This window comes from Lepidochelys kempii, chromosome 1, assembly GCF_965140265.1.
Source record: "Lepidochelys kempii isolate rLepKem1 chromosome 1, rLepKem1.hap2, whole genome shotgun sequence".
Taxonomy (NCBI): domain Eukaryota; kingdom Metazoa; phylum Chordata; order Testudines; family Cheloniidae; genus Lepidochelys; species Lepidochelys kempii.
In genome coordinates, this window is record NC_133256.1 from 124,072,854 (window position 1) to 124,133,801 (window position 60,948).

Sequence of the window (60,948 nt, forward strand, 5' to 3'; positions counted from 1 at the left end):
ACAATGCAATCAGATGCTGTGATCATGGACAGAAAAATAATAAAGTAATAAATAATCACATATGAATACATTTCCCGCTCCAAAAATAACAACTTGATTTTTCACAAGGTAGCAGTTTAGAAACCTAAATCAGGAACCTTTTTTTCTCCTCTGCCTCGCTGGTTGTGCAGCAACTCAGATGTGGGCTCTCCCTTGCTCCATCTACTCCTCACTAACCCCAGAGGCCTACAAGAATGAATTTCTTTAAACAGCCACAGAGTGAGTGTGGGGGAGAGGAGTGAGCAAGAAAACGTGGGGTTTTACAGCCCAATCCAATTCCCGTTAAAGCCAATGGAAAGACTCCCAATGGCTTAAAGCAGAGTTTGATCAGGTCCATAGAGTCCAATTCTTCTCCAAATTTAATCAGTGAGAGTTTTGCCATTGATTTAATGGGAATTGGGTTGGACTGGAAAACTCAGGTTGAGTCCAGTCAGATAGAGCTGAGACAAAAACAGAGGGCACTGACAGGCACCCATTTATTCCATTTCTTCAGTCCACTCAGCAGGGCGTTGGGGAACCTGGGCATGTTTCCCAAGTTACATACTGGGTCTCTAGAAAGAATCCAGTGTGACTTCAAAACATATTTGTTTACCCTTTCTGTGGTTTACTATTGAACTACTTCCCGAAGAGTGTATGTGCTAGAGAAGGGCAAGAAACTACACAAAGCTATTTCTTGGAAATTATGCATCACTCTCCTTCCCCAAATTTTCAACCACAGTATCTAGCCTTTTTCTCCAGGCAGGTCAGCTATGGTAGTGCAGGTTACATAGTCCAGGTTACAGCATAGCAACAATGTCACTGATCCTTGTGGAGTAGAACACAATTCCTGAGAGAGAAGATGACACCTTGGAGTGTCTGTATGCCATTTTGGAGAGAAACCCAACTCTATTAAAGTCCTAAGACTAGAATACCCACGGTAAAGTGGGCTGGAACTCCTCTCTTGCCTCAGTGATGAGAGATTGCTGAGAAATATCGTTTCCTAGCAGCCTATGGGAGTCCTAGGTTAAGGTAAAGTATGTTTGACAAGGGGCTATATAAATTCTGCCTTCTTCCACCAGAAAGAGAGGCTTAAAAGGACTTCAAAGTAAAACCTTGTGGGAGGACGCTATGCTAGCTTCAGCACTAGGAATGGAAAGCCCCGGAAAGGGGAAGTTTGGGTATGTGTTTGTTTTATATAAAGGAACTCCATGGGTGTGGCTATTTGATTTGTTCTCCTACAGCATGTTACTGCACAGCGAAGGGAAACCAGACTTCCTTATCTATTATAGAATCATACATTATAGAATAGTTATAGAATCAGAAATGTAGAGCTAGAAGAGACCTCACGAGATCATCTAGTCCATCCCTCTGCAGGACCAAGCATACCTAGAACATCTCTGGTGTTTGTCTAACCTGTTCCACATCCTCCCCTACCTAACTGTTCAAGTGCTTAACTATTCTAAAGCCAGTCTACACTACAAACGTACATTGGTATAACTAATGTAATAAAACATCCACACACGCTGAGCAACATAGTTATACGGCCCTAACTCCTGGTGTAGACAGTGCTGTGTTGGCGGGAGAGTTTCTCCCATCAACATAGCTACCGCCTCTCCCAGAGGAGTGTTAACCACGCTGAGGGGAGAGGAGAAGCTCTATCCTCAACGTAGTAGCGTCTTCATTCAAAATGTGCAGCTTTTTACATGTAGACTTCCTGTTATAGTTAGAACATTTTCCTAATATCCAACCTAAATCTCCCTTGCTGTGAGCTAAGCCTGTTAATTCTTGTCCTACCCTTAGTGGATGTGGAGAACAATTTATCACCATTTTGTTTATAACCTTGAACTGATTTGAAGATTGTTACCATGTCCCCCGTCTACCTTCTCTTCTCTAGACTAAGTTCTTTCACACAGTTCTTTCAACCTTAGTCATAGGTCATGTTTTTTAAACATTCCTTATATTTTTGTTTGCTCTCTTTTGACCTTTTTGCAATTTGTTCACATCTTCCTTAAAGTGTGGTGCCCAAAATGGAATACAATACTCTAGCTGAGGCCTCACCAGTGCCGACTGGTGGCACAATTACCTCCCATGCCTGTCATCTCATAACTTTAGGTTAGTTGAGAATGTCTGTTGGCTTTTCTGAGCACTTGAAGTAAATTCTGCCACCACCTCTTTGACCAAAAAGGCTCAGCTTCCCCAAAAAGGAGAGTGGGGACAGAATTCTGGGAGTGCAGATACTCTGCAGGGTTAGATGAGGAATGAGGAATGGAGACAGAGGATACATCACGACGTATAGCTGCCTGAGCTCCTCTGCAGATTGTGGGATAATTTGGTGGACCCATTGAAAGGCTGGTAAGCAATGCCAGCTCAGTATTATTGCTATTATTATTAATATTGCAAATGCACCAACAGGTCCCAACTAAAATTGGGGCCCCAATGGACTAGGCATTGTATACATGCATAGTAAAAGCATCCCTGCCCTAAACAGTTTATAATTTAACTAGACAAGAAAGAAAAAAAAGCAGGAGAAATAGCATGCTATTATCCCCATTTTAGTGGTGAGGAACTGAAGCAGGGAGATTAAGTGAGTTGCCCAAGGTCATGCAGGGTCTGTCTACACTGCAGTTGGAGATGTGATTACAGCACAGGTAGGCATTCTCCTGCTAGCTTTGTCCAAACTTGTGCAGCTAAAAATAGCGGCAGGATGCAGCAGCATGGACTGTACAAGCCTGCCTGGAGCCTCGGGTCTTATTCCTGTTCCTACCCCACACTGTCCATGCTGCTGCATCTTCACTGCTCTTTTTGAGTCATGCTAGCTAGATTAACGCTAGCAAGGGAATGCCGACCTGTGCTGTAATCACAACTCCAGCTGCAGTGTAGACAGACTCATAGAACATCTATGGCATAGCCAGGAATTAAATCCAGATCTCCTAAGCCATTATCTAGCCACAAGACCATCCTTCCTCTCTTTAGGGTAACAAGTAGCTTATGGTTAGACGTTTCTTCTACCGCTGTAGCACTTAATCTGGTTAGAATAAATATGACCAAGGAATGAAGGAATATAATTGGGCAGTGTAGGAGAACAAGGAAAGTTTTTATGGTATGTTCAGTTTTTTCTCTGTATTATCATACACGTCCCTTACCTGAAGTCCTAACGCAGTCAAAACTCCCTGTTACTTTACAGAGTAAGATATTTAGGAATAGGCCCGCTGTGAACAATTGGATTCTGAAGAAAGATCATTTATTCATTTAGCAAATCTCTTCCTTTGACAGGACACCATTCTCTTTTACTTTACACTTAATTCCTACTATTGCTTCAGTGGGTATTCTTTCAAAATAGCTTCGTTATATGTTAGCTTTCATTTGGTATACAGCAATGTATCCTTTTAACTGGCTCGTAAATCCTTTCACCTTATGAAATCTTTAAAACCTCAGGCCTTAATTTTCACAGTGGTTCTATAAAACCCCAGGCCAGACTCCGTTAATGCTGCTATTGATTCACGGGAAGCTAGTTTTAAAAGGCTGTTTCCTACTCTCAGTTCCAGGGATTTATTTACAGGGCTACCTTTCCGGATCCCCAAGCTAAATTGTTTGTCTCATAAATCATGTAAGGGCCTTGACAGGAAGTGTGCAATAAAAATGGTGCTATATTGTGTTCCGAAGGCACTCGCACTGGTCTTTTGCTAATCTGACACACAGTCATCTCAGCAGAACCGGGAGAAAAATTCAACCCCCCCTGATAAATCCATCTCTTTTGGCTGCATTTCCCAGCCCTCTGACATTCACCCACAAACTCCAGTTGCTCAGGATGATCAAACCCAACCCTCCACACTCAGTCAAAAATAAATAACTAAATAAAGCAATTGTAGGTGGTGGGCCTTTTTCCATCCATTGTCACTGCAGAATCAGGAAAAAGACACGGTGTGTCTCAAACGTTTTCTCTGTCTGCAACAAGAAGTCCTAAGATTTGTACAGGAAGGGTATGTCTACCCTGCGGATGGAGAGAGCCTCCTGACCCAGGTAGATAGACTTGTGTTAGTGGCACTCACGCTAGCATGCTAGAGCTAGCTATATGGACATTGCAGCTTCCCAGGAGATACGGTGGGTCTGAACTTGGGTGGCTGGCCTGAGCCTCTACTGGTGCTGCATGGTCCACACAGCAATTTTTAGTGAGCTAGTGCAAGCCTCACTAACACAAGTCTGTCTCCTGGGTCGGGGGGCTTGCTCCCATCTGTAGTATAGACATACAATTCAGAAGTGGCTTGTGCTAATCCCAGCCCCCAAACATCCCAGCTTCTTCCAGAGTGGGAAATGAGAAAAATGTAATAGAATCATAGAAGATTAGGGTAGGAAGGGACTTCAGGAGGTCATCTAGTCTAATCCCCTGCTCAAAGCACAACCAGCACCAACGTAATCATCCCAGCCAGAGCTTTGTCAAGCCAAGCCTTAAAAACCTCTAAAGATGGAGATTCCACCACCTCCCTAAGTAACCCATGCCAGTGCTTCACTATCCTCCTAGTAAAATAGTGTTTCCTAATATCCAACCTGAACCTCCCACACTGCAACTTGAGACCATTGCTCCTTGTTCTGTCATCTGCCACCACTGAGAACAGCAGAGCTCCATCCTCTTTGGAACCCCCCTTCAGGTAGTTGAAGGCTACTATCAAATCCCCCCTCACTCTTCTCTTCTGCAGACTCAGTAACCCCAGTTCCCTCAGCCTCTCCTCGTAAGCCATGTGCTCCAGCCCCCTAATCACTTTCTTTGCCCTCCACTGGACTCTCTCCCATTTGTCAACATCCCTTCTGTAGTGGGGGGACCAAAACTGGACACAATACTCCAGGTGTGGCCTCACCAGTGCCAAATAGAAGGGAATAATCACTTCCCTCAATCTGCTGGCAATGCTCCTACTAATACAGCCCAATATGCCATTGGCCTTCTTGGCAACAAGGGCACACTGCTGAGTCATATCCAGCTTCTTGTCCACTGTAATCCCCGGGTGCTTTTCTGCAGAACTGCTGCTTAGCCAGGCAGTCCCCAGCCTGTAGCAGTGCATGGGATTCTTCCTTCCTAAGTGCACGATTCTGCATTTGTCCTTGTTGAATCTCATTTCCTCCAGGTGTTTTTGGATTTCCTACTGGACTGGGCTTATTTTCCTTCTATGATTTTCTTTTCCTGAACTCTGCTGAAGTTATTTGGCAGCTTCTCCTCCATAATTAATTGTTTTAATTTTGCTTGCTGCTGTTTTTGTTTTTACTGAGTTTCAATGACTGATGACAATTGAAGTTTATATGCTCAACACCTCTGAAAATCAGGTCCTAAATGGCTAAAATGACTTGACAAAGGTCATTCTGTAGCTGAGTGGAGAGCATAACCTAGGTCTCCTGACTCTCAGTCTATTCATCGATCTACTTCAGTGGTGGGCAACCTGTGGCCCATCAGGGTAATCTACTTGCGGGCCACGAGACATTTTGTTTACGTTGACTGTCTGCAGGCATGGCCCCCCGCAGCTTCCAGTGGCTGCAGTTCACTGTTCCTGGCCAATGGAAGCTGCAGGAAGCAGCGGCCAGCACGTCCCCACAGGCTGCAGATTACCTACTGCTGTACTAGACCATGCTGCTTGTCTCAGATAACTCTTGGAGTGGTTCCTCCAAGCAAACCTATTAAAGTGCTCCAAAAGGGTTAGAGCTGAAGGCTATATCCATCCCACTGTCAGCACATTTTACTTTGTCCATCTCATACTGCACTGAAATAGAACTGCATTTAATTACCCTCATTCTTCTGACCTCTTTGGCTAGGGAAAAGGATGGTTCTAAAAATCCTAACAAGTTACGCATGAAATAGATTAACAGAATCAAGTTTCCTAGACCCCCAGGAAAAGGGGCAGTAAGTGCCTTTATATTGCTCTTAAGCAAGTTTCTCTGTTTGACTCAGCACCATGGTAAACAACTTTCACAGGGAGATATGACTAGATCTCCTTAACCTGGGGGATGAGAATAAGAAAGACTCCCCCCACCACACACACACACACACAGCCAGACAAAAGAGAACGAATAAGTGAAAAATTCACTTAATATATAATCATGTGACTTCACTATCCACATGAGTACAATAGCTAGAAAGTCCCTCGGTTTCCCGGCCTTTCTGAAGTATTTGTGAAACTAACAATTCTGAAGAAACAGATTCCTGTCTACTCCAAGCGTCATCTGCATACTGTTGATTAATAGCTAAAATCCTCCTTTCTAATTCAGTGGAGAAATGAAAATAATGAAAGCAGTTTAAATATTCTAAATATGCCAAATTAGCATAAGAAGAACATTTAGCACAGCAATGGGACATGACAAGACAGGGAGAAAGTCAAATTCAAATGCCTTCAAGAGCGGAACAAAATAAATAAAATAATAAAAGAGGACATTGAAAGAGGATATTCTCAGAGTATTAAAAACACTGGTTAGACTTAAATGTACCATTCTAAAGGAGGGAAATTAAACTGCTTTCATGCTGATGACGGGTTCTGCTCAATAATGATCTAAAGCAATGTGAACTGACACACGTTCATTTTCATCATCTAAGTCAGATGCCACCAGCAGAAGGTTGATTTTCTTTTTTGGTGGTTCTGGTTCTGTACTTTTGGAAAGTTGTTCTTTTAAGACTTCTGACAGCATGTTCCACACCTCGTCCCTCTCAGATTTTGGAAGGCTTTTCAGATTATTAAACTTGGGTTGAGTCCTGTAGTTAGCTTTAGAAATCTCACATTGGTACATTCTTTGCGTTTTGTCAAATCTGCAGTGAAAGTGTTCTTAAATCGAACAACATATGCTGGGTCATCATCCGAGACTGCCATAACATGAAATATATGGCACAATGCAGGTAAAACAATAGAGCAGGAGACATACAATTCTTCTCCAAGGAGTTCTGTCACAAATTTAATTAACATATTTTTTTAAATGAGCATCATCAGCACAGAAGAATGTCCTCTGGAATGGTGGTCAAAGCATGAAGGGGCATACGAATGTTTAGCATATCTGGCACATACATACCTTGCAACACTGGCTACCACAGTGCCATGTGAATACCTGTTCTCACTTTCAGGTGCCATTGTAAATAAGAAGCGGGCAGCATTATCTCCCATAAATGTAAACAAAGTTGTTTGTCTTAGCGAATGGCTAAACAAGAAGTAGGACTGAAGTGGACTTGTAGGCTTTAAAGTTTTACATTGGTTTGCTTTTGAGTGCAGTAATGCAACCAAACGAAAATCTACATTTTGAACATTGCGCTTTCACAATAAAGAAATTGCACTAAAGAGGTGAATTGAAAAATATTATTTATTTTGTTTATCTTTTTTACAGTGCAGATATTTGTAATAAAAATAATAATATAAAGTGAGCACTGTACCCTTTGCATTCTGTTGTAATTGAAATCAATATATTTGAAAATGTAGAAAACATCCAAAATATTTAAATGAATGGTATTCTATTATTAACAGTGCTATTAAAACTCCAATTAATTGCAATTATATTTTTTATCTCATAATTAATTTTTTAATAATTTGGCAACCCTAATTCTTATACTTCTAATATGTATTTTAACAATAGTAACACACAGATGAGCCAGACTGAATCCAGCTATGTATTTGTCAGCATTCTGTTGAGGCTTGGGGATCTTGCCATGAGCTGGCACCTGGTCTGCCAGTGTCACATTTGCCTCCCCCAATTCTGGGACTGGCCAGGGACTGAACTGCTCTCCAGGGCTGCTCTAACTTGCATTGGCTGGAACTATCTCCCTAGTGGCCATGTCACCTGCCCAGAATTGCCAGAGTATAGCATGTTCTAGCTCTGACCCCTCCCATGCTGGCATGCCCTGCCCCTTAACCCTCAACATCGAGGAGGGTAGAACAAGAATAATAAAACCAGCATAGCGGGATCAGGGAGAGAACCTTTAGCCCTGAGAAATCTGACAAATAAAATAAGAATTATTGGGTGGCTGGCTAATTCATCTCTCCTTTTTCCCTCCAGATGTAAGTGTCATTCCCTTGTTGTAATAATAACAACAACAAATTAATACTGCACTCTCAGATAGCATTTTTCATTGTACTTCTCAAAGGAGATAATATCATTCCCCCCATTTTATAGGTGGGGAAACTGAGGCAAAGAGATGGGAACTGACTTGCCCAAGTTAACCCACCAGATTAGGGGCAGAGCCAGGCAGACAACCCGGGTCTCCTGAGTCCCACTCCAGTGCTCTTTCCACTAGATCACACTGCCTCCCACTGTCAATTTTCATGACAGCAGGAACTATACATGACTAGAGGCACAGGTATTGTATTTCCATGTACATTCTATTGCTGGAAGCAGTCCTTTCATTTCCATATCTTCTTATATGCCAAGTACAGGGACAAATTATATGGGGCAGATCCTTAATTGGATTAAAGCAGCAGAGCGCGATTCAAGTCAATTGAGCTATGCTGATTTACTGAAAGATTTACTGATTACAGGGGAGGTGCTGGCCTGATATCTTTCCTATATGGCTTATTTAGACCTTTCTTCTTTTGTGACTGCCCACTTACGATGTTCTTCTTACATCCTGGACGCTTTTCTAAAAAAGATATGCTCTACGAAATAGTTTGGGGAAATTCTATGGCCAGGCTTATACAGGAGGTTAGACTAGATGATCACAATGGTCCCTGCCGGCCTTGGAATCTATTAATCTGTGATCAAATTTGCCAAGCCTGCCACAGCTCCCGCTCATTAACATTCTCACCTGCACTTTGTCTGCATACGAGCTATAAAGCATTTGGGACTGGAAGTTTAGGCCATTTGTTTTTGGCCTAATAGACAACTTGGAGTGGATCTATGAACGGAGCATACAGAAGAGTGGAAAGGATTTACACTTACCTGTGAAGCTTATGCTTCAGGAAAAATAATGGGCCAAATGAGAAAAAAATCTGTATTTCCCCATTACACTGTGTTGTGTGTATTACATGGTCATGATTTTCTCAGTTGCAGGAGAAAGTCCTCCACCTGGTGGGAAGCCTTGCTCACACCTTGTTTCAATGTATGCCTGTCTGAAAGCACAACCTCTAAAGAGCTAGGTGTTGTTATTATTATTGTTTTGATTGTTATAGAACTATAAAGTGAGACAAAAACTGGGCTTTTCTTGCATTTAAAGTAAATTTCATTTTTTTCCCTTTAACAAAAAAACAGATACTACTTCTTCAGTGTATAATCTACGTTCTCTTTTCTTTTGCAGTCATTCCTTCTAAACAATTGGGAGATATTACATTGTATATGTGTTGAATTAAGCGTAATTTCTTTTGTTTAAAGTATGTGATGCTAGTTGTCCATTGCTTATAATGGCTTGGAGTGCATTATTTCTCCCCCCCCCACACACACACACACACACACTTGAAAATGACATTGAGAAACTTTCTTTGAAATGTCCACTAAGGACCCTCACAGCACTGAATTATTTTATTTTTTTTTAAGTCTGTCCTTAGGAACACTACTCACCTGCTGTACTCCCCTTTGATCCATCTCTGGTGATTTCTCAAAGCAGATAGCAAAGCAGTCCGGATAAGGCCCCTAAGAAATCTTCTCTAGGTTGAGGATAGCTAGCTCGCCTCTCTGGCCAAACCGAGCTAAGACTCCCATGGAATCACATTGTCAGTCAACCTAGCTAATGGTAGGAGACGTCAGAGGCTCTGACTGGCTCCTCTCCCGCAGAGTGAGCAGTCCTCTAGGGGACTGAAGAGGTTTCTCCTACAAACTAATGAGGGTTTCCTTTGCAGGGCCACAGCCCTGGAACACTGAGCAATGCTGTTGCTATTTGTGGCTGAGACTAGCACATAACATCATGTTAGACAGGGAAGTTCACTAATAGACACAGGGTTAGAGCCACAAAGATACAGAGGCATCTAACTGCCGCAGCTCAACATTTAGGCACACTGACATCTTCAAAACCATCCCTCAGCTACTGCCTAAGCTTACTGGCTCGTAAGGTATCCTAGGTGGCTAAGTTTCTGCCAGTGGGCATGCACAAAGCTGCCAAAGTCCTGATGCTGCCCCACAGCTAAGGAGCTTCTTGGAGCTGTTGCTCGTGCTTAAGCCATGACAGGATTTTCAGACAAGGCATTCCCTAGTAAAGTAGCGTGGCCTGATCTGTTAGGTGTTTTCAGAGCACACCTACAGGATCAGGCCTCACACACAAAATACAGCATAGGGTGAGCAAGATGGGAATTTGTCTGGCTGTGTGCATCTACCCAGAATGCTCTGTGGTTAGGGCACTCAGCTGAGATATGGGAGACCCAGCTTCAAATCCCTGCTCCAGTTAATATTTAATTATTTATACATAGCGGAACAGCTCCAACAGGAGAAAATGGAGGGAGCCACACCCAGAATAGCCAATAACCCAGTGGGAGGTAAGAGAACAGGGTGTAAGTTTCTCCTCCAAATCAGGCAGGGCAGGAATTTGAATTTGGGTCTCCCGCATTCCAGCTTAGTGCCATAACCATGGAACTATTGGTTATAATAGGAGGATTGGGGGGAATCTCTCTCTTTTTATGACAAGGAAGGGCTGGCCTGCCTTTGGCATATAACTCCAGGAGAATGTGTATAACACTGACAGACCCCGGTCATCGGTGGGTGGGATCAAACCTGGGACCTCTGGAGCTAAGTCCATGAGCTCTACCGCATGAGCTAAAAGCCAGCTAGCCACTAGATGGGACAGAACACCACACCCAAGGTGGGTTACACATGCACAGCCTCCCTCCAGCCCATCAGTCAGGTGCCTAACGACCTTTGTGAATCTGGGCCATCAGCCCCACCCCTTTCCTCTGCTTTTCACTCCTCGCTAGCTTCGACAGCTGCCCACTCAACACGCGGACTTCTGAGGATCCCTTTCTTAGGTGACTAACCCTCCCCAAGTATTGTACTGGGAGCCTGGGCTGAGGCTTCTTCTAGATGGCAAAGTGCCAAGAAGTTGGGTGTTGCCACACATAAGTCTCTTTGAGGCTTTAGCCCAAGACGATTGCAGACTGTAAAACAAGAAGAGCTTTTAAGTAGCTCTATTAAGGCAGTTCCTAAGCTCAGAGTTTGAACAAACATCTCCTGGAGGCAAAGTCCTGAAATGGTGAGTTGATCAACACCCAGAGAATTATAATTAAATGTAATCAAAGAAAACGTGATTTTTTCAAATGAAAAACATGTTGGCACTGTGCTTACTTGCATGCTCCTTGGTGGACTAATGTTGTAAAGACTTCCCTGTCACAACAGGCATGATACAAATTATCACTCCACTACTACTATATTGGGTCAGCCCTGAGGGTGGAAACCTGGACAAGGAAAATGGAAGTTGATTCTCCAGCAGCATCTAGAAGGGTGCTGGACTGTACACAGAGCTTAACAAAGTCTCATACAACAGTGACAGATAAGCTCCTGACCAAATCTTCTTTCTCATGAGTGTATGGTCACAGCAGTCAGGCAACTGAGGGGCAAAAGGGAAACACGTTATCCTAAATTTTAGAGAATTCCACATTTAAAATCCTAGGAAATTGCCCTTTTTTGGATTTAATTTGACATTTCAAACACAAGTGGCTTTTCTGTAATTTGGGACATTTTTGGAGGGAGTACTCTACACTTTCTGAAAAATCAGACCCTTAAAAGGTACCTCGGGTTGGGTGCCCAAAATCATTTTTGGTCATTTAGGCCACCGTGGACTGTCCAATACTAGAATGTTTACTGTTATTTGAACATACCCAACACACTAATCCTGTTTTACAATAAAACTCAGTCTTTAAAGAGAGATGTGAATGCAGCTTTCACTTAGCTGAGTTTGCATTGTTCAGAGAAAAACAACTTGCATTGTTTCAAAAGATCTCTTCAACAATATATGTACTATCAAAAGTGCAATGTAAGTTTCTAAGAACTCTGGATGTTGCACAAGTGCTGTTTATTCCGTTACAAGATGATTCCATGTAGTAAGAACTCCAGCAACTCTTTGAATGATATCAGCATAAACTGTTTTACCTATTTCTTTTTTTCAGCTTTCGTTTAAAAAAACAAAAACAAAAATACTTCATATGTTGCTAAGATTTTCTGAAGATTTTACTTACAGGTAGTATTCTTCTTAGGTCTGCTCATAATCCAGGCTGCTCTCAGTCTTGATGCGAAAATAACATACCATTCACAGTAGATTAGAAGATCTGCATAATCATCCCTCTTTTGCTACATAGTTTGGTCAGCTGTGACATAGTTAACATTTCCATTTCAATCAGCATCACTGGGCTTTAGAATTAGGCTCCTTTGAAACAACTAAAAGTCGTTCATCAGGAAGACATTGCTTCACCTGTTTCTGGTTCACATTTTGAGGGTCATCTTCATAAATATAAGGACGAGAGACTTTTTAAAAATGAAAATATGAGGCGAGATTCTGTGCTGCACCGCTACGAGTATGTCTACACAGCAACTGGGAGGTGTAATTCCCAGCTCGGGCAGATGTACATGCACTAGCTCTTCTCAAGCTAGAGCCTAAAAATAGCAGTGTGACCACCTAGCAGCACAGACAAGCTGCCTCAGTATATATCTAGGGGGTCAGCAGGCTCGCACTTGGGTGGCTAGCCCATGCAGCTAAGGCTATACTGCTAATTTTAGCATGCTAGGTTGAGCAGAGTTAGCACATGTGTACATCTGCCCAAGTTCGGTGCTAGGAACCAGGACATAGGCATTCTGGCCTACCAGTCAGAGCAGGAGTCAGGGCTAGTGGGTAGAGCAGGAGTCCAGGTCAGGGAACTGAAGCGGGGATCAGAACCAGAGAGTAGAAGCACAGCTAGGACCAGGAACCTCAGCTGAGGGTCAGAGACAGGGTCAGATACCAAATGCCAGAGCCCAGGGTTGAGCCAGAGTTGGAGTCAGAGGTCAGAGCCAGGATTGGTAGCCCATGGTCAGGAGCGAGGTGAAAGGGCAGGAACTGGAGAGACACAAGGATCAGACACAGAGCAGGAGCAAGGTAGGAGTGAGGAGCAGGAATAGGACTGGATACAGACTGCAGGAAACAGGCATGAACAGAGTCCAATGTAGCAGCAGAAAGAAGTCTGAACAGTTGCTTAGACAGCTCACCAACCTCACTTCCTGGCTTAAGCAGCAGGTATGGACCAGTCAGGAGGCCACAGGCCTTGAGTGTGCCAGTAGCACAGCTTGGGGGGCCTGACCTTCCAGGTTTAGAGACCTAATGCTTTGCCTATCTCCTGAGTGGCAATGTCAGAGGTCCAGGGTTCTCACAGTCCTGAGTTCTAGACCTACACTCTGAGACACATAAGTGCTGGATTTATGCCTCCCAGTAGCTGTACCGCCCTGGGCACAGCCTAGAACTCACATTCCAGGAGACAGCTTTAAACCATTGAACAATAGTGCAATCCTGACTTGTTCTGGGACCCCAGGCATAATTTCAACAGCCCCCAAAGCTCGTGTGAGTTACAGCAGCCTCCCTAGCCTAGAATCTCCACCATGCTGCACGTTGCAGCCCCACCCTGGTGACATACTGCTCCTGAAACAAGCACAACCGTGCTCTAAGACTTTCAGAAGAGAGCCTTATAGCTGCCATCTGCAGTGCCTGTCCCAAGGGCATCTTCCCACAGCCAGACCTGTGGCATTTAGGGTACTTTTACAGCACACTAGCCCTTTCACCCACTGTAAAGAGACTACAGAGGGGGTGAGGGGCTCACCCATAGTTTCTGGGTGGAGCACAAAATACAGCCAATGGATAGGTGTGATGTCATGGAAGAAGGCAGGAAGATGTTTGTGAGAGATGGAAATGAAAAAGGGTATTGAAAATGGTGTCTTTGAATTTGGCAGAGTGGACAGAGCTGAGGGGAACATGAAAGAGGATCGGGTCAGAGATGATAATGATAATGATAATATTGTTGCCCCTTGATCCAAACAGCTAGCCTATAGGTGGAGCCTTGCTAGGCTGTTTCTGTTAGGAATTGAAATCAGATATACTACTTAGGTGTTTCTTTGATGCGAGCCTGCTTATTTACAAAGAATGTACACAAAGTCCTGTTTCCCTGAACACGGTAGGAACAAACAACAGGAGGCAGTTTCCTTATTCAGACATCCAAGCCTACTTTCCAGCCAGTCCTGTGCCCAAAAGAATCTCTCTCTCCTGGCTTTCTCTCAAGGCCACCCTCACAGTCATCAGTGCTCCTTTGATGGTCTGTTTACTTTCTGGTTTCTTTCACACACAGACAGATACCTGCAACCAAATCAGTGCCCCAGCCCCTGCATTTGCAATCAGTTCCCCTAGGGACACGTGGTGCAGCTTTGATTCAGGATTTACCTTGCTGCTCCATTTTGTGAGAGAGAGCTTCTATTGTTTCAGCTCTTTTATTCCATAAGGGAGTTTAAGTGCTCCTTCCATTTACTCTGAATGAAAGGTGGATAGCACACCCATCAGCTTCAGCGAGGTCTGTAATTACCCATGGATCAAACACACCCTGTCAGACACCAAGACCAGGATAAAAATATTTAGCTTTCATACAGCACTTTCATCAATAACCTCAGAGTTGTACAAAGGAAAGCGTGTGTCGTCACCCACATTTTAACAGGAAAAACAGATGAAGAGCAATAGTAGGTGGGGACTGAGCTATACGGGGCCTTAAAAGGAAAAATGTTTGGGCTTTAATGCACAGCATGATGAGGAACAGAAAAGTAACTCCAAGAGGAGTGACATGGTCAAAGCAACAAACAAGAAAAATGATTTTGGCCACAGCATTTTGGTGTGGATGAGGGCTATGGATGGATCGATCTCTAATATGGTTAGCTTCCCTTTTAAATAACTTACCTTCACCCCTAGAAGGCCCCAGAAACGCTCCTATATGTAGGTTTCAGAGTAGCAGCCGTGTCAGTCTGTATTCGCAAAAAGAAAAGGAGGACTTGTGGCACCTTAGAGACTAACCAATTTATTTGAGCATGAGCTTTCGTGAGCTACAAATGCTTTTGATGAAGTGAGCTGTAGCTCATGAACGCTTATGCTCAAATAAATTGGTTAGTCTCTAAGGTGCCACAAGTCCTCCTGTTCTTTTTTCCTATATGTAGAGATATCATTTATTCAGACTCCTCCCACCCCAAAGTTTTGAGGGGATGGTGGCCAGGTCACCTCCATCTTAAGGGCAAACAAAACGATAGGACGCCCCTGAGCAACATAAGTTACACCACCCCCCAGCGCCCATGTAGACAGTGCTGTGTCGGCAGGAGAACGTCTCCCGCCGACATAGCTTCCACGCCTCGTGAAGGTGGAGTAATTAAGTCAATGTAAGAGCTCTCGCCTGCCAGCTTAGAGTGTCTTCACCAGACACATGACAGTGGCACAGCTGCATCAGTAGCGCTTCTAGTGTAGAAATTCATGAACCAAGAGCTGATGTAAACTTGTAATATTAGCTCTGGAAACAAGCTATCAAAATCATAATGGCAGCATTTTACACCCACTCTGCCTTCACTTTGCATAGGTGTAAATGATTACACCAGCTGCAAGGCTGTGGAGAACGAGGCTGATTGTCACTTTTTTTTAGGGAAGGCCATTTGTGTGTGTGTGTGTGTGTTACAGTGTTAGAGATACAACCCTAAGTTTTGCAACGAGGGAGGGTTGAGCTCTTTTGCTTTAGCAGTCATTGCTATGCAATAGCTTTTTTAATAAAGAAGCAAGACATGAAAAATAGGAAGTGAAATGGTAAAATCACCAGAATTGAGGTTTTCATGGTTCACTATGAATTTTTGGAACTGGTCCAGTTGCATGAATAATTCTGTGAAATGTCACTGCACTGGCTTGGAAAAGGGTTCAGCGTTCAGCCTTAACTTCTGGAACTGCCTGACTTTAGCATTCTTGATTTCTCAACCTGGCTACTGAATTAATGCTACCGTTTTTTTGCTTGAGTTATACCATAACCAGAACAAACTAAAGGCATAGCTTTGAGCTGGAGATGTGTCTGAACCAAAGGCCTGGACCTGAAATACCCTCCCAGGCCTAACACTTGGAGGAGTTTCAGAATCAGAATCGAGTGGCCAGGTCCTATCTCTATAATGGGCCAAACCAAACCCTTGCCTGTGAATATCCCTGGAATTGCGGGGTAGGATGTTCACAATTTGGATCTGAATTTTGCAGCTCTGGCCCATCTCTGTCTATGTATCACCCACAAGAGGATGATCATCTGAAAAGTTGCATTAGTAGAGTAGCTAGAGTTGTAAAAAGCATGGTGCTTTGGTTGTTGTTACTATTTTTTTTAATTTCATGTGACCATTTTAGCCATTTAATTTGGGGCAATTTTGTATTCCTAGAATGTCAGTTTTCCACACCATTCTGTGAAATTCTGAGCAAATTCAGGGAATGCATTCTTCCTTCCTTTTTTAAAATAAAACCCACCTAATTCAATACATTTCATAATATTTGAGCCACATTTGTAGGTATATTTCTCAGTCAGGTATTTTGATTCCTGCTTTTCTGTAAGGTGATGATCACTCAGGCCCAAATCCTCACAGATATTTAAGCCACTAACTTCTGAGCTGGGCATAAGGCTATATCCACACTACAAAATTATGTCAGCCTAATTTACGTTGGCATACAGCCACAGCAGTTATTAAATCACTTGTGAATGTGCACGCTTGTCTCCTTGTGTCGGCGGTGCACGTCCCCACCAGGAGCACTTGTATCTATTGTGTTGTCAGTGTGGGGCATTGTGGGATGGCTCCTGAAAGCCAGTAATGGTCGACATAAGCAACGCAGTGTCTACACTGACACTGCGTCAATCTGATTACATTGACCGTGACTCTATGCTGCTGAGGGAGGTGGTGTTACTAAATTGCCATAGAGAGGCAGTTATGTCAGTGGGGCCCAAATTTAAGTGAAGACACTTCCACAGCTAGGTAAATGCAAGGCAGTTTGCGCCAACCTAAATCCGTAGCGTAGACCAGACCTAAGTTACTTCTTCCTTTTTCATAAAGCAGCTTAGGCCCTTATTTGCACACAATCAGTTGCTCTGACACATAGTAGGGGTGGATCCACAGTTTCCTTTTTCTGGGTCTTTTTCTGGGTTTAAATGAGTCAGACTACATTTTAGCCACTTCCTATTTTGTTTTACATGAAAAGTATGGTGAAACAGATATGTGGGTTCACAAAGAAGAAAAGATACTGATTGTTCCTCAATTAATATACATTTTTACTTCTGAAGAACAGCATACCTGTGTTAGTACATAGCAATACCTTACCACAGAGACAGATGAACTAGGCACTGTGCCAACACATAGGAAGACCTGGTCCCTGCTCTAAAGAACTTACAATTCTGTAAAAAGAAAAGGAGTACTGGTGGCACCTTAGAGACTAACCTAGGTTAGTCTCTAAGGTGCCACCAGTACTCCTTTTCTTTTTGCGAATACAGACTAACGCGGCTGCTACCCTGTAACCTGACAATTCTGTGTCAACAGACATATGCAAAAAGGATACTTCTTGCTAACAATGATAGTAGTTCAACAAATCACAAAGATGTTCTCCAAGTGTCAAGTGAACATGTAGTAAAACCTATCAGTAGTTGTCAGGACTTCAGATTTATTAGTCCGAACAAACATGAATTAATTTATGGGAGAAAAGAAGTCATCCAGCCACAGCTTTTTGTGGTGTTAGGCAAGTATCTATTTTTTATCCATGTCACAATCTTTACAATGGTGGTTAAGCAATAACTTTCTATTCTATATAGGTTTTTACACTGTGCTCACCACCCCGGTATCTGAGCATCTTCCAGTAGTGCATTGACCAACATGATTAAAGTCTGTCATGCTTTGTTTGTTCTCTCATCCTCTCCCCATGCGGAGAAGCATATACAGTGAAGTATCTCAATGTAGGTCTGTTGAGGGTGTTTTTGTTTTAAATCCACACGTTGCTATTTATTTATGTTAGAGAAGGCAAGGTCAAAGGAATGCACCTTCCACTTGGGATGGAAGATGGTGAGACTGGTGATTGTCCTCATTTCTTAGGGGAGGTCATTCCAAAGTCTTGGACTGATCCGCAAGAAATTTCTGTGTCCTGCACAGACGAGCTTTACCTTGTGGTAGAAAGCCCCATTGTAATAGAGGTGCACAGTTGTCAGCCACAGTCTTCATCCTGGAGCTTTAGATGACTGTAGCGATGTGAGGCTCACCTGTGTGGTGCCTCCTGCTGGTCATCTCGGGAATTAGCTCCTTCCAGCCTTCAGAGCACCCTCTGCAGGCCAGTGTCTCGCCTGCTGCTGGCATCCAGGTCCCTCCCGGACCCCAGTGCCCTTTACCCTGCCCCAGCACTATCCCCACACTGTGGGTCTCCCCTCCCTGGGGAATCCCCAACCCTCTAAACCCATCTTGCTTCAGTGGCTACTGACAGTCATCATCTAGCCCCCTTTCACTGGGGCAGACTGCAGTCTATCATTGGCAAGGGGTTAGGACCTGCTGCCTTTGCCTATCCCTGGGCTGCCCCTCTGCAGCCCCAGTACCTTTTGTAGGCCTTCAACAAGGCCTGCAGCCTGGGTGTTTACCAGGCTGGAGCTCCCCAGCTCCCTTTGCCCTTCCACAGCACTGCTCCACTTCAGGTACCTCCCTCTCAGGCAGCTAGCCCTTCTCCCTCCAGGGCTGGAGAAAGACTCCAGCTCCTGGCCCTCGGCCCTCTTATAGGGCCAGCCGTGGCCTGATTGGGGCATGGCTCCAGCTGTGGCTGCTTCCCCCAATCAGCCTAGCTTTTCCCAGTCACAGCCCTCCCCCAAGCAGCCCTCTCCCAGGGCTGTTTTAGCCCCTTCAGGGCCGGAGCGGGGTGATCACCCCGCTACATGACCTTTTAGATACCCTGGCCCCAGATTATGGAGTGCCTTAAAGATAAGGATCAAGACCTTAAATTTAATTCAAAATTCTATGGGAAGCCAGTGTAGAGACTGGAGGACAGGTTTGATGTGCTTGTGGTATCCTGTGTTGCTGCAAAGATGCACTGCAGCATTCTAGTTGAAGTTTCCTAAGCACTGGTGGCTTCATGCTCAGGTATATCGCAGTGCTTTAATCTAGATGAGCGGTGATAAAGGTATGAATAACTGAAGCCAGGTTATCGTCCACCAGGAGAGTCTCCCAGCCCTTTGAAGATGGTAGAAAGCATTACTTGCAGATGCTGCAGATGCTGCCAGCAAGGAACCCAAGAGTACTAGACTACAGACTGAATTGACCAAAGAGATTGCATCATAGTTTCAAACTCTTCAAAATTCTTTCCTATGTCCGCCAACATCGTCTCTGTTTTGCTCAGGTTCAAGTTCAGCTTCAGCCAGCTGTTCTTCACCCACGAGCTGATCTTGTCCAAGCGCTGAGCCATTGTGGGTGGTAGTGGTGTGGTCAGATATAGTGAAGGATAGGTAGAGCTGTGTGTCACCAGCATAGTGCTGGGAGTTGAGTCCATGTTGTCTGATCAGTTTAACTAGTGGCTGAATGTACACGTTGAAAATGACAAGGGGGAGAATCACCTTGTGGAATTCTGGAAATGAGAGGGCCTGTTAATGTTGTACAGTTTCCCATCACTACTCATTGGGTGCATCCTCCCAGGAAGGATTCAAACCATTTGAGCACATTACCCTGGGCCCCTGCCATTTTTCTCAGGTGGGACAGCAGTATCTCGGTCAACAGTGCTGAATGCTGCAGAGAAGTTCAGGGCAATGAGAATGGATGTCTGTCCTCTCTCCACCCGACAACAGAAGATCACACATCAATGCCACTAAAGTGATTTCAGTTCCATATTGTTCCCTGACACCAGATTGTACCAGGTCTAAAATGTTAGTTTCAATTAGATGAGTTTAGCTAGTTTCTCCATGAGCTTCTCAGGAACAGAAGGTTTGATATTGGGCAGTATTTGGCTAGAACTGATGCATCCAGGGTGGGGGGTTTCAGTGTTGGTTGGATTATTGCATGTTTGAAGGAGAAAAGGAAGATTCCTTCTGTAAATGATACATTTGCTATTTCCATCAGGAGTAGCACCAGTTTTTCATGACTGACTTTCAGAAGCCAGGAAGAGCATGGCTCAGGTTCACAAGTCTTGGGTCAAGACTCTTCTAGGGTGTCCAGAACTTCTTGATGAGTGAATGTACTGAATTTTGGGAAGGCAGGTGGGCTGTGGTTGGCAGGTACAGGCAGAGCAGATACATACTGTTTGAGAAGGCTTCCCAAATGTGCGTAACCTTTTCAGCAAAGAGGGATAATAGTTCTTCACAGCACTTGTGCTCAGTTTTAATGCAGGTTGTAGGTATACAGGATTGATGAAGAGGTTTACCACCCTGGGTAGCTCCTTGGGACAGGATTTGGCAGCTTCCGCAGAGGCTGATAGGAAAATTCTTTTGGCCTGTAATACAGCCTCAGCATAGGCTTTGAAGAATTCATTATGTTTCATCCTGTTTGATTTAGCCTTTTTTTTTCCTGCCATCAACACTCAAGTTTCCACCCCCCTCTTCATACAGTGCAGGGCATCAGAAAACCCAGGAGATCTATGTGGGCAATGGAGAGGAAGGGACCATTTGGAGACCAGTGCGTCAGTGGCCAAGGTCAGTGAAGAATGGTAATGATTCACCAGATCTTTGACTCCTTGTCCTGTGGAAGGAGTGCTGCTGTCTTTTGGCAGGCTTTGGAATTTGTCAGAGTCCATGAGCCTTTGAAATTGAATCAGGATCATTTGTCTTTCTTGTTCCCAGGGAGCTGGACGATCTCTGACAACTGCCTTAATGAGGTAGTCATCTATCAAAGACAGATTGCGGATTGTGATGTCTATGATCTTGACATTTAGGCTGAAGATCAGGTCCAAAATGCGACTGGCTGTGTGTGTTGGACCAGGGGTGACCCATGAAAGTCCTAGGGAGGCAAGTGACAAGATTAATTTTGGGGGCTTTTGCATCTGTGGCCTTGTTGCTATGCATGTTGAAATCTCCCAGGATGACAAGTCTGGGTATTTAATCACCATCGCCATCAAGGTATCAGTGAGCTCCTTTATGAATCGTTTAGTCTGTGATGGTCTGTAAATGAGTATAAAATCAGTTTGCTTTGGTTCTGGCTTCTACTGTCAGATGAATGAAAGAAGGCAGGAAGATGTTTGTGAGAGATGGAAATGAAAAAGGGTATTGAAAATGGTGTCTTTGAATTTGGCAGAGTGGACAGAGCATTTAAGGTGTGCAGACAAGATGAATGCAGTGCCATCTGCCTTCTTGTCCTCTCTGGGTCTCTGATGTGCCGAGTATACTGGAGGGACAAGGTGGGCTAGCACAGGGCTTGCGGTGTCATCCAGCCAGGTCTTGGTGATCCAGGTATATTGGGTGCTTAATTGCCGATGAAGTCATGTATCGTTTCTTATTATTAGCAGCAGATCCTGCATTGTTCAGCCTCAGCTTTAGTTTGTGTTGCTTTGTGCTGTCTGCTTCTGACCTGTGCCTAGTCAGTGGTCCTGTGCAGTGTATAGGTGTAGGATGTCTGGAAACCGGTTTCTTACATCTGCTTTTCTATTTCTTTGGTCAGTTCCTCCCACTTTGAACTGGTGATGAAGTGGACGGTGCCATGGGATGATCTGAGTGGAGGAAAAGTTGACTGGTTTGCCAGATGCCATGGGAAAGGCAGGTCTGTTGGATACCTTTTGGGAGCTATAACCTGGTAAATCCTGGAAACAGGCAAAGTTGAGGCAGTGTGCTCCTGGGGTAGAGTTGTTGTGCGGGAAGCATGGTGGCACAACAGCAATGGAAATAGTAATAATAGTGACTGTTGGTAACTTTCCTCCATATCTCAGCTCTGAGATTCTGGAAGATAGTCTCATTACTTTGTATTTGAAACCAAGATCTCTTGTGGCTTTCTGCTGCAGCGTCATGTGGTAGCTGATCTACACACAAACTTGCACTGAAATAACTGTCACTTTTAATTCACACCATTTGTTATTTCAGTGAAAGTCAGAATACAAGTGCTCTAGACTGACAAGCAAAATCAAAATAAGACACTTTTATTCCAAACTTTCACACAGACTTGCACCAAAATAATAAAAAGCTGGGAACTAAACCTGATGTAGTTATTTAGGTGCAGATATGTGTGTAGATAAGCCCCCAGGATATACTTGTACCTCCTCTTGTTAGGCTGTAGCTCTAGTGGCAATAGCTTAGAATCATAGAATCTCAGGGTTGGAAGGGACCTCAGGAGGTCATCTAGTCCCACCCCCTGCTCAAAGCAGGACCAATCCCCAATGAAATCATCCCAGCCAGGGCTTTGTCAAGCCTGACCTTGAAAAACTCTAACGAAGGAGATTCCACCACCTCCCTAGGTAACCCATTCCAGTGCTTCTCCACCCACCTAGTGGAAAAGTTTTTCCTAACATCCAACCTAAACCTCCCCCACTGCAACTTGAGACCATTACTCCTCATTCTGTCATCTGCTACCACTGAGAACAGTCTAAATCCATCCTCTTTGGTACCCCCTTTCAGGTAGTTGAAAGCAGGTATCAAATCGCCCTCATTCCTTTCTTCTGCAGACTAAGCAATCCCAGTTCCCTCAGCCTCTCCTCATAAGTCATGTGTTCCAGTCCCCGAATCATTTTTGTTGTCCTCCGCTGGAAGCTTTCCAATTTTCCACATATGTCTTGTAGTGTGGGGCCCAAAACTGGACACAGAAATCCAGATGAGGCCTCACCAATGTCAAATAGAGGGGAACGATCACGTCCCTCGACCTTCTGGCAATGATCCTACTTATACAGCCCAAAATGCCATTAGCCTTCTGGGCAACAAGGGCACACTGTTGACTCATATCCAGCTTCTTATCCACTGTAACCCCTAGGTCCTTTTCTGCAGAACTGCTGCCTAGCCATTCGGTCCCTAGTCTGTAGCAGTGCATGGGATTCTTCCGTCCTAAATGCAGGACTCTGAACTTGTCCTTGTTGAACGTCATCAGATTTCTTTTGGCCCAATCCTCTAATTTGTCTAGGTCTCTCTGTATCCTATCTCTACCCTCCAGCGTATCTACCACTCCTCCCAGTTTAGTGTCATCTGCAAACTTGCTAAGGGTGCAGTCCATGCCATCCTCCAGATCATTAATGAAGATATTGAACAAAACCGTTCCCAGGACCGACTCTTGGGGCACTCTGCTTTGTACCAGCTGCCAACTAGACATGGAGCCATTGATCACTACCCGTTCAGCCTGACGATCTCGCCAGTTTTCTATCCACCTTATCGTCCATTCATCGAGCCCATACGTCTTTAACTTGCTGGCAAGAATACTGTGGGAGACTGTATCAAAAGCTTTGCTAAAATCAAGGAGTAACACATCCACTGCTTTCCCCTCATCCACAGAGCCAGTTATCTCATCATGGAAGGCAGTTAGATTAGTCAGGCATGACTTGCCCTTGATGAATCCATGCTGACTGTTCCTGATCACTGTCCTTTCCTCTAAGTGCTTCAGAATTGATTCCTTGAGGACCTGCTCCATGATTTTTCCAGGGATTGAGGTGAGGCTCACTGGCCTGTAGTTCCCCAGATCCTCCTTCTTCCCTTTTTTAAAGATGGGCACTACATTAGCCTTTTTCCAGTCATCCAGGACCTTCCCCGATCACCATGAGTTTTCAAAGATAATGGCCAGTGGCTCTGCAATCACATTCGCCAACTCCTTTAGCACCTGCAGTGCATCCGGCCCCATGGACTTGTGCTTGTCCAGCTTTTCTAAATAGTCCTGAACCACTTCTTTCTCCACAGAGGGCTGGTCACCTCCTCCCCATGCTGTGCTGCCCAGTGCAGTAGTCTGGGAGCTGACCTTCTTCGTGAAGACAGAGGCAAAAAAAGCATTGAGTACCTTAGCTTTTTCCACATCCTCTGTCACTAGGTTGCCTCCCTCATTCAGTAAGGGGCCCACACTTTCCTTGGCTTTCTTCTTGTTGCTAACATACCTGAAGAAACCCTTCTTGTTACTCTTAACATCTCTTGCAAGCTGCAACTCCAGGTGTGATTTGGCCTTCCTGATTTCACTCCTGCTTGCCTGAGCAATATTTTTAAACTCCTCCCTGGTCCTTTGTCCAACCTTCCACTTCTCGTAAGCTTCTTTTTTGTGTTTAAGATCAGCAAGGATTTCACTGTTAAGCCAAGCTGGTCGCCTGCCATATTTATTATTCTTTCTACATATCGGGATGGTTTGTTCCTGCAACCTCAATAAAGATTCTTTAAAATACAGCCAGCTCTCCTGGACTCCTTTCCCCCTTATGTTATTCTCCCAGGGGATCCTGCCCATCGGTTTCCTGAGGGAGTCAAAGTCTGCTTTTCTGAAGTCCAGGGTCCATATTCTGCTGCTCTCCTTTCTTCCTTGTGTCAGGATCCTGAACTCGACCATCTCATGGTCACTGCCTCCCAGGTTCCCATCCACTTTTGCTTCCCCTGGTAATTCTTCTTGGTTTGTGAGCAGCTGGTCAAGAAAAGCTCCACTCCTAGTTGGTTCCTCCAGCACTTGCACCAGGAAATTGTCCCCTACACTTTCCAAAAACTTCCTGGATTGTCTGTGCACCGCTGTGTTGCTCTCCCAGCAGATATCAGGGTGATTGAAGTCGCCCATGAGAACCAGGGCCTGTGATCTTGTAACTTCTGTTAGTAGCTGGAAGAAAGCCTCGTCCACCTCATCCCCCTGGTCCGGTGGTCTATAGCAGACTCCCACCACGACATCACCCTTGTTGCTCACACTTCTAAACTTAATCCAGACACTCTCAGGTTTTTCTGCAGTTTCATACCGGAGCTCTGAGCAGTCATACTGTGCTTGTACTGTGGTACTGAAAAATTAGAGTTCAGCCCCTCATGATAATTTATGAGGGGATGGTCGGTACATAATATAATTTGATATTCTCATTTCCTATTAGAAGAAAAAATACCTAGGAAGTTACATTAAAATACATTAAAAAGGTTATTTAGGTTGGACAGTCAACTACTTGAAAGTTAGGAAATGCAAGATTTATGGTTGCCTGTGCAACCTGTTTCTTCTCCCTGGTGTATGCGTTATAATACGGTCTTTAATTACATGATCATATGCTACTTTTTTCCACAGAACCCCTGTCTTATTCAGGGCACAGCACTGACACACGAAGGGGGCAGGGGGTCAAGTGCTTGATTTTACAACCAAAATAATCTTCTTTTAAGGTGTGTGTGGGGGGGGGGGTTATTCTACATATATATAGGAGCAGAGTCTGATTTCAGTTATGCTGATGGAAAGCCAGAGTAAATCCATTCTGGAGTTACTCCAGATTTACTCCAATATAAGTGATATCAGAATCTGGTTCACACAGTCTGTAAAGGTCTCAGGATGAGATGATGTGAGAAGGAGAAGGAAAGAGGGGAAGAAAGAATCTTACTTCTGCAGCTACCATGATGAAGGTTGCTCAGTGAATAATATCCGGCAGGCCCCTCGCCACTGTTGTTGTGGCTGGAAGTGAGGAATTGAGACCCTGAAGAAGAGGAAACATCTGCTTGAATTTGTACAGAGGGAAAAGTTGCTGTTGAGAATCAAACTGTAGGAGATCCAAGCAGCCAAAAGCACGGCAGGTTTGAGGAGATTGGTCTGTTTGTATTTTCTCCTGCCATTAGATAGAATATGCAATGTAGATATGTGAGTTACCTGTAAATATATGTGGTTTTTTATTACAGTCATAGCTCCCAGGAAATTAAAGACTAAAAAACCATATGCAAACAAAATTAAGGTTGAGGAGACTTAAAAGGGACAAAAGCAGAAAAATGCAGAGATATGGTATAGATTGTAAGCTCTCTGGGGCAGTGATGGTATTATTGTTATTATATGTGTGTACGGCACCTAGCATAATAGGGCCTTGACTCCTGACTGAGGCCTATATGTGCTATAATAATAAAATAATAGTAATAATTAATAATACATAGGCTGTCCTTGACTCATTAATTTTGCCTGTAGTAAGATTTGTAGGACAGAAGTATGAAATGTTATTTACTGTTCTAAATCCCCTGAAATGAATGGGCACTGAATGGAGAAAATAGATCGTATGTTTCAAATCAATTTTTTTCTCTTATTAAACTGAGTTTTTATGATCATGAACAGATACAACACACATCCCGAACTGTGACGCAACTCCTAATAAACCAATGCTCATTTTTACTTCTAGATATACGTGCAAGTTAGTATTTCAAGTTCTTGAGCCAGGTTCTCCTCACGTGAACGCTGAAGCGTAATTCTATTCAGGAGTGACTCAAATGAAGGTAATGCAATTTCACATGTGTGAAATCCGTGTGAGAGGGGAAGCAGTCCCGGGGGTGCATATTTAAAGTTCAGCCATCTGTACTATTGTTTACTTGTTATCCAAGCAGTATTTTTGATTTGATATGGTAATAGTAATAAATATTAATGTTTGTTTCACAGTTCAGTGTAGAGAAGGATGTTTGTTAAACAGATGCACGAAGGTGCCTTGATCCCGTTACACACAATTATACTGCTGTGTTTGCATTGGTCCTGTCTAATAAGATACTTATTGGAACAGAAAGCTCTTTTGGTGAGAAGAACTTACAGGCAAAGTATTGTTTGTGGAAGAGGGCTTATTTGTAGGAGATAAATTTTCTATATGTACATTTACATCCAATGGTAGACCCAAAGGCACAAATGGACCAGATGAAATGGGAAGAGGGTGTCTTATTAATTAACTAGATGTCCATTTTGTGTGAAATTATTTATATTCTGCAAACAAGGAGATTAAAGAAGTTCCGGAAACTGCGAAGGAAATGAACCAAAGAACTGTCTCAACATCAGTCTTGCAACACTTCCCATGAATCGGATACTATGCAATGATAAAGCATTGTCGCAGCAGTACGACAGCTTCAGTCTCAAGCCATTTCAATCATCTCTGAGTCTCAGACCCAAGACCCTAAGTTAATTGAGATACCAGCCTTTTGCAAGGAAGAGGTAAGCTAGTTTTTGTCTTTGTTTTTTGTCTGTTTGTCTGGGGTTTTTTATTTTTATTTCTCAAGGCTCCTATGACAAAACACAAACATTTGCAATGGAAAAAAAGCTATATTAGACTGAGTTCATCTACCTCCAAGTGCAGATTTGAGGATGGTCTTAGCCAAAATTGTGATGGCACATTATTATTTATGATTTATGATCTGAAGTTAAGGATACATATCTAAATGTGAGTAAAGGGAGTGATCAGATTCCCAGCATTGCCTGCCAGGTCCAGGAAAAACATTAGCAATATTTTCCCTCATCTGTTGGGTTGCTTTATTTTGTCTGACATCTATTTTGTGTATCCAGGAGAAATGTTGCTGTCTCTTTCTTCTTTTAAAAAATAATCTAACTGGAAGCATTTGTATGTTGTCTCCTGTACATGAGTTTGTGTTTGGTAAGTTGCAGATCGCTCCATAGAGTGAATCAGTTCTAGGAATAGCATGAATTAACTAAAAAGAAAAGGAGTACTTGTGGCACCTTAGAGACTAACAAATTTATAGCTTACTTCATCAGATGCATTCAGCCGGTGAAGTGAGCTGTAGCTCACGAAAGCTTATGCTCAAATAAATTTGTTAGTCTCTAAGTCCTCCTTTTCTTTTTGCGAATACAGACGAACACGGCTGCTACTCTGTAACCATGAATTAAATGTATATTTTAATGACTGATATGTATCCTGGCTTTTAATTTTATTTCAATCCTTTAATAGTAAATGTTACACATATATGGTGCTCTTAGGATCTCAAAGCAATTTATAAGCATCCATTTATCCTCACAACACCTCTGTAAGGTAAGTATTATTATCCCTATTTTATAAATGGCATTTCTATTTGAGATAGAGACATATGAACGCCATTGGACAAGGGACTGCTCAGCCCTCATTTGGAATTCTGTGTACAATTCTGGTTACCCATGTTCAAGAAAGAGTAATTCAGCTGGAACAGCTGCAGATCAGGGGAATGGCAAGCCTGTCTTAGAAGAAAAGACTCTGCTTGCTTTGGTTAGTCTATCAAAGCAAAGGCTGAGAGGGGATATGATTGCTTTTGTAAATACTAGCCATCAGTAAATTCAAGTTGGAAATTAGAAGCATTATAAGTAGGGCTGTCGATTAATCGCAGTTAACTCATGCGATAAACTCAAAAAAATTAATTGTGATTAATATTTTAATCACGATTAATTGTAGTTTTAATAGCACTGCTAGACAACAGAATATCAATTGAAATGTATTGAATATTTTGGAGGTTTTTCTACATTTTTATATATATTGTTTCCATGTTGTAATTGAAATCAAAGTGTATATTTTATTATAAATATTTGCACTGTAAAAATGATAAACAAAAGAAATAGTATTTTTCAATTCACCTCATACAAGTACTGTAGTGCAATCTCTTTGTCATGAAAGTGCAATTTACAAATGTAGATTTGTTTTTGTTACTTAACGGCACTCAAAAACAAAACAATGTAAAACTTCAGCGCCTACAGGTCCACTCAGTCCTACTTCTTGTTCAGCCAATCGCTAAGACAAACAAGTTTGTTTACATTTGCAGGAGATAATGCTGCCTACTTCTTGTTTACAATGTCACCAGAAAGTGAGAACAGGCATTTGCATGGCACTTTTGTAGCCAGCATTGCAAGGTATTTATGTGCCAGATATGCTAAACCAGTGGTCTCCAACCATTTTATGCCCAAGATCACTTTTGAATTTAAGGGCAATCCAGGATCTACCCCGTCCCTTCCCCGAGGTCCTGCCCCTTCCCCAAAACCCCACCCCACTCACTCCATTCCCCCCCCTTAGTCACTTGCTTCCCCCCACACTCACTTTCACTGTGCTCAGGTAGTGGTTTGGAGTTTGGGAGGGGGTGTGGGCTCTGGGCTGGGGCCAAGGGGTTCACAGTGGGGTGCAGGCTCTGGGAGAGAGTTTGGGTGTCAGAGGGGGCTCCGGGCTGGGGCAGAGTGTTGGGGTGCAGGAAGGGGCACACGGTGCTGGCTCCGGGAGGGGGCTCAGGGCTGGGAGTTGGGGTGCAGCCTCCCACTGGGTAGCACTTACCTCCGGCGACTCCCTGTTGGTGGTGTTGTGTGGTTGCTGCTAAGGCAGGCTCCCTGCCTACCTTGGCCCCATGCCACTCCCGGAAGGAGCCAATGTACCCCTGCAGCCCCTGGGGGGGCACAGGAGGCACATGGCTCCGTGTGCTGCCCCTCTCTGCAAGCACCACCCCCGCAGATCTCATTGGCTACAGCTCCCCATTCCCAGCTAATGGGAGCTGTGGAGGCGGTGCTTGGAGGCGGGAGCTGTGCACGGAGGGAGACCCCTGCCCCCGGGGCCATGCTGGCCACTTCCAAGAGCAGCATGGGGCTGGAGCAGGCGATTAATTGTGCAATTAATCATGATTAATTTTTTTAATCGTTTGACAGCATCTAATTATAACCATCAGAAGAGATAGATAGGTAGCCATCCTGCAGCAAAAAAACTTCAGGACCAGACTTCAAAGAGCAACTGCTGAGCTTCAGTTCATTTGCAAATTTGACACCATCAGCTCAGGATTAAACAAAGACTGTGACTGACTAGCCAACTACAAAAACAGTTTCTCCTCCGTTAGTGTTCACACCTCAATTGCTAGAAGAGGGCCTCATCCTCCCTGATTGAACTAACCTCATTATCCCTAGCCTGATTCTTGCTTGCATATTTATACCTGCCTCTGGAAATGTCCAGTACATGCATCTGAAGAAGTGGGTATTCACCCACGAAAGCTTATGTTGCGTCTGTTAGTCTGTAAGGTGCCACAGGACTCTTTGCCACTTTCATCAGAGAGAGAGGTTCTGGAACAGCCTCCCAATAGGAGTAGTGGGGACAAGAAACCTCAATGGTTTCAAAATGGAGTTTATTAATGGGATTATAGGTCAGGGTTGCCTGTGATAGCAGTAGACTGGACTTGATGATGCAGGAGGTCCCTTCCAGTTCTATGTGTTTATATTCTTTTATATGCGTAAAACAAGCATGAGTGACTTGCCCAAGGTTGCACAGCTAGTCAGTGGCAGAACTAGGAATTAGAATCTAAAAGTAGGGTCTTCCATCCCTTTCTCTCTCCACAGATGGTACTCTCTCATTAAAGACCTAATAAAAATGAATTTGTTGATATTTGCTCCCATATAAAGCCAAGCTGATTCTACTTACCCAGTGATAGTGGCCACAGTAATGATAGCCCTCATTACTTGAAAGTTGCATATAGGGCTATTGGAATCAGTTAATCACTATTGTATAATCTCACCAATGGAGAACCGGAATCAATCTGGGGAAAATGGACACATCCATTCCAGCAGGATGTTACCTTGTAAGAACTAACATTTCCAAGATCCTTTCCCATCTTAGCCTGGGTCTTGAGGGGAAGATGAGATAGATTTGGATTATTATTTTCATATCACTGTAACCACCCCGTCCCTTTCATTCTCCGAATAATGCTCGTCTCGATGCCCTGTTTGGACACTTTTCACACAAGCATCTCCACACTTTCCTCTATGCCTTTCCCTGTGCATGGAACACCTTTTCTTAACTGGTTTCAGAGTAGCAGCCGTGTTAGTCTGTATTCACAAAAAGAAAAGGAGGACTTGTGGCACCTTAGAGACTAACCAATTTATTTGAGCATAAGCTTTCGTGAGCTACAGCTCACTTCATCGCATGCATTCAGTGGTTTTCCACTGAATGCATCAGATGAAGTGAGCTGTAGCTCACGAAAGCTTATGCTCAAATAAATTGGTTAGTCTCTAAGGTGCCACAAGTCCTCCTTTTCTTTTCTTAACTGATCCTTTTCATACTGAAGTCCCTCCCAAAGACCCACTTCTATTGTAATGCCGACAAGAAACTAACCAGCTGATTGTGGCAAGGTTGGGATTTACTTGGGAAAAGTCGATATATTTTATACTAGTTTAGAAAAACCCAAACCTTGTTTTAACAAGACTTCCCAATCAGAACATAGCCAATTACCACCTCACCACACTGCTTGTGTGGCGTACATCCTTTCCCTACCCTCCATCTTGCTGTTTGGTCCTCTTTGTTTTGTCTGCTTAAGAGTATAAGTTCTCCTTTTGCTTACCACGTTGTGAGTACTCCTGAAAACATATAAATAATAATAGTCATAGGGCTTGTCGACACTAAAAATGCTGCAGCGGTGCAGCTCACCACTGCAGCTGGGCCGTTGTAGCACTTCAGTGAAGAGTCTACCTACGCCAACAGAAAGGGCTCTCCCACGGGCATATGTAATTCACCTCCCTGAGAGGCAGTAGCAAGGTCTACACCGGGGATTAGGTCAGTTTGACGGCATCGCTGCTGGGTATGGATTTTTCACACTGCTGAGCGACATTGTTCTGCTGACCTAATTTCCTAATGTAGACCAGGCCATAGTTAATAATAGAAGGTAACATATAAATGCATGGTTTCAAAGAGGGCAGTATGTACATTAGGAATGCAGTGCAAGTCCATGGCTCTTCCATTTATTCGTGCATTTTATTTATTTTCATTTAAATTTTTCAAAGGCCTCTCCCCAGCTCTAGGTGACCTGGAGGTTATTTAAAGCAACAGTCCACCAAAGAATAATCACACAAGCAGCAACCCATAGTCCACACACCACAAAATGAAATTATATACAAAGGTACATACCACTCACAACCCCCATCCCATTCAAACCTTATACCCTCCCTGAAAGCCCCAATAGATAGATGGCCTTTGCCGCATGTCCTAACAGTCTACAGACTCAGGACTAGAGCTAGGTGAAATTTTTCAGTCAAAACTTTTATTTGATGAAAAATGCAGATTTGGTCGAAATGAAATGTTCAGCTTTGGGTCAAGTGAAATATTTCATGTGACCTGAAATTATTATTTACTTTTTGATTCACCAAACATTTCAAAAAAATCAGTTTTGGCTTGACCCACGATGATTTTATTTTATTTTTTGAAATTGCCAGTAAACTGAAAAATTTCCTCAGCTTTACTCAGCCTATCAGCAGAACAAGGGAAGTAAGTGCCAGAGCCAAGAGGTCTCACTGAAAATGCTCTCCAGCAGCTCGCTCTAGTTTACCCTGAGGGGGTTCCAGCTTGTCATCCCTCTGCTGACAATATGGCTGGATTAACTCGGGGGGGGGGGGCACTCTATTTCAGGCAGATTCTGGAGATGCCAGTGCTACACCAATAATGGCCAGTTAGCTATAAAGGAGCCCTATTTACACTAGTACTGTACCAACAGCTGACTCAAAGTGATGCAAGGCCTTGCTCCTCACCTTGAGCAGACTGTAAAAGGGGTCATGATACTTGTAAGGTTGTTAAGGTGAAACAGGGACTCTTTGTGGCCCTGTATTCACCCCATAATGCATTATTTAAAAAAAGAAGAGTGAACTTTTAAAGGCCCCAGGATTACCCCAGAGAATTTCCCAACATGTCCTGATTCTGGAAGGAGAGTTTACAGCACTGTTCCTTGTTGAGTGGTGGGGCAAAGTCCATTCTGCAGTGGTGCCTGTGAATGTTTCCAACAGCAGCATCATAAAAACATGCACTGCGCTTGCAAAATCATGGCTAGCATCATGGTGGATGAGCTAAGCAGGGGGAGAGTGAGATTTTGAAGGTAGGATAGGAATGACAAGGGGAAACAATGGGGAATGAAGACAGAGTAAAGGGAAACAAGAAATTAGGGAGGGAAGGAAAGAGGGATCGAGTGGGATGCAGATGAGCAAGAGAGGGATGGTTAGGAAGAGCTGAGAAGAGGGACCAACAGTATCTAAGATTCCTGAGCACATCATTGGAGACAGATAGAAAACATCTTTTGTGTCGAATTTTCGCAGCTTTCTGTTCAGCTCTAGCACTATGTGTGATTTGTACTGAAGCGTCAGCAAACTCTCATCCCAGCAACTGTGCCCGTATTATTGCCACACAATGACGTCATGAGAATGATTCTGCAGTGTTTAAAAGAGAAGGTCTCGGCAACGGTCTGTCTGCACTGCAATAACAGTATATCTTGGCTGTCCCAACCTGGGTTTAACGTGGCTTTGAAGAACAGTGGGTACGAAACTATTCTCCCTGAAATGTGGGGTGCCCTGTGGAAATGTTTAAGGGTCTAATATAGCTTGAGGATATGGCTATGGTTCTGTCTGCACTACAAAATTGTAATGAGTTGTAACCAGTTGTCATGGATCTACAGGGTCCGTGCTATGCCTCAGACTTGAAGTAGTCTCCTGGGAGTACCTCTTCAGTGCTCCATACCTCCAAGAAGTCCCACTTTTCCTCCAGGATAGGCCACACAGCCTCAACACCTCTGAGACTGGGCCTTCAGGCTCCACCCCTCCTGTTTCTCACTGTGAGCTCTGAACAGAGAGTCTGACTAAGGTAGACCTATGTTGAGTGACATTTTACCCTCTTCAGGGGCCAATGTCCTTCATTAAGTATTTGCAGCAACACCAGGCAGCCTTTTCAAAATGGAATGGGTTTTAATAGTCAACTGGAAAACAGTGTTGGGAAGTCCTTAGGCTAGCACAGAGAGGCAACGGGTAAGACAGAGTTCATACTGGCCAAATCCAGGGTTCCACCAAGCTAGTCTGCCCTAGAATCCATCTTCTCTCTCTCTCTCTCTCTCTCTCTCTCTCTGTCCCTTTGACTCTGAGTCCTGAATGGCTCCTGTGTTCTCTGTGAACCCTGTTCTAACACAATCTCCTATCACCTCTCATCTTTGATCTCTGGACACAGACATGCTTGTTCACATGTTCAGCTTGCCAGAACCTCCTGTGGGTTAGTGGTAACGTTCAGACACTGGGGTTCCTATTGTCTTTTCCGGATCCTCCATTGGTATGTGTTGATTCCAACCAGCTCTTGATGGTGCATTCATACTACCCCAGACAGCTAGGTGACCCAAACACCTCAGACCTCCTGCTCAGTTGCAGGAGACATATTTTAACCCCTCTGTCCCGGTAGGTAACAATCCCAAGCCCAATGGGGAGAGGCATGTTGCTCATAAACATATTCCAGAGTATTCTCACTTTCATAACATTTCTCCTGAAATGGCTGTAAATTGGGCTGTAGAAAGGCCTTAAGAAAAACAATTCACAGAATAAAAACATCATATTTCCGTTTCCTTGAGTTTGCGATGATTAACCCCCCTGAGAGCAATTAAAATCTTATGTAAGAGAAGAACTTTTCTCATCATGATCAGAAATTCCAGTAATTAGTGTTGTTTCTTTGTACTGTAATGGTTTTTCTAAGGAGAAAATCTCCTTTAACAGCAAAACAGGTACTGAAAGAAAGAAAAGATTTCTCCTCCTAGAACAGTAATACTCAGACGTCAGTGGTTCAGGAGCCAAATTAGTGATCAGCATTTCCCAAAAGAGCCACAGTAGTATGAATTCATTGTTTCATTTACTGTAGTACAATATATTCATATTTAAACAGTATGACAGGGGAAATATAAATATATATAAAATCACAATAAAATGACTGACCAAGTATTATTATTTTATCAAATACAGTTGGTTAATAACATAGTAAAAGCGGCAAAGAGTCCTGTGGCACCTTATAGACTAACAGACGTATTGGAGCATGTTGCATCCGACGAACTGGGTATTCACCCACGAAAGCTTATGCGCCAATACGTCTGTTAGTCTATAAGGTGCCACAGGACTCTTTGCTGCTTTTACAGATCCAGACTAACACAGCTACCCTTCTGATACTTAACATAGTAAAAGCATCCTGATTGGTTAGTAACTTAGATTAGTTAATAATTAAATCACATTGTGTTTTAATATCATATGCTGCAGAGAGACGCAGGAGACACATTAAAGAGCCAGTAGTGGCTCGCGAGCCTCAGTCTGAATATCACGGTCTTGGAGGAAATTCAGTTTCCTATGAGAAGAGTGAAATAATGGATCTCTTGTTTAGTATTTCATAATTAGCCACTCTGAACTAAATTTAGATGTGAGTCTAACTGACTCTCAGGGAGTCTAAGCAGGTGTAACGTGGGTCTGCTCAGTGTTGTTACACCAACTTAGACTTGCACCCACTTGCCAACATGTTATTTACACTCTCTTATACATTACCTCTCGATCTGGCCCACTGAATGTAAGGCACTAAAGTCTTATTCATGAACTTAATTTCATTGGGACTACTCATGCAGGTGAAGTTAAGCAGATGTGTGAATCTTTGCAGGATCAAAGCCATAGCAAGAGTAGAAGAGGGGTCAAACAAGGGAGATGTAGCAGAATAATGAGCAGATGAAAGAAGGCTGTAAAATTAAGTGGAGGTATGATCTACTTCTACCCTCCTATTAAAATGCAAAAATAACTCCTTCAAAATTAAACAGTCTGGAGAACATGGTGAAATTTTTGTCTCTCTCGCTCTCGCTCTTTTTTTTTTTTTAACTAACTTTGGACCAGAACTTAAATCTGAAATCCAAATCCAGCTTGGACCCAGCAACCACACTAAAAAAATAAACCTCCAAACCTCAAAATGTATTAATTACTGGATATCAGGCAAAATAGCTACTTGTTATTTACCAGTAGTTACTTAGAATTGCTCAGAATTGTTTAATATTTGTTAAAAATTACTCTGTTTCGAATTACTAACTCCCAGCAAACTTATTATTTGGAATCTATTAATGATTGCCTAGAATCATTTAATCACTAATAAATGACAAGAAAATTGTTTTACTGAGGATTAGTAATATAAACCTAAATCATTTCTACCAGATACTGAGTACCTCCAGATAATTTTTGTTGGGAATTATCTAGTGATTTTTAAGTAGTGAATTCTGATTTGTACTAAAGCAATCACTTCTTGCAAATCTGCAAATATCAAGAATGATTAGGGAGGATCTGAGGGCAGTGGGGAAGCCACCAGGAGCAGAGCTGCCAAAAGCCATCAGAAAGATGGAGATAGGAGAGGGCAGAATGGTGGAGGCAAGAGAGCTCCATGGGGATGGCCTCTGTCTCAGCAAATCTTCTGAGATTGGTGGGGAGCTGAGTCCCTTGCAGCTCCTGAGGAGAGATCTTCTCCATTCATCCCGCATGGAAGCAGTCCAAGAAAATTTAATCCAGCAATACATGGATTTTCCAGGTGTGAATACTTGGTATGATTAGAACTGAGAAACTGCTGAACTAAATTTCTTCAGATAGTTTGTTCTTTAGATTTCACAAAGATTTACAAAAATAGCCAATGTTTGAACAGTTGTTCAAGAATTCTAGAGATTTCTGTATGTAAAGTTCCTGATTGGGACTGTTGGGACAAACGTATTGTTTTCATTTGCATATGGTCCAAGCATAGAAAATTTCAGCTCTAGAGTATTTTATAAGAGAAAGTATTAAGGAACTGAAAAGAGGGATTTATAATGGAAGGGATAAATCAATGAAGTCAATGACAAATAGCAATGCATAGCAATATAATTAATTTCACCATCCATGGGTGGAGGAGCCATACCAAAAATTAAGCACGGTAGAAAGGGGATTTCTTAATAAAAAAAAAAGAGGAAGCTAGTCAAAAAGTCCATAAAGTCAAAAGTGAAAAAGTGAAAATCCTTAGATCTAGTATGGAGGTTATTTATTTAACAAAAGACAAAGGCGACTCTGAATGGTCCTAAAGACGAAAGGAAGCAGGTAGATAAGAAAAAAAATATGGTAAGACACAAGATTTTATTTCTCCACACAAATTTCTTTCAGAAAATAGAAATCCATCCAAATGAAGTCAGTTGAAAGCACTATAAACTATGACAGGTAAAAAGTAAGATGGTTTTAAGTGGGCCAACCCAGATTTTAAATAGGAGATAGGTAAAGACATTAAAAAAATAAGAAATAATTTAAATGTGTCAAAAGCAGGGTGTCTGTGAATGAATTGGTGTGTCCACCCAATTACCAGGGATTAAAGGGAGCAATTAAGGAGGAAAAGGACATTGCAAAGAAGCAAAATTATTTCTTTACATCATTCTTAACCAGAAAGACTGATGGGGAGGAGGGATAGCTCAGTGGCTTGAGCATTGGCCTGCTAAACCCAGGGATGTGAGTTCAATCCCTGAGGGGCCATTTAGGGATCTGGGCCAAAAATTGGGAATTGGTTCTGCTTTGAGCCGGGGGTTGGACTAAATAATCTTCTAAGTCCCTTCCAACCCTGATATTCTATGACTGATATTCTGTTTCTTCTCTTGTAGGTTTCATTCCTGTCTATTTCCAAGAAAAAAAAGATGTCCGCCACTCTAGGATTTATTTCCATGTTTTGGTGCATCATGTTATTTCCTATGTTGCATGCTGTCATTTTGGATACAGAGTGTAAGTATAATACTTCAATTGAGATAATCTAAAGGACTGGGTTTAATTCATCTCACTCTAGGGATATTTGCCCATCTAGTTACGCTATGTATTGTCATAGCAGGCCTGCTAAATACTAGCCTCTGCACCTGAAAACTTTGAAAAATCTTATTGCATCCTCTCTGATATTAATTCATAAAACTTTCAGCGAAATCATCATCTTCACCCATTGCCAACTTGACGCTGAATCCCAGAAAACTAAAGCTGACCTGGGACAGCAGTGTCACCGTTACTGAATACAGCTGTTCTATGCATGTAGGCCTGCATATGGCGAAGAAAACTGTAAGTTTTCTATTTACTTATTAAAGGAAATAATTAACTGTACTTTTTTCTTTTCCTTTTATGTATTTGATCTATAGAGAAAACATATATATGTATCACTTGTAGAATCATAAAAGCCTAGAAAATGACAATATGTTTCCAGACTTCTTAGAGACTTTTATTACATATATTAGGGCAGGTTCAGTTCCCAGTGAGGTATATCAACTGAAGGAACCAACTAGAAACACCCCTTAGCCCAATGTCATTCAATATCTTTATCAATGATCTGAAAAAAATGTACATTGAATGCTGGTAAAAACTGGTGGAATAGTAAATAATAAGTTATACAGAGAGTTGTAGATGACTGGGGGAAGTGGGACCATTGGAACATGCATTTTAATACAACATAATGCAAGGTTCTACACTTAGGAACACAGAATGTAGGTCACACTTACAGAATGAGGGACTCTATCCTGGAAAACAGTGACCCCGCAAAGGACATAGGGTTCATGGTAAAAACCAGCTCAAAATGAGCTCCTGGTGCAACTCTGTGCCACAGGTATGTCTACACAGCAACGGAGAGGTGTAATTCCCAGTGCAGGTACGTAGTCACACCCTGGCTCTGCTCAGGCTAATGCCTAAGAATAGCAGTCTGGCCTTGGCAGCATAGGTGACAGGTTGGGCTAGCCACCCAAGTACAATCCTGCCCAGTCACCAGGTGTATACACAGGCAGCTAACCCAACCCGTTGTCCATACCACCACTGCCCCACTGCTATTCTTAGATGCTAGCTTGAGCAGAGATAGCATGAGTATTTCATTTCCAGCATGGGCAGACAAACTTCCCAGCTGTTGTGTAGACATACTCTGAGAGCGCTACTGCGATTACTGGAAATATAAGCAAGAGCATATTGAATAGGCATAGGGTGCTCTGTGTACAGCACAGCACGAGGAGCGCTTCCACTGACCTAACAGAGGCAGTGTGGGGAGCTGAGCCATTAGTGAGCTCACTCTGTTTAGCTTATCAAAGAGAAGGTTAAGAGGTGACTTGATCAGTCTGTACATACCTACAGGGGGAGAAGACTTCTAATAATATAGAGCTCATTAATTTAGCAGGCACCTTTCTTTGTAGCATCGGCTGCTGGCCTCTCTCAGAGACAGGATACGGGACTAGATGGATAACTGGTCTGATCCAATACAGAAATTCCTAGCACGCATTCTTGTGATCCACTGTATCTGGTAGATACAGCAAAAGCAGAAAAGTCCTCCTGATGACAGCATACCTTTTTATAAAGGACTGTTTGGAGACAGTGGCTGCAAGAGGGGGACTTTATTTGTTTCACATTTTGCTGTTTCTCTGACGGGCCAGGAGCACTGTTGGCGTTAGTCTTTTTTTGAGAATCAGAGAATGTACTGAAATGTTTGCCTGGAACAAAGAGAAAAAGGTTTTGTTTAGAACTGCCTGGACATCTTAGTGTGTGAAGCTTCCCTCTGCAGGAATAAGCCATGTAGGGGAGTAGAAAGTCTGGAGACATGCATTTGCAAAATTTCCTCCTTTCTCTTAGGCAGAGGGGTTTGCCCTCACATAGAAGTAACTGGTGATTTGGCCAGATCCTCAGATACACACAGATTCCTGAGATTCCACTGGAGGGAAGGGGTGTCCAAGCAGAAGGCCCTGGCTTCCACACTGTCACATAACCCTTTCCTGCACAGTCCCTGCAGGCTGTAATCCACACAAATTACCAAATTTCATTTGGCTTGCTTGTGTTTGGCCAAGAGGGGAAAGAATCTAATGAAGCACAGCTCCTACTCAAGCCCTGATCTCTCCTGCCCCTGCTGTGGTGCTGGACTCCTGCAGGGCCCCACAGAGGAGCTTTGGGACTTAAGGGAAGGTGGCTGTATAAGAATATATCAGATTTAAATAGTAGTTTTAGAAATATCCATCACAGTTTTATACACTCTATAGCTCTGAATGTGCTTTCAGAGAGAGCTTTCAGAGTGGAAGGATGGTCCAGGGGCTAGGGCACTAACCTTGTGTCTGCTCTGCCACGGACTCTCTGTGTGACCTTGGTCAAGTAACTTAGTCTTTCTGTGCCTCAGTTCCCATCTACAAAATGGAACACTCACTAGCTTATGAGGTAATCAGATGCTGCAGTGATGGGGGCCGTATAACTACCTATGATAGCTAGTTACTGGAGGACTGATTCGGCTCACGGCGAGGTCAAATATCATGATGGGGAGTAGGCCACAGGGAATATAGCTCTTCCTTTGAATGCATGATAAACACAAGAGACTTCTATTTACATTTTTAAAAAGAACAAATAAAACCTTACCTTTACAACTCTGTCAGTCAGGCCTCCTTCCATTCTACATTCAAATGGGAGCTGCCTTCCCCAATATACCAGGATGCATTTTCAATATTTCAGCTTCCTTGTTCACTGATTCTCATTTTTCAAGACTATGATCTCAAAGGGGATCGTACCACTGCTTCCTTGGGGTTCGAGAATTTTTCATTTAAAAATAGTGGCCCTGAGTCCCATCTGTGTCACTCCAGTTTATTCTGATGTAACTCCGTTGGATGTAAAACTGCAGTAATATAGCAGTGAATTAAGGCCAACATTGCTAATCTTTCTGGCTGTGAAGCTAAGTTCCAGACCATAAATTGTTTCAATAATTGGATGTATTGTATATTGTTGCACAAATCGACAGACAGCAAACATTTTATAATAGGGGTAAAAATCATATGCACACCATCTTTAATTAGTCCCTCTGTAATTCTTTGGACAACAACAAACTTTTGGAAGACTTTTGATAATGCATGGGGGAATCATCTGGATGCAGATCTACCCTTGCCTTTCCAGAAGAGAAGGGAGCTTGCTGCTACCATCATTTGATCCCTGCAAAAGCTTCTATACTCTTTGTTGAAGGAACTCCATGGAGTCTGGTGGGAGGGCAGTAGAGGAGAGGTTACTGCTTGCACTCCAGGGCACCTCTCTTTGTAGATCCCCTAGACTTCCCTGCAGAAATATGGGAGGCAATTCATGCAGCTGGAACTGTGCAAACAAAGACCCTACCGCTGAAAAGACTTACACCTGTGCTTAACTTTACACACTGTGAGAAGTCTTACAGGTTTCAATTGACTTATGCTTGGGCTTTTCCCATAGTAAGAACAAGTTAAAACTGGGAAGGAAAAACAAAGGATTAATACAAATGCATGTTATTTTTCAGGTGTACAATAAAACCTGCATGTTTAACACAGAGCTCGCTCAGCCTATACATAAGGGGGCATTATTTCAAGTTCAAGCAATGTACAACCACACTTCATATTCAGCAGAAGTCAGATTCATTCCTCAAGGTAATGCATTAGTGTTTGTGAAAGGTTCTGTCTATCTACAATATTTTGAGAAAAAATTCTCAGAATACATTTCATTCTAGAAGTGATCATTGATTTCATTTTTTATTACAAATGCTTTTGCAAATCTGCTACAATGATGCCATTTTGTAACCAACCGTGGCCTCAGTTGTGCAGGTGACATTGTGGCAGAAGAAGGGTCCACTTTTGCACAGTAACTTGCAGGACAGAAACATCTGTGTGTGATATAATTGTTTTTCTTATGTCAATCTCTCCGAGAAAGTGGGGATTAAAATGGCGCATAGCACAATAAAACAGTGACCACATTAGGCGTCTCCACTGAAGCAATTTTTGGCTAACATGAGCCTCATTCTGGCTGACTAATACAAACTGAGCTCGCTAGTCATATTTTTAATGGGTATGACAACTAGGTTTAATCACCATGTTTAAATGTAATGCAAAAGTTTTCAAACTTTGGTGCCTAAAATTAAGCACCTAAATACTTAGGTACCTAAAATCATCAATAGAAGCTGCAGATGCTCAAATTCTCTCTGGGTCTGACCTGGTGTGTGCAGAGTTGTACCTGCTTGTACCAGTAGTTCACCTTTTCTTTTTCTTCTTCTTCACAAAGCCAGTTGCTAATATATAAATACACATGTAACTTTTCTTGGTTTCCAGGCATGAATGGAACATCTGTTGAAAATTTCTCTTGTGTGATTTACAACATTTCCTTCATGAATTGCACTTGGAAGGCTGGCAGGAATGCTCCAGAAGACACCAAATATTTTCTTTTCTTGAAATACCCAAAGTAAAGAGTTTTCATTGGCTCAAGTGAATTAAGATTTGGCAGATGACATTTCTCGTGTTTAACTGAAACGTTTTGGTATATGCAGGGAAGATGAACAAGAATGTCCACATTACATAAGAGATGCACTTGGAAGACATATCGCATGCAGTTTTCAAGATGTGAAAGACATTAAAGAGAAAGTTTACTTCCTGGTGAATGGGTCCAGCAATGAATTGGAGATTCAGTTTTATGATGAGTACATCGACTTATATAAAATTGGTAAGGAAAAAGTTTCTTTCTGTTTAATTTCCATTTTTACTACAAGTAGCGTGAACCATTCTTCACTGGGAGAAGGGCCTGCATTTGTTTCAGAGCTGTGATCTTTCTTTTTTTAAAAGCTGTTTCTAGCCCTTATGGTTGCAAAGGTGGAATTCCAAATGTGAACTGATTCTTTATCAAAAGCTGATTCTTTATCAAATGTAATACTGATTCTTTTATTCTAGAAAAACTCACTCCTCCATCAAATATCACTGTAAACTGTTCTGAAGAGCAACTACAGTGTACAGTGCAATGGAAACAGCCCCACCTAAGCCATCTGGAAGGAAATGCGGCTGAATGCTTTGAATATCAAATTGAAATTCGAAATAACGTAAGTATAATTTTTTGAATGACTCTCATTATGAATATATATTTTCTGTTTATCCATCTATAATATATAAACAAACATGAACCTCTCCTACACTATGAGTCGCCTCTCCTTCCCTATCTGTCATGCAGTCCTTTTTAGATCCAACCCTTCCTGCATGCTACATAGTTTATTGCCTCATTTGCTAACCTTGTCCCATAACTGTCTTTCAGCACCTGCAACTGACTGTGCCCACTCTCTTCTCTACTTTTGTTTCTCACCAGCATTATACTTGCTCTTACATCATTGCTAACCCTAACACAGCGATTACTTTTCTGAACTCAGATCCAACAGCATGCATCCACAGAGACAGTGGAGAGAACTAGACACTACAATTTGCTGTCCACTGAAACAGGTGAAAACCCCAGCTTACAATGCCATTCATTAGCCTGGGATGTGAAGACACATAGCTTTTATCCCTAAGAGTGCAGGTCACTAGATGATTGATTCACTAATTTAACTCATCCCCACCTCCAAATATGTCTTTTTGCAATGACAACCTATACAATATTATAAGCAAGGCTGATAACACCACCTATTATTAAGGTTACCCGACACTTCCCAGTCTAAGACCTTGTTTTTGGTTACTTATAACTTTCCCAAACTTTAACTGTTTGGGCTGAAATTTTCCATAGCAGGTATTAGCCAAAATGGTGCAGCCATTTCCAAGAACGAGACTAGAGAAAAATACAGTTTTTCAACATTAAAAGAATTCTAGCAATCTTTTTCTTTGGAAACTCAAGGCCCCATTATTTGGACCAGGGATCTGACATTTGGCAAGAGGTGTCCTTTGTGTCAGGGTGTGCCTTTTACCATCCATGTGAAAATCTGTCCAAATTTGAGCAGGTGAGAAGCCTTTGAAAAATCAGTTTGCACTTGCTCAGTAGAGACTTGCTAAATGCTGGATGCACTGAGCATACCTGAGCCTCTCACAGCTCCTAATTTTGCCTAGACTGTGCATGCGTGTCATCCCCAGAGAGCTGCTGAGCATGCTCCAGCACAGGCCTATGAGGTTATGGCTGCTCCTGGCTGCTCCAGGCAGGGTGGGACTGAACATTGGAGCTGAGAGCTGGGCAGCTGCCTTTCCTGTGCTCTCAGTGCACCCCTGCTGGTGCCCTCCCAGTGTGGAGGAGGAAGACGCCAAATTCAGATTCAAATGCAGAAGCCACAAGAGCCCAACCTAAGACATTGTAGGGGAGGCCTGGGGGAGTAGATTGGGACAAGAAGCCTTGTGGGGGGAAGAAAGAGAGTGTGGGGCGGGGGGGGAACTGAGACTGGATGAAAGGAGACTGTGACTAGGAACCAATGGGGCAGAGAGAAGGAGGTTGTGGGGGGGAGGAGAGACAGATCTGACAATGAGTTGGAGTGCCGGATAAGAACTGGGACTGGCTGCACAAAGAGACTGGGACAAGGAGACTGGGACATGGAGGGTAAGGACACAGAGTGGATGAGAAGCACAGGAATGAAGACTGGAACTGGGAACCATCAGGGATGGGGAATGTGAATGTGTGGGGGGTGAGTAGAGGCTGCAGGGAGAGACAGACAGATCAAGGAGTCAGGACAAGGACCTGGGAATGGTTGGACAAAGGGAAGACTGTGTCTGGGAGCAGGGCAGAAAACTAGGACTGGGTGTGGGGGAGACTTGGAGCGGGAGTCTGGATGGGTGAGATTAGGACCTACTAGACAAGGAGCCTGGGATTGGGATCAGAAGCTTGAAGAGTGGAGGCTGGGACTGACTAGGTGAGGAGAATGGGACTGGGATAAGCAGCCAGTGTTGGGGTCTACAGGAGTCGCTTGGGTTAGAGGGGGAAGGGCAGAATGGGTCATGTTTGTGGGGAATGGGCAGAAGAGTCTTTGTCCACAAAAGAACAATTGCCTCCAGAGCCTGCAATGAAACCCAAGATCCCAGAGTCTCCACATTCTTCTACAATCAGCAACTGTCTGTGAAACTCACTGGTAAAGCGTCCCATCCCCTTCTAGTGCTGGGCTAGTAGTGATCAATAATTAAAGACTGTATCATAATGCATACTACAAAGGGGCCAAATTAAGTTTGCACAGGAACTTTAATTTTTGTGCTACATTTTGAGTGCTTGACTTTGTAAACATAAAGTTCTTTTAACACAGGTGTTTTGTGTGTGATTTCATATATGGCATTTGGCAGGGGGTGTCCTTTGTGCCAGCGATGTTCCTACCTGTTTATGTGTTTCCATTATAAAGGTCATGGTATAGACAACCTTTGACATTTTCAGCACTTCACTTGGACATTTAACATTGTTTTAAAGTAGCTTTTTGTATGGACTATACTTTTATTCCACTTGAGATAAATTGATTGTAAGAGTTTGTTCCAGGAGACAGGGATTTGCACTAATTAACCAACCTTTTAATGCCTTCTGTATTCAACTGGTGTGATGCTAACTGTGCACTGGGTTACTACAACTAGCTGGGACTTGGAGCAAGGAGAAATCAAGACTGTGATGTGACATTCATAAGCCCAAATTCAGCCCTGGGAAAAAAAGGTATAACTGATGGGGATTTTCCGTCACTGGAGTTGTCACCCCTATGAGAGGTGGTAGCTAGTTTGACAGAAGAATTCTTCCATCAGCCTATCTGGGTCTACACCAGGAGTTAGGTCAAACTAACTACAGAACTTGGGTGTGTACGTTTTTCACACCCTGAGCAATATAGAAGAGCAATCTAATTTTTCAGTTTAGACCAGCCATCAGTACTTACTGAGGCAAAACTTCCCTTGGTTTAAGAATTGGGCCCTTCAGATGTTATATAAAAGGAACTCAGTGCCAGAGCATAACAGGAAAATATAACTAGAAGGGCAGAGTATCAGATCAAAGAATAATTATATAAAATTAAGGGAGGAATTTAATCCTGTTCAAAGTGAAATTTAGACCTTGAGCCTACCAGTCCTAGTAATTTTCACTCCATATGTCTGAAGAAAGGGGTCATAGCCCACAAAACCTTATGCTCTAATAAATTTGTTAGTCTTTCAGGTGCTACAAGACTCCTCTACCAGGTCAGAAAGCCAGTACCTTGTTCCCTCAATATTAGCAGTTAAATCTGAATTACATTTATAGATTTGTGGGGGGGAGGGACAGGCTCCCTGGACTCCCCCTGAGTTCCACTGTCTGTCATTTACCTCCTCTTCTCCCCATTTGGCAGTCTTTGGGGAATCTCTTTGCAGCCTTATGTTCTTATGCCTACCACCCACAAGCAGAAGTTTGGCTCCTGTTCTTCCCTTCCCTTTACAAGAGGGGAAAGTCTGGCTGGAACAAGGATCAGCCTCTCAGGCAGCCCCTAGAGAGTCTGCTCTAAGGGCTCAGTCTCTCCGAATCTATTGCCCCTTCATGGGGTTTACCTTCTACTCTTCTTCCTGGGGCTTATTGCTTTACTATTAGTCAGGGTGGCTTCAGGAGTGGTGCATCTTGCGGCTGTCTCCTCCTCGGCTGGACTCCCTCTGTTGCCAACAGTCCCTGGCTGGAGCAACCTTCTTCCTGTTTACTGCCCCCTCCTGTGGTAGGTTTCCCCCTTTTAAGCTCCTCCCACACCAGACTGAATAAGCCTTGTAGGTGTGTCTTGTTAGCATGGAACAGGCACAGAAGAGATAGTTAGCCTCTTCTATACCAGGGTAAGAGCATGTCCCTTCATATGTCCTACCCCTCAAGGTGGGAACACCATTCGGGGTTGAGTTGTCTCCATCCCCAATCTGTGAAAATAAATCTATGTTAGCATGGTCCATTCCCACCCAGTATTGTATTCAGAAACTATAAGGTTGTATGAGGGTTCGTATCCGTCATGGACTGGACCCAGCATAGGGGTGCATGATCTGTGATCAGGGAAAAGGAGCTATGCAACGGGTAATACCTGAGGGCTTCTACTGCCCATTGGATAGCGAATGCATCCTTCTCAATAATGGAGTACCACTTTTCCCTTGTGAATAGCTTCCTACGTAGGTAAAGAACCCGGTGTTCTCCCCCTTCAAAGTCTTGTGAAAGGACGGCACTGAGACTGACGTCCAAGGCATCAGTGTGTAGTATGAATTCCCAAGAAAAAAAGCAGGGCTGAAGAGCATGGTTGCCTGGCATAATCATGTTTTCAGTTCTCTGAACACTTCCTTGCACTTGCGATCCCAATGGATTTTCTTAGGGTTGTTGCCTTTTATGAGGTCCATAAGTGGAGCTGCAATTGTGGCTAAGCCGGGGCTAAATGGCTGGTAATATCCTGCCAGACCAAGAAAATGTCTGACTTGCCTCTTTGTCTTGAGGACAGGACATGCCTACACCTTATCAACCACTAGTTTTACCAGGCCACCTCCTCCGCAGTACCCCAAATAGGTCACTTCGCTCACAGCCACCTTACATTTCGCCAGGTTGGCTGTAAGTCATATCTCCTATAGCGCTTTTAACACCTCCTATTAATGCTGTAAGTGGTCTTCCCAGGTGGTACTGTAGACAATACTGATGATGTATGCTGCAGCATATTGATGGTGGGGATTGAGGATCTTATTCATAAGCAGTTGGAAGGTAGCAACAGTTCTGTGGAGACCAAAAGGCATGGTCTTATATTGCAAGTGCCCAAAAAGAGGTGGACAAAGCCATTTTCTCTTGTGAGGAAGGGGATCAAGGGATCTGCCAGTAAGCCTTTGTCAGGTCGATAGTGCTGAGGTGCCTCACTGATTCCAGCCATTCTAATAACTTGTCCACCCTTGGCATTTGGTAGGCGTAGAATTTTGTGTTGGCACTTACCTTCCTGAAGTCGATGCAAAATCAAACCATACCGTCTGGCTTGGGAAATAGAACTATGGGGCTCCTCGCTTCACTTTTGGATTCTATAATCATCCCCATCTTCAGCATCGCTTGTACTTCCTCTCGGACCATTTCCCACATCCTTTGTGACAAGGGTCTAGGGTTTTCTCGGACTGCCTGGCCTGCAGTAGTCTCTAGGTGATGTTGAACCAACCGGTTTTCCCCAGGCGGTTGGAGAACACCACAAAAAAGTCCCCAATTAGTGGGAGGATTTGTTTCCTTTGTGCAGGAGAGAGCCCTTCACCCCCTAGTACTGTTGCTGGAGCTTTGCTGCTAGGCACCTGGGGTACAAATTCTGGTTTTGCTGGAAGAGGAGTTATCAGCAGGGCCTCCCATGCCCTCCAATGTTTGAGAAGGTTCATGTAGTAGACCTTGGTTTCCTTCTTCCTCCTGGGTAGTTTGATCTCAAAGTCCATGGGCACTGCCTGCCTGATCACTTCGAATGGACCCTGCCATCAGGCCATTAATTTAGACTTGGCTAAAGGCAGAAGAAGAAGAACATGGTCACCTGGCTGAAAAGTCCATAACTGTGCCCTCTTATTGTAATTTTGTTCCTGGGTGTGCTGGGCATTCCTCAAATTCTCCCTGGCAAACACCCCTCTGTTTCTGAATTGCTCCCTTAAGTTAAAGATGTATTGGGTCATGTTTAAGGCTGCCACTTTTTCTTCTTCCCACCCTTCTCGCAACAGGTCCAAGATGCCCCACAGTTTTTGACCACAGAACAACTCAGATGGAGAGAACCCCTTAGAGGCTTCTGGGACCTCTCTTGTGGCAAACAGAAGTGGTAGGAGTAGCCAGTCCCACTGCTTGGGGTTGTTGCTGACAAAGCACATGAACATCCCCTTCAGGGTCTTATGAAACCTTTCTACTAGACCGTCAGTTTGTGTATGGTACACCGAGGTCTTCAGGGACTTGACCTTCAGAAGGGAGCATAATTCCTGCAGCAGTTGGGAAGTGAAATTAGTCCCTTGGTCTGTTAATATTTCACAGGGAAACCCTACATGTGAGAAGAGCTTCAAGAGCTCTGGAGCTATAGCTGTCACTTTTGGGGAGCGGAGAGAAACAGCCTCCATGCTTACAGAAGAAAGAACATAAGGCAAGCAAGAGTAGCCACATATGCACCCAAGGAAGCAGACTTAGCCTCAGCCTCAGCGTCCTCTTCCTTTATGTTGTCTCAGTGAAACAGGGCAATGGGGAGGGAGACTTTAATTCAGCACCAGCATCATGCAATTGCTTAGCTAAGGAAGGAAAGAAAGAAAGAAAGAAAGAAAGAAAGAAAGAAAGAAAGAAAGAAAGAAAGAAAGAAAGAAAGAAAGAAAGAAAGAAAGAAAGAAAGAAAGAAAGAAAGAAGATTTAAGTTTCCTTTCTTTTTTAACCTGAAATGCAAGAAGCCCAAACTTTGAATAGAAACCAAACTCAGGAGAGTTATTGGAGCAAACTCTCCAGGTTTGCCAGTCATTAATTACAATCAGGGATATCTGTATGTGATAGGAGGACACTTATTGCATAATATTGGAATCTTACATATTGTACATTCTACTTGCACCTTCTTCTGAACCAAGCAAGCAAGTAAATAATCAAAAAGGAAAAGAAAGAAAGAAAGAAAGAAAGAAAGAAAGAAAGAAAGAAAGAAAGAAAGAAAGAAAGAAAGAAAGAAAGAAAGAAAGAAAGAAAGAAAGAAATGGATTATTACAGGGTAACAAAACAAATAATAAAATAATAAAGATTTTTCTTTGTTTTACAGGCCAATTCCGAGGAAAGCAGCACTGAGTCTCATACGGTAACTATTCTCTTCCCGTACTAATATATGGTCTTGTCCCGGCTTAGCATTTAGTCTAGTGCAGTGTAAAATATTGTTACTAGTCCCTAAATAGTTTTGGTGTCAGTATAACACTCAAGTAGCTGTGACCGTGATCGCTGGAGGGGCCATGCTGAGATTGCTCAATCAGGGTCAACTGCAAAGATTGGGGCAGACGATCCCCAAAACCAACGGTTTATTCTTCTAATTAGATTCACCCAATTAGACCAAGCAGCTTCTGTAATACTTTACTGGTTACCAAGAAGCTAAAATAGAGTTCCCCTTAAACAATCCAAACTTTGGCTCCCACCAAGATAGCCAAGTCTGTCAAATATGGTGAGGATTACTTAAAATCTTATTCACCATATATAAAGTTCTAACAATCCCAAGAGATTGGACATATTGACCACCATGTCAATGAATATTTCAGATTTTACCCAAGTACACACTTACAGCCAATTCTTATTAGCTAATTTAAGATTTATTTAAAAAGAAAAAAAAAGATACTTTGGTTAAAAGATCATTATACATATAGATATGAATAAAGTTCTTAGGTCAGTTTCATAGCAGAAATGGTGAGCTGCTGATTTGCAAAAAGTCCTTCCAGAATCAGTTTAATAGGTTATAGTCCAATAGCCAGTCCATGTACAGAGTTTGTTCAAATTCTTCCATAAGAATTTTCCGGGGCAGTCCAGGGTACCTGGAGATCTCAGTCTTGCGGCTTGAACTTCCTCTGACAAAGTTTAAGCAGATCTGAGATGAAAAGTATCAGGCCCTAGAGTCCTTTTATAGTTTGCTAGCAGGCTATGACACAGCAGGCGTTCCTTGGGTGAAGAATAGGTAATATACATTGTTGCTTTGAAGTAAATCTCTATTTCCTAGGCACACACTGGTAACTAGCTGCATTCATTAGTATAAGGTAATTAACCATTCAAGTAGTTGATAGGTAGTTTACTACAAATTTCAAAGAGAAATAAAGGTAATGATATTATTACACCCCAAGTTTCATCTAAATGTTTTCATATAAATGTTAATATTTCTTTTTCATCCCTGAATCAATAGAATATAATAACAGACAGGAACAGACATTTAGTATCCACAAGCTAATCTGGGCACATTTTAAACATCTAACAAGGTCTAGGTAAACAAAGACAAATACACTCAGTATCTTCTTCTAATTCTCTAACAATACAGGTTTACATTTCAAAGAATTTAGTCTACTTTAACATGGCTTTGAAAACTATCTACAAGGAATGGCCCTGTTTACCATTTCAATACTTGTCTAATATGTCTTTAAGGTTGATTTTGGGTCACTTAGCCTTCTGATTGCTTAACCCTCACTGGCTCAGTGTCACAGTAGCATACTATAAGGTATCTTTATGTATCAGTTTTCTTAAATATATCATATTCCAAACTGTTGGGCCAGAATCAAGGATTTATGTAATCTGGATGGACCCCCTAAAAATTTTTACATGGAGCTGCAGACCCCTTTGGAAATCTTAGTCATAGTTTGCAGACCCACAGGTTGAAAACGACTGTTCTATGGTAATGACAACCTTTCACGAATCCCTTAGATATAATCTTCAGACCCCATGGGGTCCGCGGACCACAGACTGAAAACCACAGCCCTAGCACATCAGGTACTTCATTCAAAGATAGACCATTATCTAACTTTCCACACACCTTTCAAAACCTTCCATTTTCTGTTGGTTTCACACACACACTGATACAAATAAAATACATTATGTCTCTTTATCATAATTTGATGTCGTTTTGCAAAAGGTGGGAAACAAATTGTGTTCCCTTCTTTGCAATACTTTCCCGTGTATGGTGGCAAACAAATAACAACAAAAAACCCAACATCAAAAGCTTAGGACAGTTTAAATTAGACAAAGAAAACTTCAAGCTCTCTAGGAGCCTCAGTATCTTATTGAGTTGGGTTCCAATATGTGCCAAGATATTCACCTTAACAGGAATATGGCCTGTGTACTTCATCTCAATCCAGAAAGCCATCCAAGAGTTAGCAGAACCATATCTTAAAGGAACTTAATCCTAGTAACATAAAGTAGTGTAGGTCTTTACGATATACTGTATAGGAGCTATTGGGTGGACTCAAACACAGTAGTGTCTAGCAGAGACAGTGAATAGCATTGGGAGGACATCTTCTCAGCGTTCTTGTTTCTCCCAGCATAGGTAGGGGAGGAGAAAGGCAAAGGCATGCTGCCATTGTTCCCTATTTTATATCCTCAGTCCATGTGTCTAGAAGACACTTATCCAGACACGTCCTGGTGGGCTTTGCTGAGTCACTGGGTTGAGCAATCTCCCTGGTGTGGCCTTGTGCAACTGAGTCATAGAGTTGAGCTGTCCCCATTGTGTGGTGCTTGGCCAACTGTCATTGAATTGTAAATCCCTTGATTATAAGTCCCCAGCTGATTAATGGTCATTGAACACCCTCCTGGGTTGGAGTCCTTTGTATGTCACTAGCAAATTTACAGTATATTTCAGTAACCATACAACAAAATCTCATAACTTCATACATACTGATGATATACATATTTGGACAGAACAAGGGGTTTCAGCAGATCATGACCTTTCATATGATATCTTATATGGCATGCTTTATATGAACTATCACAACCACATATGAATGATAAATATGGGAGTTTCAGGGTGCTATTATGAGGTACAGTGTGTCACAACCATATTCTGTTTACATAAGCAGGCACAAATATACTCTTTGTAAAGCTTGGATTAACAAATGAAAACTTGCATGTTATTAACATATACATATACAATGAAGAGAAGTACTTAGTCTAACTATTCTGTGTTTGTACAGTGTCTAGCACAATGGGGCTGCATTCTTGGCTGGCCCTTAGGCACTACCATAATACATGTAGTTATTATTAATAATACTAATAATTGCATTGTTTTTAGGTAACAAGAAGAAGCTACACATTTCAGAATTACAATGGGGAAAAAAAATACACCTTGCAAATCAGAGCAAAAGGAGATACTTGTCGGATAAGTGAGAATTGGGGGGAATGGAGTGAGCCCATTGAGTTTGGTAAGGATGTTGAGTATTTTATTTAATTTTCCCTCGGTAATTACCTGTTTCACTTACTGTCTGACCTTCACAGACACAAACAAATCTTAATTAGATTCAAATATTTTATTCCTACCTGCTCAGAAGAAAGTGAGGGAGATTACCATATACCTTTTAATATTTGGGAAGCACTCAGATACTGTGGTAATGAATGCCAGAAAGAGTTAAGACTGAAACAGCAATAAGTGCTCAGCTACCCTGGGGATGAGTGTGGCATATCATAAACACATGTTCCATTGCCACCAGCTCATTGTTGTCATCTCTTCTTCCACCACCATGTCCTCTCCTCCTCATCCTCATTCTCTGTATCCTCATCCCTGTCCTCCTCCTCTTTTGTCGTCTGATGGAGTCCTCAGAAACTCCTGGGCTCCATATGTTGGATCATATTAAAGAAGTTCTGTATTAAAATCACAAATGAGTTTGATTCCCCAGAGTTTAAATTCCAGGGTATTACTAATTAAGAGGTCTCTTGGTTTTTGGGACTGTTTCTCTCCCTCTATGTGTGAAACTTGCAAGCTGCTAATTGTGTTAGTACATCCTAAAACAGAGTCTGTTATCAGAGCAATTCTTTGTAACAACTACTACTCACACAGAGAGAGACTCAAAGCAATACTCTGTAACAACAGAAACAGCACCCAGAGACTCCCCACCCTTTTGTTGTATTCATCTCGCTTTGTTAACAATTGTGATTAAAATAGAGATAGAGGATGTATGTGGATGATGCTTGGTGTGGATAATAACTGAATGATCAGGGAGGTGCCAGCCTAAGAATCCAGTGTCCATTGGCTGAAGAAGGCATCAAGTGGAAATAACCAGAGGACCCCCGGAGGGCAGACTGGAATCCACCCAACAGCCTCAAGGATGGGAGAACCAAAGAACAAGATAACATCTGGCAGCACAGAGCCGTCAGGAATGTGCCTTCTGCAGATTGATTCAGCAACAGCATGATGAAGCAATTCCCATAGACTGGCATAGGAAGAAATTCCTATAAAAATGGACTCTAGCAAGTGAGAACTTTGGGGTCTGATTCTGCAAACCGACTTCCAGGAGCATCAGATGAGCATCTGGCAAGGCCCTGCTCACTCCTCATGTCCAGGCCACCTGGCCAGTGGCTTGGCATGAGCAACTCTAAGGCTGGTAACTATGATAACAACCTTGCAGAACCTCTGTGTGTGTGTGTGTGTATGAATGAATGTGTAAATAAATATGAGATTGAATGGAATGTTATAGCTATAACTAACTGCTTACTATGATTCTTTCTGTATTCACAATAAATGTGGCATTTTGCCTTTTCCCCTTTAATAAGATCCTGCTGGTTTTTATTTTACTGGTATAACACATGGCCCTGGCTGATCTATCCTTCTGTTGGATTTATAAATTCTATCTGTTCCTGAATCCTTTACTCAGTAAAGTATCAGGCTGAAAGGTATTTCAGATTACACAAGTAGGCTTGTCATGCTGGCATTCATTGCTATCGGTCATCTAAGCAGCTATTTGACATAGCCATGTGTGCTCATCTTTACTATGCAAAAAATGTATAACCTTTGTAACTGTCTTTCTTTAAGGTAACCCAGATGATACAGTTCTTACAGCTACAATTGTTTTACTCCTCATAGCACTTGGAACAATCCTAGTGGCATTGGTCATATTTTTTCTCTGCAAAAGGTAAAACTTTTTGTGAAACATGGATATACCCCCCCAAAACAACTTTTAAGTGTCTAAATTTTGCCTGATCTTTTTTTTGCAGGGTGATATTTATAAAGGGATTGCAATATATTAGGGGGAACTGGTACCACCACTATTTATTAAGGTTGCCCGACACTTCCCATTCTAAGACTCCTGTTTTCAGTTGTTTATAACTTTGCCAAGCCGTTTGGACAGAAATTTTCCATGCTGCATCAGGGTGAATTAACTTTCTTTCTTTCTTTCATTCTTTCTTTCTTTCTTTCACGTGAGCCAAAACAGTTCAGTCATCTCAGAGAATTAGGCTAGGAAAAATATGCTGATTTGCATTTGTAAATAAACAAAAACAAAAACAGCGATCTTTTCTTTGGATAGCTCTAATGCTGATGCAGCCATGCTTTGGAGCAGGGACTTGAAATTTGGCAGACTGGTACCCGTTGTGGCTGTTGCTGTGAAAATTGCAAACATTTGGCCTAGTTATAAGCCTTTGAATAACTGAGGTTTGCACATGCTCGGTAGGGCCTTGCTAGAGCTTAACAGCTGAAATCTCTAAAGATTTCACCCTCACCTGCATGCTTGAGTGTCTCACAGCTCCTGATGCTGACCCAACTGCCTATGCACCATCCCCACAGAGTGACTGGAGCATGCTCCAGACCAAGAGTACAGGGGTTCATTCCCTATAATGGCAGCTCCCAGGTGCTCTGAAACGAAGTGGGGCTGAACACCAGAACTGAGATCAGGGAGCCTGTCTCCCCTGTCCTCTCAGTGACACCCTGCTAGCACTCAGGCAACATGGAGAAGGGAGTAGTCTGATTCAAACACAGAGGGATCAAGAACCCAATGTAAGGCATTGCATGAGAAGTCTAGGGGAATAGATCGGGACAAGGAGTGTTGGGGGCAAAAACTGGGCCTAACTGGGCAAGACTAGGTCTGGGAGCCAAAGAGAGAAATGGGGGAAAGATGAAGAGAATGGGTGGGGAGGAAACTGTGATTGGATGAGAAGCTGGGTGAGATTGGGACTGGAAACCAGTGGGATGAGGAGAAAGTGTGGGGAAGGGAGAGAGATCTGACAATGAGCTTGTCTGCAGGAGGAGAACTGGAGCTAACAGGACAATGAAACTGGGACAATCAGCCAGGGGAGATGAGAACACTGAGATTGGATGAGAAGCCACAGGAGAGAGACTGGGAGCAGGGGAGGGAACTGGGATTGGCTGAGCAAGACAACTGGGGACAAGGAACTGAGGCATAAGGGGAGGGAGGACTGGTAATGGCTGCTCAAGGAGGCTGGGAGTTGGAGAGGATGGTGACTAGGTCTTACTGGACAAAGAGGCTGGGATTGGGATCAGATGCCTAAGCAGTGGAGACTGGGACAGGCTAGTGAGGAGAATGGGACTGGTAGCCAGTGGTGGGATAGAGAAAGGACTGGGAGAGGGACAGGTTGGGGGGAATGGGGAAGAAGAGGTAAAGCCTGTGGGGGATGGACAGAAGAGTCTGTGCCCACTAGAGCAGTGTTTCCCAGACTTGGGACACCGCTTGTTCAGGGAAAGCCCTTAGCAGGCCGGGCTGGTTTGTTTACCTGCCGCGTCCACGGGTTCAGCCAATCGTTGTCCCACTGGCTACGGTTCGCTGAGCCCGGCCAATGGGGGCTGCGAGAAGCGGCGGCCAGTGTGTCCCCCGGCAAAATCTGTCAGCAAAATCTGTGAACCACACTGGCAAAGTGTCCCATCTCCCTCTAATGTTGGTCGACAGAGGATAACAACCTACTATTGGTACCAGTTATCTATTAGCTGAAATGGTCTATGTGGTGGAGGTTGAAAGGTTCCAACCCTGCTGATGACCCATGAAGATGTCAATTGATGCCATATGATGGAATTTCTGGGGGGGTTTTCAACAGGCTTTTTAAAAATCATAGGTAATTACACACCAAAAATCCATTAAATCACATTCATGTGCAAAGTCAAGCACTCAGAAGTTAGGAAATGGCAATTTGTACAACCCTGATTTATTGACCTCATGCATGTGCATTATGATACAGTCTTTAATATGACCACATACATACTATTTTTTCCACAGGACCTCTGCCTCATTCAGTGCACAGAATGGTGTGCATTTAATGAACCGCTAGTCAGTATTTTGTTTTATCCTCATTATTCAGTCTGTGGGTCCCAGGCCTTTTTTATTGCACAATATTCTAATCCTGCTGTAAAGACAGAATTACTGATTTTTAAATAGGCTTTTACATGGTGCTCATTACTATAGTACCTTCACTAGAGTGCTTCATAAACATTAATGAATTATTTCATCAATACCCCTGTGAGATGAAAGGGGCTATTTTATTCCCATTTTACAGATGGGAAGAAGAGGCACAGAGAGATTAAGGTCATAACTATCCACTAATTTTGGATGCTCAATCTGAGACAGCTAGGACCTTATTTTTCTGAGTACTCAGAATTATGTAGAACTTCATGTGTTCAAAGTGAAACTTCCATTGACTTCAGTTGCATTTGTCAGTTCTCAGCACTTCTGCAGCTCAGAGCAAGGATTTCAAGTCAGGTACCCTTAAAAAGTGGAACACACAGTTAGTGACCACCTGTGGAAAGTTTGATTTAAGTGAGCACAGAATCTCATAGGAACTCTGGCAGAGGAAGGGATAGAATTCTGTTCTCGAGGGCATCATTCAACTGCCTCAACCTGGAGACCAGCTTTTCTCTTCCTGTGAGCCCTACCTCATTCACTGCACACTTTCCAAATTCTGCAACAAATGAGCCAGGGAACCTACACACAATACACTCATTCACTACACAACCCTGAGCAGGTCCATCCTGTGAATTGAATGAGGCAGGAGTTCTGCAAAATAATATGAGATTATGTAATTAAAGACTATATTGTAATGCATGCACACAAGAGGGCAGAACTAAGATTGCCCAGGCAACCTTAATTCTGGCATTTCCTAACCTTGCACTGCTCAACTTTGTAATCTTAATAATGTTCTTTTATCATAGTTTTTGGTGCAGTTACATACAAAGATTGTCTTTTCTAAAGTTTTGTGTCCCAAAAAGCTTGCAATCTAATTTATATAAGTAAACACCTGGAGTAGTGAAATCAGTGACAAGTCTGTAACTATGCTTTCCTATATATTAAATCCTGTCAAGTAATATTTGTACTGTTTCTTTAACACTGCAGCAGGAAGCCAGGTCAGTGGGACAGAGGTGGAGCAAGGTTTGGGCAAAAGGTTACAAGTGAAACATAAGAACTTTAATAAGGAGCATAATTCTCCACCTGTGTGGTTATTTACACTAATGCAAAATAAATGTAAGTTGCTATCATTCATATTCAATAGCATTTTACATTTACTTTGCAATTATGTAAATGGCATCATAAACTTCAGGGCAATGGAGAATCAGGCCTAAAATGGTTTCCTTATTCTAATCAAGTTCCTTGTTTAGTATTAGAAGACAGTGAATTTCTGTGATTTTTTTTTTTAACCAGTCACAAGGCAAGTAGTAGTAGTAATCAAAATTCTAAACAATTAATTGATGTTACTCCACTCTACGCTAACCAAGCATAAATTTTCAGTTCCTCCACTGAGTCACTGTACCTTGAAAAAGGACAATAAGAAATGTCTCAAACATGTAATAGAAGAGAAAATATTTGTGCATGTCCTATACCCATCTTTTTTTTATTTCACCATTTCTTTTTGTTCCCAAAGATACTGCAGTTTGAAAAAGTTGTTTTCTCCAGTTCCACAGCCAAAAAACAAATTTGATGAACTTTTCCAACTATCTGATAAAAATATACAGGTACATTTTTCTTATGTAAAATTTGTTGATTGTAAGGATCTATCACAGACTGGAAGGTCTGGCACAAAGTCGAGGTTTGCATTTCAATTTACAAATATTAAAACAGTTTGATGTGAATTCTTCTTTGCTGTTGTTCAGTGTTATGTGCTGTTAAACAGTTGTTCCAGCCCACTGGTTCTCCCACTCTAATGCTGAGTGACTATTGATACCGGTCAATTACAGGTATATAGATGTTTGTAATTCTGACCAGTGTCACGTGATTAGGGTCAAAACATAAAGATAATTCTTTTGCCAGCCCTGCTGTGTTGCTTCTTCATACCGTCTTAATATGCTTGAGTAAGGACTGCAGAATTCCCATTCACATTCATTGGAGTTTTGCCTGAGTAAAAACTGTAAGAACCAAAGTGTTTCACCCTTTATCTACAATCTATTTGGGTTAATAGAAAACTAGACAACAGAGAGACATTCACAGACTGAGAATAACTTTATTTTTCTTTACCATGTCTGGGAGAACTGAAAGAGAAGTTCAGTATTCAAATCATCTCCTTTGGTTTTATTCAGTTTGACATGGCTAGTTGACATTTAGCTCTTGACTATCACGTCAATAGTGTTGAAATAAACAAGACTGGCTCTTAGCTGGAAGATATTAATTTATTGTTTTCTGGAAACATCTTTTACATTGCAAAACAATGTAATGTTGATTTTGCCTTTGAGGTATCATAATACTGGTATACCCAATGTTGTTTTCCTCTTAATGATAACTCTCTGATAACCAAGAGGTGGGATTATAAAGAAAAATTAAAGGAAAAAAAGGAAATAATTCCATTAAATACCTTTAACCATTAAATGAATAAACTGAAGTCTCAAGTGGTAAATCTCTAATTAATCTCATGCATGAAACTAAAGGGAGATTTTTTTTTCTTCCCTTCAATAGAGGGAATGTATGGATCTACCACCAACAAAATATGAAACTGAAGAAATAACTACTGTTGAAGAAATTAAATAACTTCTAAAAGCAAAACGAAGTACTTGGATTCCCCAACTCAAACAACTACAAATCCTCATGGCAATTTTGTATGTTTTGCACACTCGTTCCCTTTCTCTTCCCTACAGATACTGCCTAACACTTACATTATAAGACCCTTTTCTTATAACTTTGTCAAATTTGAATCCGTTGGACAGAAGCTTTTCCATGCTGCATGTCTACTTGAGGGTGAATATTCTTGGAGTGTTTAAAAAAAATCCATCTCAGTAATTTGTTAGAACAACTTTAGGGAAAAAAATAAGTTATTTTGCCCATATTAAAAAACCTCTTACAACGTTTTCATTGACAATCTCTAGTGCTTCCCTGCTTTGACACTGGTGGAAATTCAGCAGGGGTGTTGCTGTGATGACACTTAGGACGGAAGAACCCAATGCACAGCTACAGACTAGGGACCGAATGGCTAGGCAGCAGTTCTGCGGAAAAGGACCTAGGGGTGACAGTGGACGAGAAGCTGGATATGAGTCAGCAGTGTGCCCTGGTTGCCAAGAAGGCCAATGGCATTTTGGGATGTATAAGTAGGGGCATAGCGAGCAGATCGAGGGACGTGATTGTTCCCCTCTCTTCGACATTGGTGAGGCCTCATCTGGAGTACTGTGTCCAGTTTTGGGCCCCACACTACAAGAAGGATGTGGATAAATTGGAAAGAGTCCAGCGAAGGGCAACAAAAATGATTAGGGGACTGGAACACATGAGTTATGAGGAGAGGCTGAGGGAGCTGGGATTGTTTAGCCTGCAGAAGAGAAGAATGAGGGGGGATTTGATAGCTGCTTTCAACTACCTGAAAGGGGGTTCCAAAGAGGATGGCTCTAGACTGTTCTCAATGGTAGCAGATGACAGAACGAGGAGTAATGGTCTCAAGTTGCAGTGGGGGAGGTTTAGATTGGATATTAGGAAAAACTTTTTCACTAAGAGGGTGGTGAAACACTGGAATGCGTTACCTAGGGAGGTGGTAGAATCTCCTTCCTTAGAGGTTTTTAAGGTCAGGCTTGACAAAGCCCTGGCTGGGATGATTTAACTGGGAATTGGTCCTGCTTCGAGCAGGGGGTTGGACTAGATGACCTTCTGGAGTCCCTTCCAACCCTGATATTCTATGATTCTATGACAGGAATGTGCTTTATTCATCCTTATGAATATCAGCCCATATTTGGCCAAGTTATTAACCCTTGAAAAATCATGGTTCACACATGCGAAGTAGAGACTTGTTAAAGAGTTTGGCAGCCAAACTTCTTTAGGTTCTCACATCAGACTATGTCTAAATCTTGGTGATTCTTTCTGCATAACATCTCTAAGATACATCTTTTTCTATCCATCCTCACAGCTAAAACTCTAATCCAGGCCCTCATGATCTTACGACTTGATTATTGCACCATCTTTTTCTCTGGCATTAAGAAATGCAACCTTTACCCACTATTATCCATTCAGAATGCTGCTGCAAAGATCATTTACTTAAATCCTACCCCATTTACACTGCTGTTCACTCTTTTAGTTGTCCAATCACTGCTAACCTTTCTGGTGAAAACTGAAACAAAAAAGGCATTTAATACATGAGCCATTGCTGTGTTTTCTGTTATTGTATTTCCCTCCTCATTCAGTAATGGGCCTAGCATAGAATCATAGAATATTAGGGTTGGAAGGGAGTTCAGGAGGTCATCTAGTCCAACCCCCTGCTCAAAGCAGGACCAACACCAACTAAATCATCCCAGCTAAGGCTTTGTCAAGCTGGGCCTTAAAAACCTCTAGGGATGGAGATTCCACCACCTCCCTAGATAACCCATTCCAGTGCTTCACCACCCTCCTAGTGAAATAGTGTTTCCTAATATCTAATCTAGACCTCCCCCACTGCAACTTGAGACCATTGCTTCTTGTTCTGTCATTTGCCACCACTGAGAACAGCCTCTTTGGAACTTTGGAACTTCCCTTCAGATTGAAGGCTCCTATTAAATCCCCCCTCACTCTTCTCTTCTGCAGATTAAATAATCCCAGTTCCCTCAGCCTCTCCTCATAAGTCATACCCCAGCCCCCTAATCATTTTAGTTGCCCTCTGCTGGACTCTCTCCAAGTTGTCCACATCCCTTCCGTAGTGGGGGGACCAAAACTGGACACAATACTCCAGGTGTGGCCTCACCAGTGCCGAATAGAGGGGAATAATCACTTCCCTCGATCTGCTGGCAATGCTTCTACTAATACAGCCCAATATGCCATTGGCCTTCTTGGCAACAAGGGCACACTGCTGACTCATATCCAGCTTCTCCTCCACTGTAATCCCCAGGTCCTTTTCTGCAGAACTGATGCTTAG

General features: G+C 42.7%; 1 protein-coding gene across 3 annotated transcripts; it reads left to right on the forward strand.

Annotated features, from left to right (window-relative positions):
* Nucleotides 1–26,792: 26,792 nt before the first annotated feature.
* LOC140914908 (granulocyte-macrophage colony-stimulating factor receptor subunit alpha-like) lies at nucleotides 26,793–59,190 on the forward strand. 3 transcript variants are annotated; one of them, XM_073353909.1, is made up of 12 exons: nucleotides 26,793–26,964; nucleotides 37,170–37,287; nucleotides 37,475–37,608; nucleotides 40,814–40,940; nucleotides 41,616–41,745; nucleotides 41,831–42,003; nucleotides 42,228–42,373; nucleotides 48,968–49,003; nucleotides 51,956–52,085; nucleotides 53,690–53,789; nucleotides 57,517–57,607; nucleotides 58,542–59,190. In XM_073353909.1, the coding sequence occupies exons 2-12, from the start codon at nucleotides 37,203–37,205 to the stop codon at nucleotides 58,611–58,613; spliced, it is 1,224 nt and encodes a 407-aa protein (XP_073210010.1). In that variant the 5' UTR covers nucleotides 26,793–26,964; nucleotides 37,170–37,202; the 3' UTR covers nucleotides 58,614–59,190. The 3 variants fall into 3 exon arrangements, with proteins under 3 accessions (XP_073210010.1, XP_073210019.1, XP_073210029.1); XM_073353918.1 differs by lacking the exon at nucleotides 26,793–26,964 and adding an exon at nucleotides 33,280–33,370; XM_073353928.1 differs by lacking the exons at nucleotides 26,793–26,964; nucleotides 37,475–37,608 and adding an exon at nucleotides 33,280–33,370.
* Nucleotides 59,191–60,948: the final 1,758 nt, after the last annotated feature.

Excerpts from the sequence above, each read along its gene's own strand:
- LOC140914908 (XM_073353909.1), top strand. The coding sequence starts at position 37,203 with ATGTCCGCCACTCTAGGATTTATTTCCATGTTTTGGTGCATCATGTTA. Across the intron at positions 37,609-40,813 it reads TGCATATGGCGAAGAAAACT|GTGTACAATAAAACCTGCAT; the intron begins GTAAGTTTTCTA and ends GTTATTTTTCAG. Across the intron at positions 52,086-53,689 it reads GAGTGAGCCCATTGAGTTTG|GTAACCCAGATGATACAGTT; the intron begins GTAAGGATGTTG and ends TCTTTCTTTAAG.